At 41.9% G+C, this 60,948-nt stretch overlaps 4 protein-coding genes and 1 long non-coding RNA gene across 7 annotated transcripts; 1 reads left to right on the forward strand and 4 right to left on the reverse strand.

The window, feature by feature from the left end:
- Positions 1 to 10,780: 10,780 nt before the first annotated feature.
- On the reverse strand, positions 10,781 to 20,569 carry LOC105021832 (potassium voltage-gated channel subfamily A member 1-like). The gene is made up of 2 exons (XM_020056654.3): positions 20,359 to 20,569; positions 10,781 to 19,945 (listed from the first exon to the last, which is right to left on the reverse strand). Exon 2 carries the CDS (start codon positions 19,698 to 19,700, stop codon positions 18,222 to 18,224), a length of 1,479 nt encoding a protein of 492 aa, XP_019912213.1. The 5' UTR covers positions 19,701 to 19,945; positions 20,359 to 20,569; the 3' UTR covers positions 10,781 to 18,221.
- Positions 20,570 to 23,053: 2,484 nt separating this feature from the next.
- Positions 23,054 to 26,134, reverse strand: LOC105021831 (shaker-related potassium channel tsha2-like). Its single transcript, XM_010889775.2, has 3 exons — positions 25,995 to 26,134; positions 23,769 to 25,239; positions 23,054 to 23,174 (listed from the first exon to the last, which is right to left on the reverse strand). Exons 1-2 carry the CDS (start codon positions 26,132 to 26,134, stop codon positions 23,805 to 23,807), a joined length of 1,575 nt encoding a protein of 524 aa, XP_010888077.2. The 3' UTR covers positions 23,054 to 23,174; positions 23,769 to 23,804.
- A 7,302-nt stretch (positions 26,135 to 33,436) lies between these two features.
- On the forward strand, positions 33,437 to 59,221 carry LOC105021854 (cytosolic carboxypeptidase 2). 3 transcript variants are annotated; one of them, XM_034288104.1, is made up of 24 exons: positions 33,437 to 33,576; positions 45,564 to 45,658; positions 45,771 to 45,947; positions 46,251 to 46,424; positions 46,633 to 46,740; positions 47,334 to 47,481; positions 47,685 to 47,817; positions 47,951 to 48,130; positions 48,359 to 48,603; positions 49,002 to 49,229; positions 49,793 to 49,931; positions 50,038 to 50,164; positions 50,272 to 50,372; positions 50,497 to 50,600; positions 50,735 to 50,798; positions 51,786 to 51,869; positions 52,180 to 52,230; positions 52,427 to 52,519; positions 52,606 to 52,681; positions 52,800 to 53,000; positions 53,175 to 53,229; positions 53,854 to 54,012; positions 54,283 to 54,351; positions 58,712 to 59,221. In XM_034288104.1, the coding sequence occupies exons 2-24, from the start codon at positions 45,628 to 45,630 to the stop codon at positions 58,785 to 58,787; spliced, it is 2,823 nt and encodes a 940-aa protein (XP_034143995.1). In that variant the 5' UTR covers positions 33,437 to 33,576; positions 45,564 to 45,627; the 3' UTR covers positions 58,788 to 59,221. The 3 variants fall into 3 exon arrangements, with proteins under 3 accessions (XP_034143995.1, XP_034143996.1, XP_028970678.2); XM_034288105.1 differs by lacking the exon at positions 58,712 to 59,221 and adding an exon at positions 55,129 to 55,200; XM_029114845.2 differs by lacking the exon at positions 58,712 to 59,221 and having other exon boundaries at positions 54,283 to 54,503.
- LOC114829510 lies at positions 35,145 to 44,069 on the reverse strand. Its single transcript, XR_003777426.2, has 3 exons — positions 43,697 to 44,069; positions 37,328 to 37,393; positions 35,145 to 36,127 (listed from the first exon to the last, which is right to left on the reverse strand). It is a non-coding gene; the product is annotated as an uncharacterized LOC114829510 (long non-coding RNA).
- On the reverse strand, positions 54,950 to 60,704 carry LOC117593325 (allatostatin-A receptor). Its single transcript, XM_034288106.1, has 5 exons — positions 60,636 to 60,704; positions 58,043 to 58,251; positions 55,972 to 56,266; positions 55,481 to 55,668; positions 54,950 to 55,299 (listed from the first exon to the last, which is right to left on the reverse strand). The coding sequence occupies exons 1-5, from the start codon at positions 60,636 to 60,638 to the stop codon at positions 55,071 to 55,073; spliced, it is 924 nt and encodes a 307-aa protein (XP_034143997.1). The 5' UTR covers positions 60,639 to 60,704; the 3' UTR covers positions 54,950 to 55,070.
- Between the last annotated feature and the right edge of the window lie 244 nt (positions 60,705 to 60,948).

A 60,948-nucleotide genomic window follows, 5' to 3' on the forward strand; every position in this document is an offset into this window, starting at 1 on the left:
GGCGCCCCTCTGCCCTGCATGTTTTCGATCTCTTCCAGCTCTGTCACACCTGATTCAAATGATCAGCTCATTATCAAGTCCTTCATGAGCTACATCAGGAATGTTAGGGCAGGGAGAGATCTAAAACATGCAGGGCAGGGGGGTGTCCAGGAGCAGGTTTGAAAAACTGATTAAGAGGATTCATCATGGAACCTATTTGAAACCAAAAATGTATTTTCCAGGAACCATGAAATGTTATCAAATAGGCACAGTCAAAGAAACTGTTTGGACGTGTACTGTAATTTGTGGCCAGTCTGGGATTGAAGATCATGCTAATGCATCACAGGACAATATTCTACCTTGTTTTGCATGTTACCTGTGGTCAGTCTGCGTTATTACAACCTATGCTGCCACAGTGTTGCTGACCTTTTACACCGATAATCTTGTTATCATGGCACCTGTCAGTGGCTTGGTTATATATTAGGCAGCAAGTGAACATTCTGTCCTCAAAGTTGATGTGTTAGAAGCAGGAAAAATGGGCAAGCGTAAGGATCTGAGCGACTTTAACAAGGGCCAAATTGTGATAGCTAGACGACTGGGTCAGAGCATCTCAAAAAACTGCAGCCCGTGTGGGGTGTTCCCAGTCTGCAGTGGTCAGTACCAATCAAAAGTGGTCCAAGGGAGGAAATGCGGAGAACTGGCGACAGGGTCATGATGCATGTGGGGAGCTAAGGCTGGCCTGTGTGGTCCGATCCAACAGACGAGCTACTGTAGCTCAAATAGCTGAAAAGGTTAATGCTGATACTGATAGAAACGTGTCAGAACACAGTGCATCGCAGTTTGTTGTCTATGAGGCTGTGTAGCCACAGACCAGTCAGGGTGCCCATGACCCCTGTCCACTGCCAAAAGTGCCTACATTGGGCACAGGAGTATCAGAACTGATTCATCAGAAGAAGGTGGGCTGGTCTGATGAATTATGTTTTCTTCTACATAATGTGGATGACCGTGTGCGTGTGCGTTGCTTACCTTGAGAACACATGGCACCAAGATGCACTATGGGAAGAAGGCAAGCCGGCAGAGGCAGTGTGATGCTTTGGGCAATGTTCTGCTGGGAAACCTTGGGTCCTGCCATTCATGTGGATGTTACTTTGACACGTACCACCTACCTGAGCATTCTTTCAGACCATGTGCACCATTTCATAGCAACGGTATTCCTTGATGGCATTGGCCTCTTTCAGCAGGATCATATGCCCTGCCACAAAGCAAAGATTCAGGAATGGTTTGAGGAACACAACAACAAGTTCAAGGTTTTGACTTGGCCACCAAATTCCCCACATCTCAATCCAATCGGGCGTTTGTAGGATGTGCTGGATAAACAGGTCCAATCCATGGAGTCCCCACCTCGCAACTTACAGGACTTAAAGGATCTGCTGCTACCGTCTTGGTGCCAGATTCCACAGCCCACCTTCAGAGGTCTAGTGGAGTCCAGGCCTCGACAGGTCAGGGCTGTTTTGACAGCAAAAGGGGGACCTACACAATATTAGGCAGGTAGTCATAATGTTATGGCTGATCGGTGCATACAATGTACAGTATGTCCTATTATTAAATGCATTACCAACTAAACAGTGTACAGCATGTCCTATTATTAAATGCATTACCAACTAAACAGTGTACAGCATGTCCTATTATTAAATGCATTACCAACTAAACAGTGTACAGTATGTCCTATTATTAAATGCATTACCAACTGAACAGTGCACAGTATGTCCTATTATTAAATGCATTACCAACTGAACAGTGTACAGCATGTCCTATTATTAAATGCATTACCAACTAAACAGTGTACAGTATGGCCTATTATTAAATGCATTACCAACTGAACAGTGTACAGTATGTCCTATTATTAAATGCATTACCAACTGAACAGTGTACAGTATGTCCTATTATTAAATGCATTACCAACTGAACAGTGTACAGTATGTCCTATTATTAAATGCATTACCAACTGAACAGTGCACAGTATGTCCTATTATTAAATGCATTACCAACTGAACAGTGTACAGTATGTCCTATTATTAAATGCATTACCAACTGAACAGTGTACAGTATGTCCTATTATTAAATGCATTACCAACTGAACAGTGCACAGTATGTCCTATTATTAAATGCATTACCAACTGAACAGTGTACAGTATGTCCTGTTATTAAATGCATTACCAACTGAACTGTGTACAGTATGTCCTGTTATTAAATGCATTACCAACTGAACAGTGTACAGTATGTCCTATTATTAAATGCATTACCAACTGAACAGTGTACAGTATGTCCTATTATTAAATGCATTACCAACTGAACAGTGCACAGTATGTCCTATTATTAAATGCATTACCAACTGAACAGTGTACAGTATGTCCTATTATTAAATGCATTACCAACTGAACAGTGCACAGTATGTCCTATTATTAAATGCATTACCAACTGAACAGTGTACAGTATGTCCTATTATTAAATGCATTACCAACTGAACTGTGTACAGCAGAGGTCTCAAACCGGTTCCACGGAGGGCCATGTGTCTGCAGGTTTTTGGGTTTTCCTTTAAATTGGTTCCCAGTTCAGACCTAAACAACCAGGTGGGGTAGAAACAAACCAATTAGTGACCTAATTAGTCAATTAAGTACAAGGTAAGAGCGAAAACCTGCAGACACTCGGCCCTCCGTGGAACCGGTTTGAGACCTCTGGTGTACAGTATGTCCTCTTATTAAATGTATTACTAACTATACAGTGGATAGTATGTCCTCTTATTAAATGTTTTGCCAACTAAACAGTGTACAGTATGTCCTGTTATTAAATGTATTATTAAATATACAGTGTACAGTTTGTCCTCTTATTAAATATACAGTGTACAGTATGTCCTCTTATTAAATATATTATTAAGTATACAGTATGGAGTGTAAGTCAGTCTGTGATTCCAACATGGTCCCTGATGTTACCTTCTGTATCCTACTGGGACTTTTAAGCCCAGCTCTGCAAGCTGTGTTTATCATAATCACCGGAGCGAAGCAGCGCTCATTATTCTCCCCTGTTTACCTCTGTCTGGCCTGCCTGGTCAGCAGGCATGGACTGGAGTCTAATCCGCACTGGAATTTATTACATGCTGGCCCATTTTTGGCCTCGACACGCCCACACTGATCAATTTTTGTCTTGGACACGCCCACACTGGCCCATTTTTGTCTTGGACACGCCCACGATGACCTATTCTTTCCTTGGGGCTTTCATTATTAGCCAGATCATGATTATTTTGTCTAAATTATTATAAGGATAATTATTTTGTCTAGCACCTTCCCAATGACCTAACACCACCTACCTCACCCATGGTCCAGCACCTCCTCCATGGCCCAACACCCATGGTCCGGCACATCCTCCACAGCCCAACACCACCCACCTCACCCACGATCCAGCACCGCCCCCACGGTCCAACACCACCCACCTCATCCTTGGTTCAGCACCTCCCCCATGGCCCAATACCGCCCACCTCCCCCACGGTCCAGCAACTCCCCCACGGCCCAACACCGCCCCCAGGTCCCAGCATCGCCCACCTAACCCATAGCCCAGCATTCCCGTGGCCAACCAGGTCCAGGTGCTGAGAAGGCAGTAACAGCTGACATAGGTGGGTCTGTGAATAATGCAGTCAGCCAGCACATTCTGGGGCACTGACAATGAGTCAGCAACACTGAGTCTGTGCAGGGGGAGGTACCTGCCCCTCCCTCCTCTCTCCCTCACTCTCCCTCTCCCCACTGCTTGGTGTTCCCAGTCGGATGCACACAGTCTTCCTTGCAACCTGCACGACAAGCAGAAGAGCAGAGTGCTTTCACACGATACTTCACACACTCACAGTGGGAAGGTATTCTGCACAGTTGAAGTCTGATACATATTTAGGTATTCACGTATTTAGGAAGTTATGAATAAAAATGTAAAACACACTAAACATGTGTTTTTTACTTTGTCACATGTGAGAGTTGCAACCAGTCATGGGAAAAGAGAGAAATGAAGGCCATGGACTGTATGACTTGGGGAGATTAGAATGGGCAACTGAACAATGTTTTACGAATAGGTTGTGCGTGGATGGGCCATGGGTGGGCAATCAGATTTGTCTGGTCTTTGGCAGAGCCACGGAGAGACTGTTTTCAGTGGTGGCTCCAAGCGGGACCCCTTTGTTATTAAACGCTCAAACTAATTAAAACTGATTGATTGACGTAATGATTTCCTCACTTTGCTGACAGGACTGTATTCATTCTAGTTTGTTTATGTTGTGCGACTTGACGCGTGAAAACCTTAGGGGACCGAAGGAGAAACGGAGGCAGCAAACACACGTGTAGAACACTAAAGGACATGGTGATACATCACAACCGCTAATAATGTGCTCATTGTTGTCATTATCCTAGAAAGAAAGGTTACACTTTGTCCTGCTGCAAAGAAAGGGCTTCTGCATTCAGTTGAGTAGCAGTAACACAAAAACACACAGCAGTTACTTCAAGTGCTGAAATTTAGGTTTCTCTGTTTCTAGAAAAAGAGAAAATGAATGTATCATCCTTCTTGTTCATCCTGTATAACTGTTTTCCTGCTTCCAGCAAACCGCCTTCTAGTGTTAACAACAATGAACTGGACCCATGGAGCACCTTCCCTCCAACTGAGGTGCTCAGAACCCCTTAAACAGTGGGTGGGAAATTCACATGGTCCACCAGTGGTGTGTGGCACTCGGCAGGATGGTATGGGGCCGCTGTGGTTCATGTGGTGTCATACCGTAATCCAGTCGACTTTGCCATATAAATCCCTGGCTGCTAACTTTCAGCCTTTCTCCCTCAGGCAGGGCCTGCTGACAATGCACGCCTGTAGGCTGAGATATCCACCCTGTGGAATTGAACAAGGACATATTCCATACCGGTGCTCTGGGTGGATGAGCAGATGGAAGGACGGCATGGAACGAGGCTAACTGCTAACTTTCAGCTTTTCTCTCTTTCAGAGTTGCTGACACTGCTTTACGAACGGCTTGGGGCTGTAAAATGAGATATTTGCCCTGAGTGAGTATCAGCGACGATGCGTTCTGGACTGGTCTGCTGACCCGGCAGAGACAGAACACCCCGGACTGTTCTGGATTTTGACTGATGCATAGCTTTAACTTGCAGGACTGGCTGGAGAATGGAGAAGACGATAGGAGGACTGCAGATGATTGAATGCTTTTCCCCCAGGGGTCTCCAGCAGGTAAAGACCGTTAGGCTCGCAGGCCACTTGAGTAACAGTTCTGAAGTTACATGAAGTTCACATGTTCCACCACAAACTGTCATTAACACATTTCACTAGCATCGAACACCACACGGGTTCCCAGCAACCATCTTGTAAAGGCAACATTAAAGGGGAGTTCTACGAAAAAGAGAATCTTCTGGTTGACATGGACTGAAAACATGAATTTTTCTGTTTAGATACTTTAATTTCAAAAACAAAAATCTACTGGGAGTAAGGACTGGATGGAGGTGTAGAAGGATGGGGCGTGGATGGAGGGATGTATGAAGGAATGGGTGTATGAAGGGATGAATGAAGAGATGGAGGGATGTATGAAGGAATGGATGTATGGAGGGATGGATGAAGACATGGTGGGATGTATGAAGAGATGGAGTATGTTTGTATGAAGGAATGGATGCATGAAGGGATGGATGAAGAGACGATGGGATGTTTGTATGAAGGAATGGATGCATGAAGAGATGGAGGGATGTTTGTATGGAGGAATGGATGCATGAAGAGATGGATGAAGAGATGGAGGGATGTTTGTATGGAGGGATGGATAAAGACATGGTGGGATGTATGAAGAGATGGAGGAATGGATGTATGGAGGGATGGATGAAGAGATGGAGGGATGTTTGTATGAAGGAATGGATGTATGAAGAGATGGAGGGATGTTTGTATGGAGGAATGTATGAAGAGATGAAGGAATGGATGTTTGAAGGAATGGATGTATGAAGAGATGGAGGGATGTTTGTATGGAGGAATGTATGAAGAGATGGAGGAATGGATGTATGGAGGGATGGATGTATGGAGGGATGGATGAAGAGATGATGGGATGTTTGTATGGAGGAATGGATGACGGGATGGACAAAGGTGTTCTTGTGAGCGATCTCTCATCTTTCTTTTCTTTTTCTTTCCTTCACCCCTGACCTCCTGGGTCTCCCATTTCATTGGTCATTCATTTCTTTGCTGCGTCACCAGAGAATCCTGCCTGCCTTACATCCAAACAAAGACCACATCCGGTCAGGCTACATTCCAAAATGGCCGCCCTATAGTCCGTGAGGAGTGCACAACTCCTGAAGTGCTCTACAAACGTGCCTGCTCTTCACCTCTGCCCCCCTCCCCTCCTGAAACCACGGCCGAGTAGCGCGTCGTACAGGGAACAGCGGTGCAGTTTGGGAGGGTCCCTGTGGACTTCCACAACGATTAGGGAGGGGAATTATGAACGTGTCCTTAATAATTAAACAAATCTGTCAGCAGCACAAAGGCCTAGTCCTGGCTGTCCTATGATGCTCATCACACAAAGTAGACAAGACACACACACAGGTGTGTGTGAAGAGGACAACACACCTGTCCTTGTGTTGCAACATGTGCAATAAGCATGTGCAATACCTATGATATCATATGTAAACAATACATATATATAATGTGATATACAATGTACAATATTATACAATTAACATTGAAACATATATATACTCTCATTTATATATAAATGTGTGTATATACACTCACCTAAAGGATTATTAGGAACACCATACTAATACTGTGTTTGACCTCCTTTCGCCTTCAGAACTGCCTTAATTCTACGTGGCATTGATTCAACAAGGTGCTGAAAGCATTCTTTAGAAATGTTGGCCTATATTGATAGGATAGCATCTTGCAGTTGATGGAGATTTGTGAGATGCACATCCAGGGCATGAAGCTCCCGTTCCACTACATCCCAAAGAGGCTCTATTGGGTTGAGATCTGGTGACTGTGGGGTCCATTTCAGTACAGTGAACTCATTGTCATGTTCAAGAAACCAATTTGAAATGATTCGAGCTTTGTGACATGGTGCATTATCCTGCGGGAAGTAGCCATCAGAGGATGGGTACATGGTAGTCATAAAGGGATGGACATGGTCAGAAACAATGCTCAGGTAGGCCGTGGCATTTAAACGATGCCCAATTGGCACTAAGGGGCCTAAAGTGTGCCAAGAAAACATCCCCCACACCATTACACCACCACTACCAGCCTGCACAGTGGTAACAAGGCATGATGGATCCATGTTCTCATTCTGTTTACATCAAATTCTGACTCTACCATCTGAATGTCTCAACAGAAATCGAGACTCATCAGACCAGGCAACATTCTTCCAGTCTTCAACTGTCCAATTTTGGTGAGCTTGTGCAAATTGTAGCCTCTTTTTCCTATTTGTAGTGGAGATGAGTGGTACCCGGTGGGGTCTTCTGCTGTTGTAGCCCATCCGCCTCAAGGTTGTGCGTGTTGTGGCTTCACAAATGCTTTGCTGCATACCTCGGTTGTAACGAGTAGTTATTTCAGTCAAAGTTGCTCTTCTATCAGCTTGAATCAGTCGGCCCATTCTCCTCTGACCTCTAGCATCAACAAGGCATTTTCGCCCACAGGACTGCCGCATACTGGATGTTTTTCCCTTTTCACACCATTCTTTGTAAACCATAGAAATGGTGGTGCGTGGAAATCCCAGTAACTGAGCAGATTGTGAAATACTCAGACCGGCCCGTCTGGCACCAACAACCATGCCACGCTTAAAATTGCTTAAATCACCTTTCTTTCCCATTCTGACATTCAGTTTGGAGTTCAGGAGATTGTCTTGACCAGGACCACACCCCTAAATGCATTGAAGCAACTGCCATGTGATTGGTTGATTAGATAATTGCATTAATGAGAAATTGAACAGTTGTTGCTAATAATCCTTTAGGTGAGTGTAAAGTACTGAATAGAAAATTGTTGTAGACCCTGTCAAGATTTTTTGTGCCAAAAATCAATCACAACTGGTGAATCCTTCTATGTGTCTGAATTTCGGATATCCTCGCTGGAAAATGTATTTGCTGTGCATAAATACTTGTGTGATTTCAGAATCCAGGTGTTCCTGAATGAGGGCCACATTCAAATTCACCTTCTGAAACTCTTTGGAGGATGTAAGCGGGAATGTAATGGTGTTTCTTTCAAATAGGGATATGGGGTGAGCATTCTTTTTTTTTTACGGGAATCAATATGGAATATCAAGCGAGCCAGAAGCCTGACTCAGGGAAAACGGCGGTCCCTAATGTGTGTGTGTGTGTGTGCGTGCATGTGTGTGTGTGTGTGTGCAGGCGTGCAGGCGTGCAAGGCTTCCGTGCAGGGTCATTCATTTCTGCACGATCATTTGGGCACACAATCAGGCATTCGTCTTTTTTGTGGTCATTAGGAATGCGGGATCAGCAGTGGAACAGCAGTAGAATAGCAGTGGAGCATCAGTGGAACAGCAGTGGAACAGTAGTGGATCAGCAGAAGATCATCAGTGGAACAGCAGTGGATCAGCAGTAGAATAGCAGTGAAGCATCAGTGGAACAGCAGTGGAGCCTCAGTGGAACAGCAGTGGATCAGCAATAGAATAGCAGTGGAACAACAGTGGATCAGCAGTAGAATAGCAGTGGAGCATCAGTGGAACAACAGTGGAGCCTCAGTGGAACAGCAGTGAATCAGCAGTAGAATAGCAGTGGAGCATCAGTGGAGCATCAGTGGAGCATCAGTGGAACAGCAGTGGATCAGCAGTAGAATAGCAGTGGAGCATCAGTGGAACAGCAGTGGATCAGCAGTAGAATAACAGTGGAGCATCAGCGGAAACATCAGTGGAACATAGGGCCGCTCTGTGTACACTGTACTCTCTATGCCACAGGACAGAAGAAAGCTCTGGTGCCAGTCACAGCATTTTAGAAGAAAACAACACTGGGACTGGAGCCAACTCACCCCACCCCTGCTGCCACCGCTGCAGAAAGTGAGAGAGAAAGAGAGGGCAGGAGAGAGAGGGAGGGAGGGAGGAGTGCTGCATTTCCTGAGGGCAATGTAGAGGACGCGACAGGGGGACCTACACTGGGTCGCAATATCCCAAACTCCCAGGACAAGCAGAAACAGAGAGCGATGGAGTGAAAGAGCAAGAAGAGACAGAGAGAAAGGGGGAAGGGGATAGAGACACAAACAAAGCAAAAGGGAGAGAGAGACAAGAAGAGACATGATGAGAGCAACGTGGCCAGGCGTTTGGGAGCAGACAGACAGCTAATCAAGAGAAAAGCAAAGAGGCAAAGAAGGAGAGAGGTAGAGTGAGACAGAGACAGAGAGAAGTAGATAGAAACAAAATAGCTTTGCTCTGACTCTAATGTCTCTGTCCAAAGTCCTCTGCCACCAGCAGGATCTCCGCTCTGCAGCCAGGGACAGTCAGTGAGGGGATGAGTCATTTAGAGTTCCCACTCAACTACAGACATGTGCATCGATGGGCATAGCTTTCACACCAGCGGTCTGGGAATCTAAGATGATTAAGTGTTGTTTAGCTTGACTTGAACCAAACACAAAACCTGGGGCTTGTTAAGTATTTATAATGGTGTCATTGGTTCTCTACATCTGGAAGATTCAGCAGTACGATACAACAGCTTGGCTTTTGGGGAAGTGGCAGGGGATTTCACAAGTCACTTTGTAATTGCTGTTTTCCCAAAAGGAGGAATGCAATAGTTATTCAGTAGACTTACCTATTCAGAGAAGTGAGGACATACATTTCATACTGGTCCCCTGTGGGAATCAAACTCAAAACCCTAACATTGCAAGCGCACTGTTTTTCTAATTGAGCTACATGGGACCCGAAATTGAAAAATCGAGGGGTTATCTTCAGAGGAAGGGATTAGTGTAAAGGAAACCCATTAGTCTCCCCTCTCTGTATCATTATTAATTGGTTTAAAGTGTCTAGTTCAATAGAATCTAGATAACTGAGTGTATAACAATGACAGGTCTGATCCCTGAAGCTCTGGGAACACAGTTCCATTATGATACGTATCACAGAATAAAGCTGTTCTCACTTGATGTGTGCTTTGTGCTTAACAACAATTAAAAAAAACTTGCTTGACAGTTTAATATTATGTCTTTGTTTGGGGAATACCATAGCCTTATTTAAGGTCCTAACCATATGTGTCTTTTAGACGTTATTTATTTTTTCTTACCTTTCTAAGGAGCATACAAGAGAAGAAAAAAATTTAAGCGAAAGAGAGACGGACAGACAGAAGTAAATGCCCTGGGGTAACAGTACAGTAGAGTAAATCATAGAATAGTACAGTAGAGTAAATCACAGAATAGTAGAGTACAGTAGAGTAGAACCAGTCAGGCAGATGCTAAAGGCAGAACCTGAATGCAGGCCAAGGTAAGTCATTTTTAATTTGAATTAATTAATACAGGTGTTAGTCGATATAGAAGTACTGGGATGTTTGTAACATTGATCAAGACTTCCCTGAATGCGAAGTGATAGGGACTGTGCAAAGTGATGTTCCATTAAGGATCAACTGACTGTGTCATTGGAAGGTCACAATTTGAGTTGGACAGAAGCCATTTAGGAAACTTGAACACTTGATTGCTCACAGGCAAGCAAACAGTCAGCAGCTATGAAAATGGCAAGACACCCAATCCCCCTTCTTGTCCTCCAAGTAACAAATGAAAATACACAAGCAGATCCTTAAAAATTTATTGAATTTGATGTGCGACGAAAATCATAAAGTAGGACATAAGAGAATATATACCCTTGCATAGATCACAGACCATGCCTTTGTCAGATGTCTGACAAGCTGAACATATCATAGCATATTCCTCATTAAACACAATGAAAAATGATAAACAAAGATAAAGGAACACACTTTGCAGTTTTCACAAGGCAAATGGATTACTTAAAATAAATAAAAAAGCAGGGGTGTATTCCATTAGGTGAAACGTTCAAAACGTTGCTGGTAGAAATGTAATATGTAGAGCTGACATGGCTCACAGTTTTACACGACAGCCTGTCAGGTAGCCGATCTACACAATACATTTCTATCTTAATGTATTATAAGGTGGGACCCTGCTGAACAGTCGCCAGTGGGTCAACAGTTCCTTGTGTCCTTAAACCGTTTTCTTCAAAAGAGGGCCAGCTTCCCTAATAATAATGCACTGTCACAGTCCGATATCTTTGTGACACATTCCAGTTCCGGAATTCCGGTTTCTATAGGTTGTATATAGGTTGGCTACAGCTACAGTACCTAATAGGGTCACAGTTCTATATAGGCGCACAATGTTAGCATTCAAAATTGCAGCCTTCTCTGTTTTTATTGCGTTACATTTGACCAGGGCCTTGGGATGCCCAACATGGCTCTGGATAAACTGCACAACAGAGGTAACAGGATGCCATCTGGGATGCAGGTACGTTCTGACTGGTGGACTGGAAGACAAAACTCCTAGCAACCGTATGTCTAGCAACCATATAATTTCCTGTCATCAAATGGGAGCCCCTCCCCTCCCTTCATTAACCTGAGTGAAGTGAGGTTTGAATGCGCATAGCCTAGTCACGGGTCTGTATGTGCTGTATCGCCAACTCCTATGATCGTTGTCATTGGTAACTGCCAAGCAAACTTGGCCTGACAATGACCAGATAGTTGGCAAGACAGCGCAAACACATCTGAAACCAGGCTATTTCGAAAAAGGTGTGACGTTAATGATTGCAGTATCAGAACTGTCTGATTAAATAGTGATGCCACCTACTGTCAGGATGTTCATCTGATCTGATATTGAGACGTGTGTCAAGATTCTTGGCAAACGACGATGTTTCTTGAAAACGATAGATTCTAAATGAAGGAGTGTATTTGATATAGAAGCCTTTGGTGTCAATGAAAGCAAGGGTTTTCTTTAAATGATGCAACCGTCATTATAGTTGATCCACAGTTCTTCTAGGCTAAGCTCATGCAGTCTTCTTGTTGACCATGCAGTTTTTGTGATCAGTAGGTTGCCATAGAGATATGTCTTCATTTTCTATACATTATCGGTTGGTTTTTAGTGATGGGTGTTTGGAATCTCTCTCAATCTTCAGTGATTTGGTTTGTTCAGACAAATGTTTGTTTCTTAAAAATTAAATAAAAATGATTTTAAATACATCTTGGTGCTAATACAGTTATTTGTTGTCCATATCATTCAAACATATTGTAAATGGACAATGATGCTAGGTCAGGTAAATCATCATGGCTTGCCAAAGGAACACATTATTATAGCCTTTGATATTTCAGTATAAAGGCGTGCTCCTAAAAACAATCAGTCATAGTATAGCGCCACTAAAAAACAAAACAAAATAAGACACAATGAAAACAGATATTCATCATTGGTTTTGACATTCTGCAATATATAGTTGCTTGTTATACTCTATTTTACTGTAGCTTAATGGTATGTTTCTGACGCATTTTAAAGTATATATAGTTTACTAATAGTTTTTTTTTGTTCATGTTGTTTCTCTGAATGGTGGTTTTATTTTTTTAAAGACCTCCCTCATGTCTTCTGTTTAAAAAAGATACATCTCTGAAACAGTTTAAAGTAAATGCAAAATGTGTACAAACCAAAACAGGCAGACTCTCCTCAGACTCTCCTTCACATTAAATTCACACTGAACACAGGTAATACAGCCGCGGATGGGCACTGTATCCTCTCAGCTCATTGCCTAACAAGCTATCTTTTTCCGACAGGGCTATTTTGCCTCATTTTATCAACACTATCCATGTTAGAAAACAATTCCAGGTAAACCTGATAAGTTGATGGGGACTGTGTGACCACTGTACAATACTTATATTTGACTTCATAGGTTTTCTCTGGTTGGTTTTAGAACAGGGTCCTGTTCATTAGGCACCAAACTGAAGAAAACATGATACTAAGGGGAAGAAGAGGTGCTATCTGTACTTGTCAATAGAAAACACAAGTGTTTTTGTTTCAGCTATGGTTTTCCCTAGTCAACACGGCCCAGGTGTTGAAATGTACCTTTAACCTCTGGCTAACTGACATTAAAGACCACAACAACCTTAACATGAATCAAAGAATAAATAGGTCAGAATAAATAACACACACAGCCCTGTTGTAAATGTCTTGTCAAGAGATCAAGATTTTCTTTCTTGTCCACATCTTTATAAAATAGATTAATTCATCTGCTATTTTATAAAAGTCTCTAAGAAACAGGTACCTGTAATTCTATTGCTATAAGAATGCATTGTTAGTTTCTTTGTAAAATAATTGAATGCATAGCACCATACATAGATTGCCCTCACATCAAGAGCAATGGATGCACTGGTATTGTGATGTGAGGAGTTTCGCATGACTTCCCCCAACCTCACTCTGGACTGTTGCATCATGGGTATTTGGTGACGCAGGACGTCTTTGTCCAACCACTCATTCTGGGCCGTCAGAGAAACCACATATGGTGAAAATACTATTTGCCCAACATACAAGGTAGAGATCCGTTGGCTGACGGTAATCACATTATACACGCTGACATATTGAACACGGTCCTTCCTTACAGGGGTGGTTAACAGATGCTAACATGTTGGTGTCAAGAAGTCTGTGTGCAGTCTGTGTACAGGTATGACAGCAAATCAGGCTTTGGTTTAGCATTTCTGGCACAACTCCCATACGTTGGACCAAATTGTTCATAGTTGTTTACATTCCATTTTTGGTGAGCTTAACAATCATGTTTCAAAAAAAGGGTATAATAGGGTTTGTGCCACAAATGCTAAAAGGTTAGCGTTTCGATGCAGTGCCAGAGGATCTAAATCAACGGATGAATTGCTGTCCTCCTTGTCCATAAACTGCTTACACGGTAAGGAAACCAATTGGTAATTTTGTGGTTTGGGTGAACCATCCCTCTAAGACTTGATTACCTTTTCTTCATTAGAAGGCCTGAAAATCCCTGACACTTTTTTAACTCATATATCAACTCCACTGATATATGTAACTCATATGTCAACTCCACCGACATATTTAACTCATATATCAACTCCACTGATATATGTTACTCATTTGTCAACTCCACTGACATATTTCACTCATATATCAACTCCACTGATATATGAAACTCATATGTCAACTCCACTGACATATTTAACTCATATATCAACTCCACTGATATTTGTAACTCATATGTCAACTCCACTGACATATTTAACTCATATGTCCACTCCACTGTCATATTTAACTCATAAGTCTACATCACTGATATATTTAACTCATATGTCCACTCCACTGGCATATTTAGCTATGTCCACTCCACTGATATATTTAACTCATAAGTCAACTCCACTGACATATTCAACTCATATGTCAACTCCACTGATATATTTAACTCATATAAATCAACTCCACTGACATATTTAACTTATAAGTCAACACCACTGATATATTTAACTCATTCGTCCACTCCACTGATATATTTAACTCCTATGTCAACTCCACTGATATATTTAACTCCTATGTCAACTCCACTGATCTATTTAACTCCTATGTCAACTCCACTGATGTATTTAACTCCAATGTCAACTCCACTGATATATTTAACTCATATGTCAACTCCACTGATACATTTAACTCATATGTGAACTCCACTGATACATTTAACTCATATGTCAACTCCACTGATACAATTAACTCATATGTCCACTCCACTGACATATTTAAGTCAGCTGAAATCACATTGATGAAGGGACAGGCACACACCAGACCTGTAGAAGACAGACACGTTCTAAACATCCAGTGATACAGTAGAAAGATCACAAGCAAACAGAAAGATTACAGCCAATGACATACCGCCCAAAACAACCAGCCAGTAGATTCACAGAATCAAAAATGTCTTTGTTTACAAACATGTGCAAATTATCTTGCTGAAGTCCAAAGTGGCATTCTACTAGTCTACCAAAGTTATAGCCTTTGCACAAACCTATGGGGGGGGAATTGTTCAAGGGGTGTAGATGCAGCCACTTCCAATTGAAAAAAAAAATGGCACACTAACTTTGACCTAAATTATATACACACTGTCATGAGGGTCACTGAATCTTTCACAATGTTTATACATGGTGTCATAACTTCTATTCCAAGTACAGAGCCCACTCAGTGTTAGTGTCACAAACATTTCCTAGGGGTGCTACCACAACCATGTGCCTGGACCCTAAATCATTTTGTCATTTCACACACTTGAGCCCAAATTCGGCTGCAACAACAAAACATTCACAATGCATCAGTTAGCTTTGCTGAGAGATGGAAAACTCAATGATAAAATACCTGTGACTATTAAGCAAATGGGCCTACTGTAGCAGACAGAATAGCATATGATAAATGTGATTTTAATACCCAGAGTGAAATTTCAAATCACTTCAAATCAACTTTACATCTCTCTGGCTACTCCATCGTACTTCTGACATGTATACACATAGAATTACAATAAAGGACAATCCCATTCAAATCACTAGTCTGAAATGGGTGTGAGTAATTCTATTTCCATTGACACACATTAATGACATTTGGCTCAATATTTGGGCATTCTCAGATATAATTCTCCACAGTGTTTCCATGACATAACAGTCGCACCAAATATTCCAAACCAAACCATTTGTATCGATGCATTTTTTTTTCAAAGATTACACATCACTATGACATAGCCTACTCACTATGACTCTGCCTCCTCACTACGATATAGTCTACTCTGCTTTTGCATCTATATACAGTAAAAGCATGTTTCAATTCTTCTTTGATTGTGCGCAGCTTGGAAGGAAAAGGGAATAAGGATACAGGTGGTTGATACAATACGTCCTAAGACCTAAGTGCTTGTCTAAGGCTACTTTCGGAGTCCAAGAGTTTAACACCAGGGAACGCACTCATCAAGCATCTCAGCAGGGGACTGTCGCTGTAGCATTGTTTTTGCCTTTTATATCATAATGAATATAGGATTATGTGTACTGTAGATTGGGCACATGATCCTATATCAGCACTTTGACTCTGAGACACTTTATAAATGCAGGCCCTGGTGACCTCAGTCCACTCCAGTAAGAGGCCATTTTGCATGCCATGGACAAAGTACGTTCTGCTCAGCAGAGGCCTGTAGCTCTGCTTAGCTTGCGGCTCTGCAGTGAGTTCTGCAGTAACCTCACTGAGGTAGACACATTTAAAAGACTTATGGCACATAAATCAATGGCAACAGCAACGCAAAGCAAATGCAAAGCCATGGTTATTCCCTTTTGATTTGGAGTGGTGCATAGGGGAGAGCAGAGTGAAGGACTTACAGACTGGGCTGTTCTACTGAGGACATAAGTGCATTACAACAACTAGAATGTTGAGTTGTTCTAGAGTCTTGCTCTAGAGTTTTCATTCTAGCATCCTATTCTGGTGTCATGTTCTAGAGTCTTGAGTCAACACAACCATCGTGCACCTACATGGCTGTTCTCGCAAACATTCTCTTGCTGAGTTCATTATTATCATAACAATCGATCATCCTCATCAACAACAACAACAGCAGCATATCAGTGCTGAGAGAAGACCTTCTGCACCAGATCTGTTCAACTGGTCATGGGTCACAGTTGTATGCTACATATACAGAGGCACTTTCACTGAGCCCGTCGCATGGTGAGGGGGTAAAGGCACTAGCAACTAATGTAAAAAATAATTATTTGCAATATCTATTAAATAAAGGCTAATATCGGGAAATTAGGTTGTATTGATTGTTTTGTTTGTTAAAAAACAAACATGTCTCTAAATTTAGTGAAATGGAAGGCATGACTCATAAAATGTTTACTTTTTCTTTGTTCAACGGTCCATGCACGGCACTATTGAAGTAACACTGTAACTTGGTGCTTATTTATGAATATATGCATTTTGATAATAGGTATTTTCTTCTGCTTCTTTGATCTATTACGTTATTAAATAAAATAAAAAAAAGTCGGCATCCCGAGTTGGGACTGAATATATTTTGTCACATTTCAGAAACGTTTTAGGGATAAAAATAAAAAAGGGAAAGAAAGTTCCGTCGTTTCGTATGAGTGTTAAACACTTTTCAGTGTCTCTATTTGCAACAAGCTGGATACTGACTTCATGCATTTAGATATACTAGGATACACGGTACCTTAGTCGTTAGGCCATAATGCAGGTAACTTTTTCTCATGCTATGATCTTTGTTTAGTTACTGTTTCCTTATGATTTTTAACATTCACTCTGTAGATACTAATAAATGATTTAGATATTTTCAAATCCCGAACTATTTGAAAACAGTGCTGCACTCTCAGTGAAAACGAATGCTAAAGGGGGAAATCGAATGAAGGCATAAGGGGAATGCAAAAATCCAAAATAAAGATTTTTTACCATTATTATGTGGTCTCATCGTCACGCATGCCAATATCAAAACGTATGGGGAGTCTCTAAACATGCTCACATTAAGCTCTTCTGATATATCATTGTGCTGTCTTGCATCTAAAGGGCTAAAATGCCATTGAATCACTTGGTGATATCATAATTACAGCATCTTACTGCTGTAAAATAGCAGCATTGCGGATGTCCGTATCAGAAGGGAGTAGACCACCCTCTCTTTAACATTTAAACTAGGGGATCAGTGATCAGTCTTTTTTTTCCTATAAGGTGCTTTGCTGGATAGTAGGTCCTTTGAAGACAGGGAGGTCAGCTCCCTGACTCCCGGCCAGGCGTGGGTCGGTCCGACCACTGCCTGACTGCTGCAGATGCTGACTTGCTTGTCTCTCTGCAGCAATGGTTATTTCTGATGCATTTTCTCCTGGAGGCATTGTGCGACTTGCTGAAATGTTATCAGTAATCCATGCATAACGTTTAAATCATCTTGCCTGACTTCTTCTGATGAAGACAGATATGTCCTCGAGTGTGGTCGGTCAGGCATCCCAAAGAGCGCCCGCTTATGCCGTGTGCGTGTTAAATAGAAGTTTATTTGCATTATTGTTCGAAATGTAACTGAGGGATCACTTATTAAATAATTAGCTATCCGTCATATTCTCTAGTGTCAACTTATTTTCTTATTTTTGTCTAATAATTCCATTCAAATGCTGAGCATGGTTGTTTTACATAATAGAGCGCTTTAGCCAAATGAGACATTCGAAAGTGATGGTCTATTCCAACATGTTCCATGGGTTCTAATTCTATACATCTGTAAGCAGCTTGCTTTTATTTACACAGTTTTGGTTAGCTATAGTGCAATTCCCAATTCTGAGGTTTGCCTCCCTAAAATTGTCGATGCTATTATTTATATCTCCATCAATCTCCATGTATTCTGATTTGCTGACCGTGGATGAGCTGCGGCGACTAGAGTTGGTCTCAGTAATGTTTGGTTCACTAACGTTTAGGAGTTGGGCCTGCTCCTCTCCCTCCGTCTCCCTGTGGTAGAAGTAGTTGAAGTTGGACACAATGACAGGCACTGGCAGCGCAATCGTCAACACACCAGCAATGGCACAAAGGGAACCTACTATTTTGCCCCCTATGGTGACGGGCACCATATCCCCGTAGCCCACAGTTGTCATGGACACCACTGCCCACCAGAATGCGTCCGGTATGCTACCGAATTGAGAGCCTCTCTCCTCGGCCTCTGCGAAATACACTGCGCTTGAGAAGAGGATGACTCCGATGAAGAGGAAGAAAATCAGCAATCCCAGCTCGCGCATACTAGCTTTGAGGGTCTGCCCAAGGATCTGCAATCCTTTGGAGTGTCGTGACAGCTTGAAGATTCGGAACACTCTGACCAGACGGATCACCCTGAGGATGGCCAGAGATGTCGCCTGCTCCCCCATGCCTTCGCCTTGGTCTTTGGGGTCCTCAGCCAGCTCCGTGCCCAGTGTGATGAAGTAAGGGATGATGGCCACTATGTCGATAATATTCATCATGTTTTTGGAGAAAGCAGCCTTGCTTGGACACGCGAAAAAACGCACCAGTAACTCGAATGAGAACCAGATAATGCAAAGAGTTTCAATAATGAAGAAAGGGTCGGTTAGGATATTGGGTTTGTAGTAAAATGTATGGTTTCCTACAGTCTTAAAACGACCCTTCGGGTCTTCTTTCAAGTCGGGTAAAGTTTCTAAACAAAATATGACTATAGAAATCAGTATTACCATTACAGATACTATAGCAATCCCTCTGGCTGGACCCGAGCTCTCTGGGTGCTCAAAAAGCAGCCAGATCTGACGCTGAAACTCCTTTTCAGGTAAAGGACGTTCTTCTTCCCTGACGAAGCCCTCGTCCTCACGGAATTTCTCCATGGCATCCACTCCCAACTCATAAAACTTTATTTCTTCCGAGAACATATCCAATGGGACATTGACGGGCCTTCTTAGCCTGCCTCCGGACTGGTAATAGTAGAGTATAGCGTCGAAACTAGGACGGTTTCTGTCAAAAAAATACTCGTTTCTCAGGTGGTCAAAGTAGCGCATCCGCTTCTTGGGGTTGCCTAGCAATGTCTCTGGGAATTGAGAGAGAGTTTTAAGCTGCGTCTCGAACCGGAGCCCTGCTATGTTGATCACCACCCTCTCGCAGCAGTCGTGGTCTTCGTGGTCGGGGGTGTAAGCGTCCTGTGGATGCCCCGGTACGGCCGCTGTCTCGTCCATGTTATCTCCTGCCACTACGGTCATATTGTCGGTCGACTTCGGGAGCTCTGTTGCAGCAGGAGTTAGGGAATTCCGTGTATCCGTTTAATTTTAATGCATAGGCGGCATTCAGGTTTTGGGTTGTACGATTACCTCCACCACGTTTCTTCTCCCCCTTATTTGTTGTGCTAGTCCCAGATAGGGGGATAGCTTGCTCTGCCTCAGTGCGGCTCCACTGCGGTTCTCGCTGACTCGACCATTGCTGCTCTCGGCTGCATCTGCTGTTGCCTCTGTCACCCAGAGAAAAAAGAATGGATCGAAGGAACAGCGGAGATATACGCCAGCTCAGCAATTTCTTAAATTTATTTATAGCCTCTAGGTTATCTTTTACTGTATGTTTATTTACCAGCATTTGATAAGCAATATGTCTGTTGTTTCTTCTGAAATTATCTAGCCAATGCAATCGAAATGTGCACATTGACGGGGGTCAATGTTATATTATTGCACCACTTTTTATCGGTGTTTGGGCGCATTAAACTGTTGAAAACGTGCTAACGTAAAGCAAATTATTATTAAATGCACTTTAAAGTAATAGAAAACAATATCCCTTCACTTTTAAACTCTCTAAGCAGCCTAATGGTAATGAACCAGTAGTTATGAATGACCCTAACGCTCTAATGACTGAACACGTTTCAGGGCTTACCCAAGAATGATCTTGAAGGAATCCTGAAGGAATGCGTCTTGTCCACGACTCAGCAAAGTCATCCAACGCAGGACAGTCAGGTCACGCGTAGTTTTGTTGTCATGCGTTAATAACGGATTAACACTTCATATCGCAGTCCATCGCCACACACTGGAGTTTTCCTCTGTGTAGTCAGACCACCCTGCTTGACTAAAACCCCCAGGACATCTGTCTGAGCTGTTCGTATCGGATAACGTACTTTCTAAAGGGTCTAGGCCTACATCTTGATCCCGTTCCTTGACATTCGGTGTAAAAATATTGGAATAGAAAAACGAACGGTAGACAAAAGCCGCAACGTCCGTGGCCTGTAGCCGCTTGTGCGGTGGGGCACTTCGGCGTGAATGGCTTATACCGCAGGAGGAATTCTTATGCTGCAATTCAGCGAGCAGATACATTAAGGGGCGATAAGCGAACCCTTGCCATTTCCAGACATCACCGCATCAGCAGAAATTTCCCGTTTCGACTAAACAAGATGACGGGCATTCTACGACGTTTTACCTCTAGCCGACACACAGTAAAGAGGGAATGGAGACTGGAGGTGCCTAAATAGAGACAGGAATCGATTTTCTGAAGAGAGAATCATTTCTTAATAATGTTGTGCATATTGTTAGGCATTTCACATGCAAGGAGTGTGGAGGTGGAGAGATTGGGTAGGTGTAAGGGAGAGAAAAAGAGAGTGCGAGGGAGGGAGGGATGGAGGGAGGGCATAGGGGAGGAAGCGAGGAAGGGGAGATATAAGGGGAGTTCGACGCAATGCAGACCCGCTATACTAAAGCACGCGGCCACGAGGGCTCTTTACACCACAAAACAAGAGTATTCGTTTCTGCTAGCACTGGCGCAATATCCGCTCTGTAGAGAAATTATGAGCCGCTACTTCTTAAACATTCCGCAGTGGTTGATAGACTGCTGTTAAACTGATATTATATGGTTGAGCGAGAGTAAACTAACTGCAAGCACAGTCATTTATATTGTTCAGCATTTATGTTTCTATACATACAAGCTTTTCATATTCATATTTCGCTCCGTTCTGAGTGGCCACTGCCGGAAAAGAGTGACGGAGGTGTGCATCGTTTCCGCGCTACTAGGAGTGGCTTGATTTAGTACCATGGACAGAGGTCGGAAGCAGCGCATCTCAGAAGCGCTCGATCTCTCCCAGTGCTTTTCCTCGTGCTCTGTACAGTCTTCGTTTGTTGTTGTCCCTGTAAAACTAATCGATAGGACGACGTGAAAACACGCAGTTTACTGGTTCTTGACTGAAGTGAAGTGATGGTTGGACTTTGTTATCTTCCATTTTTTATAATTGTGTATCTGCGTGTTTTTAAAATGAAAAATAACGGGGGAAGAAATTGAATAACATACAAAATTCCGTATTATTTCACTTTTTCAGTAAATCAGGACTAAACATGTTGGGCAATAAGGAAGCGATTTAGGGACTTCCACTGACCATCCATTGATGGACATTTAAATGGCAACTGGGGTGACCTCTTAACTGCTATAATGCAATAATAAAGTATGCACTGTCCAATCCTCCCTCCGTACAACGCATCTCAAATAGTATCTCTTTTTTAAAATTCCTCGGGCTCTCTCAATCTGCATAGTTTAATCTGCTAAAATATACTGTGAACTGGTTGTCAAAGTGGAACTACCACTGATTCATTAATATTATACATTTAATATTTCGCAGTCACACTTCGATTAACTTAATGGGGCATGTTGCAATATTAACGAGTTCATTTGAAGACACCCACCCCACTCCCTAATTGCCAAACATGAATTCTCTGCTCGAAGAACTATTCTGTTTTGTGATAAAAACACTTGAGGTAGATATTAGACTTATTGCAACTGTGGTCCTTAAATGTGTATTTACGTAAAATTATATAATTTTACGGAAATACACATTTAAGGACCACAGTTGCAATAAGTCTGATATCTACCTCAAGTGTTTTTATCACATAACAGAATATTATATATATATATATATATATATATATATATATATAATATATATATATATATATATATATATATATGTTTTGTTATCGTTTTATGTTATTAAGTACATATTTATTAGGATATCGGTTTTTTTACATTTATAATTAACAACATCTAACATAAATAATAATAATAACAATAATACAGCCCACATTGACTTATTTCCTGAAAAAAATATTGAAAATTTATTAATTAAAAAGATGTTTCAAAACCTTACAAATACATTTGAACAATAATAGAAAAATAGAAACAGATATTTCATTTTAGAGCACTGGGTTTTATAACATGCAGACGAACTCAGGGCTCTATGTGTTAGGTTATTTTAAGATTATAGGACCAATTCTTTCCCAGTACCTGGTTATAAAAAAAATCAGCATTTCTGTAAATACATGGATCAATAAAATAAAGGTCTACAAAAACTATTTCGAAATGTTACACATAAAATGTTACCCTGTTTGTTTTAGGAATTTTAGCTGAGCACGTGAGGGTGACTTTAAACATAGTCCCATTTTCAAGCAAAACAATACAGAATTGCTGATTAATTTCGAAGTTATTCATTATATAGAAAAGTAAATTAAAGGTTTTTTAAAGTTTCATCGATTTCTATAGTGACTTCTAGATAATTTCCTCAAAAGCAGAAACTCTATTTCACAAAATTGTTCAGCAAGCTTTATGTAGGATGATGAAGCAGCATCTGTCATCTTGCGTTGCTGGTCAAGTAGTTCCTGGAGAATTGTTGATTTTGCGTTCTTGAGTTTTGGAGGTACAGGTAGTCTACTGCATATCTGTAATTTAAAATAAGTAATGCCCGCATTTTTCTTTAATGAGAGCAGAAAGGCCAACGTCATTGCTCTAGGATTTTTGTGACATTCTGTCACTTAAGTCAAAAAGGTTGCCTTTACAAGCATTGCAAGGACAATTTCTACACAGACATGATTAAGCAAGACACATCACACTAGCGATCTCACAAATATAATAATAGCTGTTTTGTAACGGTTCATCTGATCAGCGTCAGCTGCACGATTGTGTTTCAACCACAAAGAGGCGCACTGAGTTCAGAAATTCAAGAGGCTTTCAAAACGCTGCCAAGTTTTATGAGTTTCTGGGGGAGCTTAACCCTCTATGTAATTGACCTGTAATACACCTCCCGAGGGTGTCAAACACATGTCCAGCTATTTACAGATTATATGCAAACAAACAGCACAATAACATGGGTGAAACGCGTGTAATTATTAAAACATGCAAATGAGTAGGGCCCTGACTTGATATCTGTGTCATTTAGCTTTTGTCCCTCCTGAATATATCAAACTGTTGAATCAAAGGAATTTAAAGGTGACGTGCCAACAAACAGTATACGCGCGTAAACCACGGGCACTCACCTGGACGGGTTGAGATAAATCACTAACAGTCGTTGTTCATACATCAGTTAGCTTGCCACTGTAATCTTCAAATAAGTTGACGTTTATACATCTGAAACCTTTTTCTAAAGAACCCTGATCCAGGTACTCGGTATTGCTGAGGGACTGCTTACTGTTGCTGGTCGATTTGTATTCGCCAAATGAAGCTTTCTGTTGACCACACGTCACGCGGGTATACACAACGGTTTCCTCGTCATTGCGCCCTCGGTGATAAAAGTAATTAAAATTGGACACGATGACAGGAACCGGCAGGGCTATGGTCAGCACACCCGCGACGGCGCACAAGGATCCCACTATTTTGCCGATAATAGTAACCGGGCACATGTCTCCGTAACCAACTGTAGTCATGGATACCACCGCCCACCAGAACGCAGCGGGGATACTCGAAAATGTAGATCCAGGGTCGTCTGCCTCTGCAAAGTAAACGGCACTGGAGAACAGAACCACTCCAATGAGAAGAAACAATCCCAAGAGACAGAGTTCGCTGACGCTGGCGTTGAGTGTCTGGCCCAGGATTTGGAGACCCTTGGAGTGCCTGGAAAGTTTAAAAATCCTGAAGACTCGGACCAGGCGGACGACCCTGAGTATGGCCAACGACGTGGCCTGCTCGCCGCCTTCTCCCCGTAGCTCGCCCAGTTCAAGCCCAAGGGTAATGAAATAGGGTGCAATCGCCAGGATGTCTATTGAGTTCATCGCGTTTTTGAAGAAAGCGGGTTTGCTGGGACAAGATAGAAATCTTACGACGAATTCAAAGGAAAACCACACAATGCAAAGTGTCTCAACTACAAAAAACGGATCAGTGAATAGATTGGGCTTTTTATTTAAAGGCGTCCCGTTTGTGGTGAGGTCATTACTGAGTTTTAGGCCTGCGCTGTCGTCTCTGAATTGTGGTAAAGTCTCCAAACAAAATATTACTATAGAAATCACAATCACGCTGACGGATACGACTGCGATCATCCGGGCAGGCCCCGAGCTTTCCGGGTACTCAAATAACAACCACATCTGTCGCTGAAAGTCGTTTTCAGGCATCGGAGGTTCCACCTCTGGTATTATTCCTTCACCACCTTTGAACATTTCTATGGCCTCCTCTTCAATTTCATAAAACGTAATTTCTTCCATGAAAATGTCCATGGTGACGTTGACAGGTCTCCTGAGTCGTCCTCCAGATTGGTAATAATAGAGGATTGCTTCAAAGCTGGGTCTATTCCTATCGAAAAAGTACTCATTCCTCAAAGGATCAAAAAAGAGCATCCTTTTACTAGGATCTCCCAACAGCGTGGTAGGGAAGCGTGAGAGAGTTTTCACGTGAGTTTCGAAACGCAGCCCAGAGACGTTGATGACGACCCTATCGTTGAATACCTGATCGCCCCGTTCCACGTCGCAATCGTCTTTATAAAGGGGCGCAACTGCCATTGTCTCGTCCTGGTTATCACTGTGCACTACGATCGACTTTTACCCTTCTCGAGGGTAAGCGTTTCACTCACCTCCACGGCCCAAATTGTCACTTTATCTCGGTAGTTGTCTTTATTTTTCACCCTCTTTGGGTAATAAATCCAAGTAACTCCTCACTATAACACAGAAGGCTCACGGTGGGTTTGACTAATTGCTCAGCTATATGTGCCCTACCCCCTTGCCACAACAATTTTGCTTGTTGTTGATTTCCCCTATTAAAATCTATAAAAATAAATTAGTAGCAGGACGTTATATCCTCTCCTGCCAGTCAGTCATTTAGTCAGTCCACTTGCTATACAGTTGGCTGTCTACACTGATGGCTATCATATTCAAGCCATTTTAAACTGACAGAAGCCCTCCCCAATTTGACTGATGAGATGACACTCATTGCAATGTCCCCTGCTTAGTTACTGCTCTATCTCTATCATGCTGTAAAATATAAAACAACTTGTAAACAACAACTACACAAATGTTTTCGCTTCTGGGCTTGCAGTGTTGACCAGGACTATGTCACATTTCTGAGAAAGGGAAATCACTGCCAAATTTGGTCCTTGGTCAACCCATCAAATGTGGCCCCCTGCCTGAACAACACTGTTAGCCCGGTGGAGGTTTTTTCCCTCCTTGTTGCAGTTCAAATGTTTGTTTTCAATCTAAAAGAACCCCACTGGCTCTACAGAAGCCTTATGTGAGGCTCTCAGGTAGGGCAGAAAGACAAGTGTGGAGCAGCAGCTTTACATATCCAAGCAGGGGCCCTCCTGGGCCGAGCCAGTGGAAACTGCTGGCTTGACTGACACCCGAGCACCCACAGGGGACAACGTCTTGAGGAAACCACGGACAAAATAATACCCCCAATCCCTGCACTCGAAGGGTTCCATTTTTCAACTGGAACAGGGGGCCTCTCGCAGAAATGTGACCTAGCATGTGGGCCACAGGGAGCCGGGCTGTAAGAAACAGCTACACGTATAGTGAGCCTTCAACCCAATTACACCGCGACCCCTCCGTCGCCTGGTCCTGTTGACCTCGTGGACCCGTTGGCCAAGTCTGCTGGCTTTCTGAAAGAGGGCGAGAAAGGTTGAGTGACACTTTCAGTAACTCTTTCGGTGACCCTGTCTTTTCTTATAGGAGCAGCTGATGGCGGATAGACCACAGCTGAAGTGCTTATAGATTTTTATCTTCCTGTCGGATCGGATGATTGCCGTGGTCCGGAGCAGTTGTGCATTGAAGTGAAATGTGTTTGCAGTTCATGTGGATTCTGGGTAAAATGTGGTCAGCCACTTTATTTACTGTACAATGAAAATCTAAAGTAGGCTTTGTGGCCTGTAGGGTGGGCCTGCACTCATGATGGCTGCCAATGTACTGCTGTAGCATGGGTTCAGATCCGGCCCACTGTTCTTTCAGCAAAAACCTTGTCTTTCAACACTGCCTCTGTCAAACAAAGCATAAAATGCACCCAGCCCCCAAAAATGCCCCCCACCCACTACCTTAACACAGTTCATTATTTTAACATAGTCATGGAAACAAGTACAGTACAGTGCAAAACTCTTAGGCGCCTGAAAGTCGAACTAAGGCAATTTTTTGGGTAGTAAGTGTTTTAATGAAAAAATACTTATATTTATAATATATAAATACATGAATGTAATATATATATATATATATATATTTTCTTTTTTTTTACAAATGAACACTATCCAAATAAATGACTTTAGTTTGACTTTCAGGTGCCCAAATACCTTTGTGCAGTACTTTATGTGATTACATTAAAAAACATCTGGCATTTGGGCTACTCCCATAATAATGGACAAACTAAACCAAATGTGTTTCATAAAGCCAATTTTTACAACAGTTGTTGTCACTAAGTCCTTACACAACTGGAACTGGCTCATTGATGATTGAGGATGTGACTGGTGACAGCAGCAGTAGGATGAAGCCTGTTAAGAAACTGTACTGAAACATGTTGCCTGCACAGATGCAACCAAATGACCAACCAACCTGATTCCAATTTAGCACGCGTTTCACTTGCTGAAGACAAGACTGAAGGCATAAATGCCCCAAAACAAACAAGAACTGAAGACAGGTGCAGTTCAGGCCTGCCAGAGGAGTGTCACCAGGGAAGGTACCCAGCAGCATCTGGTGATGTCTAAGTGTTTCAAACTTCAAGCAGTCATCGAATGCAAAGGTTTTGCCACCAAATACTAAATATGACAAATGTATTTTATGGTCATTTTTCCCATTAATAACTCAAAATTATGAACTATTTTAAATGTTTTTCTATTTCTAAAAACATTTGGACTACATTGAAGAAAGTACTGAATAAAGGCTCAGAATATTTCTGCATGAGATACGTTTTTATTTTGAATAAATTGGCATACATCAGTGTAAATTGAGTGTAGACTGATGGCAAAAGGTTTAGTCAATGATAAATAAAGCCTATAACCCAATAAAGGGTTTAGAAATTGAAGGCTTCTGAATTCTTATTTTATATAATTGAATATTAAGATGATGTGATTGTCCACTTTATGTACACAGAATCTTTCAGCAGGTCAGACTTACTAGTCAATACCTTCAGCTGAAGGCCTTTGAATCAGATCATAATTGTACTAACTATGTTGTTGCATAAGAAATAAGGGGACTACAGACCTTCCCTGATGAATGCATCAAGGGGGAAGTGGTGACAGAGAATTTTGTGGAATGGCTGAGTAGGGGTCACTGTATGGGGAAAGCCGCTTCTCACTGATTTGTGCAGGCTTCCTTTTACACCACAGTCTTCAATACAGGTCTCAATGCTTCCTGTTAATAAGCTTGGTAATTTAGAGGAATCTCAGAACAGGATAAACTGCAAAGGTTTGAAGTGTCGCCTTTCTGTTTCTTGAAGAAAACTTGTTGGTTTTGTGTCTCAATGTCATGATAAAATTACGTCAGGAAAATAACATGGAGACGACCCCTATTCATACATGTCACATTATATCTTGTGAAACATTTTTCTTCTATCTACTTTCTCGCTGCAAAAAATGTCTTCAACAGAAACATTACAAAATGAAAACTGTGTTGGTCATACCTGAATTTGGACCAGTAGAAAGCATGTTTGACCAAATGGTCTTGTTTCTGTAGAAGAAATGGTACCGAACTACAAAGTTGTTTTCATGGCTAAATTACAAGTATGTTCAACATGTCAGGGCTAACGGCAATTCTTTCTCATTAGGAGTGTGAAAGTCTTGGCCCAAACAACCTTAAAATGTGTTTATACTATCTCAATTTGCCCCTCAATGTACATGCCGTGTGTAGAAGAGCCACAGGCATTCTGACCTGGGTTCAAAAACAATAAAACAGTAAAACTGCGCTGTGTTGTGTGTGCATGTGGCAATAGAACCAATAGAGAATTGCAAATCTCAACTCTGCCAAGATTGCAGTCCAGGCAATTTCAAAGTAAACACCTTCACCTATGGAAATCGGATTTGAACCTGGAGTCTGAACACAGACATTTCTCGCCAACCCCCTGTTCATGGGGCTTTGACTGCTCCACACCCATTTTAGAAGTCTGTCACCTGAGTTTATGGCCATGTTGTCACTGATAGTTAGTTAACCAACCAGACATGGAACCAGACAACTAACTGTTGTTCCGGAAAGCTGAAGTTCCTCCTCGGAATAGTTTCCTCTCCATTCTCCATTCTATCTTCTCAGGTCCTACTCAAGTTTCTTCAGGAGCATGACTTCATTGCTTGATCACATCGGGCCCCCTTCCTTTTTTAGTACTCAACATTGGCCAACTAGTGCTTCCAATACAAGCAAACCTGGGTTCAAATACTGTTTCAACATAGAACATACATTTTCTGTGGTTGTTTGAACTTAAAAGGAAACCAATATAATTGTTACAAACTGCAAACCCCACCCACCATGTACTATTTTGTGCAAACCCTCAAATTATATGCAATATGCGGTATTGAATAGTATTTAAACCCAGGTCTGAATCCAACCCCTTCCTGGCAACTGTAGTGGGACCTGTTCCAAGACTGAGAGGCTGTCCTCTACACGGCTGTTAATCAGGGGTAGACATCAGAGGAGTTCTTTTAGTAATAAATCATGTTTAGACCTAGTATCTAGTCTCATTACTCCCTGCTGTTTTTAAGGAACCTTTGGCTGTAGCATTTTTATTAACTTGATGATGAGTGATGGTGACAGACAGCCCTGTCGGACCTGAATGGTACTGTTATGTATTATGTTCGGCTTTCATTTACTTCCTTTATGCATTGCAAGTTTTACTACAATATCACATCTTTTTTGTTTCTCAGCCATTAGAGTCCTTGATCAGCTCTGCAATTATGACGTAACATACATAATGCACATTGAATTGTTCCAAACTGAGAGATACAGTCCTAAACCTGCTCTACAAGCAGTCATCATGGGCTGACCTGGACCAAATTTATGACCAACACATTTATTCCCAATAAATATGTTCCAGCACAGCTCATGATGGCGGCTTTTAGAGCAGGTTGGTCACTTCATCTATCAAGGTCAAAACATTTTTAAAAGAAAGTAAAGTTTTCCAACTTCCAGAAGCACCCTCTTCCAGTTTCTCCCACCGACATTTTGGTTCTGATGCATGTCTACCAGTCTCTGTTTACAGACAGTGTTTAGACTACACGCTTTTACAATTGGACTTCCTTATGTTGGCTGGAAACACATAATCTTGCCTGGTCTACATTCTTTTGAAAACACTGCTTGGGCATGCTTGGCGTAGAAATAGTAACATAAACATGGCTATGGACTATGTACTCTAATGTATATTACTGTATATCAGGAAATATACAAAATATCAGAAACAGTCATTCTTAGGACCTGCCACACCTCATAGTATATTTAAAATATAAGCCCTTGAGTGTCTTTGTGTGTGACTGTGTGTGTGTGTGTGTGTGTGTGTGTGTGTGTGTGTGTGTGTGAATCTGTGAAAGTGCATGCATGCGTGGGTATAGGTTTGTGTAGATGTTGCTGTATTTTCAGCATCCATCAGAGCAGGACATGTAACAGAATCCAGCTCAGAGCAAACCTCTGTTAGGGAACCTTAGAGACACCTATAAATAAGCAGACACACATAGTCCTCCAGCGACCAGAGCTGGTCTTAGAGACGTAAAGACACACATGCGATGATCATGCTCCCCATCGCATTTAACAGAAGTCTTTAATCCCTGTGCCAAAGAGAAAAACCTCTGTAGTTCTGTCCCTGAGCATGACAGTTAACGCAAGTTGCTCCCAGGTCATTGCTAAAATTAAAGCATTTCTTAGCATACTTACCTGTTAAAACAACGATTAGAGAAATATATACAGTTTGATCACCAAGTCCAGATGTGATTTGTGTAGGTCTGTATATTGCCATCTACATTTTGTTTGGCTAATAAGAAAGATGGGTTCTTTAAAAAAAATGTATCACAATAAGCTTGATTATGTAATTCAATTCAGGAATAGATAAAGCTTTTCTGGATGGAAAACCACTGAAAAACTGATCATATGTTAAATTCCCCGTGGTGAACTGTAGTTAAATGCTATGTCATTACATCAAATAAATGCATTAAAATATTTATTAGCAGATGATTGTACTTATTCAGTCTCTATTATTTTTAATCTAGGTAACTTTGTTAAAAATAAATAATTTTCTTGTTACCTTATAACAGTATTAAAGTAATACGAGAAATGTACCTCTTTGGCATGCCTTAATACCAAAAAACAAACAGAATGTTTGTTCTTCAATCAGAGCCTAACGCAACCTGGCTTCCCCCTAACCATCCTTGCCCTTATTGGGACTAGGTGAAAATATGGCAACACAAATATCTTGGCATAATGACTTGACAGCTAACAAAGTTAAATCTAGAATTGGTTTCTGTTTCCACATAAAAGTATCCCACACCAAGCCTGCCAAGTACAAAAAAAAACCTGTAATAATTATCATCTTGGCAAATCTCAACTATGGCGATGTAGTCTGTAGGCTGGCCACTAATAGGTTCCTCAATAAATTAGACTTGTACACTTTGGTTAAATTACCATCGCTACATACACAACTTAAAACTCAAAGATATACAAAAATGTATATGTCCCTTTCATGAAAATGCCTCCTCTATCTTAACTCAATCAAACAAAGAGCAATGAACAGCAGGAATGTGATGCAAAGTGTCTAGGAAAAAGTCCCCTGTTGTGTTGGAACCTGGGAAGAAATCTAGATAGGAGCCAGACTGAGGGGTGGCTGTCCCCGGTGAAGATTCTAAAAGTGTTATTATATTTTTGTACCACATCAGTATTCAGATAAATAAGTACAGCTGGACTGTGTCTAGGGTGTTGAGACAGAATCCATATCAGCTGCACAACCAGGTGGGCAAGGACAGGGATGACCAGGTGGAGACAGACAGGAAGGATCAGGTGGACAAAGACAGGGAGGACCAGATGGGCAAGGACAGGAAAGACCAGGTGGAGATGGACACGAAGGACCAAGTGGACAAGGACAGGGAGGACCAGGTGGGCAAGGACAGGGAAGACAAGGTGGAGACGGACAGGGATGATCAGGTGGGCAAGGACAGGGATGACCAGGTGGGCAGTGGAAGTAATCAAGCAGAACTACATCTGCAACACATCCAGGGGGACTCTAGATAGGGACATCCAGGAGTTCCAAGGCCAGGTATTCTTAAGGCCAGGTAGTCCCAAGGCCAAGCAATCCCAAGGGCAGTTAGTCCTAAGACCAGATAGTCCCAAGGCCAGTTAGTCCCAAGGCCAGGTAGTCCCAAGGTGTGGTCCAAGGAGTCAGTTCCTCCTAAGATTCAACAGGACACCAGAGAAATTAGAGGGAGCATTCCTATGATCCAGAGTCTGGTTCCTCTATAGGTTGCTTCCTAATTTTGGATCCTACAAAGGAGTTTTTCCTAGCTGTGCATGAAGTGTTGTTGCTTGCTCTTTGGGGTTTTAAGCTGAGTGTTTTACAACTGATGCAAAAAGGGCTTTATAAAATACATTTGATTGACTGATTTCTCATCATGTAATTCAGATTAGACCTAGTCACCCGGGAACATAAAAGTGATTGCAGTGTAAAAACCAGAGCTTAAGACAGGATTGGGTCTAGAGGCAGTGTGGCTCCATCCAAAGAAGTAAGGGCAGAGAGGGTGCACATGCTGTGCCTTATTTCTACCGGGACGAATTGTAAAATACCCTTCAGCTACATACTTTCATCACACCTGACTCCTTTTAAAATTAACTAAACCCGGCTGCTGTCTGATAAAGGCACCTGCTGAATCTGTCTAACATATCTGTTAATTAGCCTCTTACCGTTTTGCACAATTGGATGTAGATTGTCTGTTTCCGTGTATATAGTGTTCATTTGTTTATTTTTATTTCGTTTTTAACATCATTTATGTTTTTTTGTTGGCTCTCTTGTCATTTTACAACTGATTGTTGTTTGAAAGGTTGTAATGGAAAATGGGAATTGGTTCATAATCGACTTACTTAAAGTAAAATAAAGCAAATTTCCGTGCTTCAACTGTGTAGTTTTCATTCTACTATATGAAGTTCCAGTAAATACCTGGTCATATATTTTTTGACCTTGGGTTGAATGTCCCTAGAAGTGCACATTGTGTTACAAACAAAATGACTAACATCAACATCAATCATTGAGTGGTGCAAGTAACACACTGACGCTGTATCGTAATTTAAGAAAATTCCATACTGCAGAGAAATATTTCTTCAGCAACAGAGAATGTGAATCGTTTTGTTGATTGTAATAAACGGAGAGACATTTTTTGTAGATGATACATTTTTGTCAGGGGAAATCAAGTCTGGCATTTTTATTAGTAAATTACAAAGTTTAGAAGCCTTTTTAATCATTCTATAAACTACAAGCTTCCATTTCATGTAATCCAGGAAAGTTCCTTCTGTAACAAGATGATCAAAAGAACAGTGTTTGTACAATATTATTATGTGTGTATGTCCAGTATGGGTGTCTGTTATCTCCCCACATAACTCCTTATGGCAAGACCTGTATAACGACCTAGCCGTAGATAATTAAAGACAGTTTTAAAAAATTACGATTCATGATTTCCCACGCGAGGTTAAATATAATTAAATTATTCATCAGTTGAACGCAAGGTCCAATCAAAATTTGACTTCCGCTTTTAACCCAACCCTTCCAAATGGGAGAACTACTTGGGGCTGCCATGTGGCTGGCGAGTAGTTAGGCTTGAACGTTCTGGTTTAACAGTTTTTTTTTAACCTCACCAGCTTGGGGGATTCCATCGAGGAATATGCTTCGATACCGGTCGATTGCTCTAACCGTTAGGATATAATGAAGGTAAGAGATCAACTAACTTGAGGATTCTGGTAAGGTCAGAGTATTCTAATGATGCCGGGCTCAGTCTCATCATACAGCTTTTCTTTTGACACCTGACACGGTAGTAGTAGCTTGATTTTCACCCGCTGGCCATTAGTCTTGTTTTCAGCTTTGGTTGATAATTGAACACAATTTAAGCAAATTACTCCATGAAAATATGTTTGGAAAAGGGCGTGCCCTGCATAGGTCTGTCAACCTGTAGAAAATCTAACTGAAGGTGTACTGTGGTTAACTATTCTGCGATAATTGTCGGCTCGGGTGATGAACAACCTCCACAGCACTCCTAGATCAAATTCCAGTGACCAATTTAGTGTTACCACGAGAGGCACGTGATGCACCACCTTAAAAAAAACAGTTGTGCATAACCATAAATAATACGGGGATTGGAAACATTGCTTTTCTTGATGTGAAAGTTACAAAAGGTAATGTGCTCATTCAGGAGGATTGGCCTGTTTGGATGTGCCTGTTAGTTGGGGTGTGATGCATTTTTTATGAGGTTATTAATGCATTTGTATACTTTAACAACAACTTGATACTTGTAACTTGATAGTCCTGTTGCTTTCATGTAATGGAGATGGGTTGTCTGTCACACTTTTTTACTAATATGTGAATTCTTCTCCATCAATATGTCTTACAAGTCAACATGGAGCTATAAGTTATTGAAAACACTGTCCACTTGTGACAGTGTGTTGTCAAAGTCCCCATTATGGGATTGGTTGTGAAATTGTTAGCAATTTGTTTTTCGGCCACAACTGAACAATCATAGATGTGTTTTACAGGTTTGGACATCACAGAAAAGCACCAGAACAGTAGTGTATTCAACAGTAGGGTAAAATACAGTGGAATGAATTCAGAACAGTAGGGTAAAATACAGTGGAGTGTATTCAGAACAGAACAGTAGGGTACAGTACGGTAAAATACAGTGGAATTTATTCAGAACAGAGCAGTTGGGTACAGTACTGTGAAATACTGCAATAAGTCTGGCAGCAAAGTTTCCAGACAGATACCGTCAAGTTACAGTAAATAACTTACACAAAATTACATGTAATAAACTGTAAAAAAAAAAACTGCAGGATTTACAGTAAAAAGTAATTAAATTATAGTATATTGTTTTTAAATGTTATTAAAAGTGGGAAAACAGAAATTATGACAGAATACATTAAAAACAACTACCTTAAGTTAATCTCTGTAAATGTAAGGCATGTATTGGTTACTTTAAGAAACATTCCAGTCTATCTACAGTAATTTCCTATTAAATTAATGCTTTATGTACAATAACTAAGAAATGTATAAATATGCAAAAAGTACATACAACTAAAAACTAATAAATACTGTAAATGTAGACATCAGTCATTATAAAGAATAGATGTACAATTTTATTTGGACAGTGGAAAAAAGCATAGTAAATACAATACAAAATAGCTACATTAAGGCCAATCAATATAAATATAGGCTAAGTAAAAAAATACGACATTGTATAAACACAATGTACTTTTTAATCCAAAAGGAATTTCTGCACATTTACAGTATTAGTCATTTTAGAGAATTTTAAGGTAAACATTTAACTGAACAATGGAAAACTAAGCATTGTTAATACATGAATACTAGCTATATTTAAACATTATTTAAATCTCTGTAAATTTAGGGTATTACCTTTTTGTTATGGAATTTCCTATTATATCTACATGTTTTACTATGTTCAAAAATATATTAACATGAAACAAAGGTCTGTAAATGTATGGCACATGTATGTCAGAACACATGAAAAATAGCTACATTAAAGGCAATCTGTAAATGTATTCAGCAGTTATTTTATACAATTGTCAATGTGTCATTGAATTCTGGACACATGAAATATGTGCCACGGTTCGCAATTCACTTATATGCAAATAAATCCACCATTTTGGGACTTCTCTTAGCCTTTAACACCCTAATCAGTCATTTATCCCATAAGTCAATTGGACGAGTGGGACATAAAACTTGTAGTTTTGGCCAAATGTTTGCTATACAGAACAATACAAGATGGCAGACTACATGGTGTCTTGAGTTTATTTGTTTATTTCTCATGAGAAATTAGGTATATGTGACAGGTTTCATAAATGGACAATTATTGACAAACAGGCAAGATATGTTATTACTTAGAAAATGAAAACATTGGGGTGTGGCCTGTAACACTACCTATGGGCGAATGTTGGCCATTTGATGAGTGGGAGTTACTTGTGGCCTGTAGTTTCAATGTGCCAAATTAGAAAGTTACCAAGGAGATCTTAAGTTATTGGGCAGCTTTATGCAGAAGGAGAATAAGAATACTACCAATAATGGGTATATAGGAACCCTACTGATACATCTACAAGATTCACTGTTTCAATTAAAGTGAAATTGGAGACAAAGTAAAACCAAACATAGCACAAAAGGTCAATTAATCTGTACCCAAAGTGACAGTGAACTGTAGCAGATAAAGAACAATCTTTTCCAAATTGCCTGTAATCAGCTGGATCCATCCGTAGTGTATCTGGAGGGAAAAGAGAAAAAAGGACACAGAAACATTGACTGAGAAGTAGGATTAAATTTTTTGCCATTCCTTTAAACAAGCTTTATTACATTTTAGTTGAGAAAGTTTGAAAAAAAAATTGGGGCCAATTGGTACAGGTAGTCGTCGACATGCAACCTATGCAACTTACATCTGCGCGAACTGTTTGTGACACAAGTAAAAATTTAATTTATAATAAATACTGTAAATCAATTTCTACTCTATTGTTGTATAAAACTTGAGTATGGTACTGTAACGAATCTTAAACGGCAGCGTGAGCGTAGTAAGAGAACAAAATGACTTTGAAAAGGGCTTCGTGCCCTTTCAGTGTGCCATCTCTGAGGAAGGAAAACATGTTTACCATTTTTGATTGCCCATGGGGGAAATGTCTTAGACATTGTTAATGTTGTAAGGGACAATTGAGGTTGGAAGCAGCTGGCTTTTAATGGATTATCTACATAGGCATACAGAGGCCCATTACCAGAAAACATTACTTCTGTTTTCCGATAGCATGTTGTTTGCTAATCCAAGTTTATCATTTTAAAAGACTGATCATTAGATAACCCTTTTGCAATTATGTTAGCACAGTTGAAAACTGCTGATTTAAAGCCGCAATAAAACTGGCCTTCTTTAGACTAGCTGAGTATCTGAAGCATCAGTAATTGTAGGTTTGATTACAGGCTCAAAATTTCCTGGAACAAAGACCATCATCTGAAACTTGTCAGTCTAATCTTGTTCTGAGAAATGAAGTCTATTCCATTCTGGTCCTACTTAATGAAGCTGCCATTTGAGGTGTCGGTTTCTCAAACTAGACACTCATTTCTCAAACTAGACCCTTTTAAAAATTATAAACTTGGATTAGCAAACAATGTGCCATTGGAACACAGGAGTGATGGTTTCAGATATCAGGCCTCTGAATGCATATGAAGATATTCCACAGGAAAAAAGAAAATAAACTACAGTTTCCAGCTACAATAGTCATTTACAACATTAACAATGTCTACAATATTTCTGAACAATTTGATGTTGTTTTAATGAACTTTTTTTGCTATTCTTTCAAAAACAAGGACATTTGTAAGTGACCCCAAACTTTTGAATGATGTTGTATATTAATCACAATGTAAGGTTTCGAAAAGGTGGTTACAATTATATCTTGTCTTATACACGGCAGTTGATACTTACTAGTGATGGACTTGTCTGTCTGTTGGGTGCCTGTTCTACTCTGTACACCTTGTTCCAATGCTTGATCTAAAAAATGTAAGCATGTTTATCATTAGCAGTTATCAGTGTTGGAAAAAGGAACGTAAAAATTACTCCAGAAGAAACCGGCAGCTACACATACATAACAGGTTTGGGCCCACATCTATATAACAGCTGTCAAAGATGAGCACAAGTTGGATCATACATTTTTGTAGTTAAAGTAAAAATGTGCAAAGTTTTATCACCTGGGACTTTCTCATTGATAGACATGACAACTTGTCCAGACCACATTTAATTGGTTGGTACCAAACTCTGTACTTTTGTGTCAGGATGGGTGGCTATGACCTTAAACTCAAGAACAGCATAGATGAGTAAAATATTGTTTGATGGGTTTGATCCCCAGCTCCTCCTGTCCGTGTGTTCCGACGCCATCAGTGTGTGTTTGAATGGGTGAGTAAAGGGCAAAAATATAAAGCGCTTTGAGTACTGTTAAAATAGAAAAGCACTATAAGTGCTGTCCACTCACCATGTGTTCCCTCACACAAAAAGGTAACTGTCAAATCTTGGGAAAACTAAAATATTTATGTGCATAAACCCCCTGGCAACAAAATAACCACTAGTGCGCACTGTATTGATTCACTGTCTTTGTCAGGATGACATGAATACTCTGAAGCTCTTGTGGCAGGAGACTTCATTCCCAAATCACCTGGATCATGAGGTGAAAAAAATACACACAGACAAAAACAATATTAACTATTGGCTTACTGACAGAGACATGGGCATGCAAAATATTACTAAATAGCTCCACACAGAGTTTTGTATAAACAAAGAAACACAGAAAACTACATTTGTAAATTGGGAAGTTTTTTTTGTACACTGCGTGCACAATTAGGCAAATCGTATTCCTCAGTTTATTTTATTGTTGAACAAACAATGCTCTCAGTCAATCCAAAATATAATTGAACCTCAAACCTGAATGTTTAACAAAGTAAAAATGGGTTTGTTTTGATCTTTCTCAGGGGAATACATAAATGTGCACAATTATTAGGCAACTAAATTACAAACATTTCTCCAACTCAATTGTTTATTCTACATTTTTAGAGTAAGGGCAACAAATGCGTTACACAAAAAGTTGATTTTTTTACAATTTCACTGAAGCAGTAACCACAGCCTCCCAAATGCTGTTCAAAGAGGTGTAGTCTTTCCTGATTGTAAATTTCACATTTGAGAAGGGTCCACAAGTTCAAAAGGATTTAAGTCCGGTAAGGAAGGGGGCCAGGTCAATATTCTGGCATCTTTGAGGCCCTTGCTTGCTAGCGAAGCAGTGGAGTACTTGGATGCATGTGATGGAGCATTGTCCTGCATAAATAACATGGCCTTCTTGAATGCAGAGGACTTCTTTCTGTACCACTGCTTGAAGAAAGTATCTTCCAGAAACTGGCAGTAAGTATGGGAGTTGAGTTGGACCTTTTTTGGACCTTTGCAACCTGAAAACAACTGGTATAATTGCAGCTGAAATCCTTGCCACTTGTAATAAAACAGCAAAGAAGCACCTAAATGAAGTTGCACGTAAGATGGTCCTAGCATATCCAAAGTCTTTCAAAGACATAATAGAAGAAGTCGTTGGAAGTGGCCATGATTCTATAACAAAGCAACTTTAGTACAGAGTTGATAACTACAAGCAAAATGAGAGACTTCATAAGCAGAAGAGCACTTCAGATGACCGCAGCACTGTTCCAGAAAGTAAGAAGCAACGGAAAGACTCCTATGGTTGTACTCCGTGGGAATCTGGGCCTGTGAATGTGGACGCACAGATGAAGAAAAAAGACATGCAAAAATTTTACCTGGAAAATGAGATGAATGCAAATAACAGAACCCTTAATCTCAGACACATTCATATCTCTGAGAAATGACATAAGGTCTGGTAAGGACACACAGACCCTTAAGGAAGACTGGCCTTAGCTATTCTCACTTGTCGGCGTGAAGGCAAACCTTTAACTGGTGTCCACATCAATGAAGGATTTGAGGAGGCAATGGCCACCAAATTTACCAGAGTTCTTGACTATTTGCAGTCTCTTCCATTGGAGAAGTCAAGCGAAGCTACAAGACAGACATCAGAAATCCAAGCAGGTGGTGGACCATGTGAGGCGGTATTGATGCTACTTTCTCACTTCAAAGAGGATCGTGCGAGAATATTCCACATGGTCGACAAAATGTGCATTGCAGATGAGGTTCAGAGAGAACACCTGCCATCCACACCATGCATTGTTGTACGTGGTAAGTGAGAGACAATAGAGTGTGTGCGCCCTACATGCAAATAGAGGTATTTAAACTGATGGATTTGCCTGTATTACTTTTTTTCATAGGAGCGAGTCTAATGTCTGCTGCAGCTTTCATGTTGGCAGCGGACCAGACGGTGATAATAGAACTTGGCAAGCTTCACCGACGCACTGGTCAGCATGTTCGCCTGTTACTATAACTTCGGTATGCATTACCCAGCGGACCTCGGGGGCGCAATGGCATTTCTTCAAAGGTAAATGTACATTCATTCTCTTCTGATTGTTGAGGTTTTAAGCTGAGGGTTTTTCTGCGGCTGGGGCACCTGAAGTGTCACACCCAGCCTCACCCTGGTTACTTGGATCATAGTGTAAAATTGGGCGATATGACTTTCCTCCTTACAGACGTTGACAACAGCTTAAGTTTAAATCATGTATTTATTATAGGATACAGAGTATACTACACTTAGTAGAATCCTACATGAAAAATAATGACCAACCAACCAACAGTTCTCAATGTCTAGTCAAAGCATTCTGAAACCTCATTTGAGCTATTTTCCATGTTAGCAAAATAGATTGGTGTGTTACTCTGAGTTGATGTTTTGTTGATATCTAACCGTGTATTTTGTACCACTCCATTACCTACAGGTGCATCTTCAAGATCAATCCCGACAAGGGCTCCAAAGTACAGCGTAAGGAAAAGAAGAGGAGCAATGTGGTGAACCCCAAAGTCCTGACCCATATCACCCGCATTTCAGAGTTTGAGTGCTTCCAATCAATCAAATGTAGTTAAAGCCCTTTTTACATCAGCAGTTGTCACAAAGTGCTTTTACAAAACACCTGGCCTTAAACCCCAGGGAGCAAACAACAGTAGTGTTGAATTTAAGTGGCTAAGAAAAATTCCCTAAGAATGCCAATATTTAGGAAGAAACCTAGAGAGGACCCAGGCTCAGAAGGCTGACCAGTCCTCTTCTGGCTGTGCCGGGTGAACATATTAAGAGTACAATTGTAATAATTAATGAATGCATGTGGGCTGGGTCCAGAGTCTATTTAAACTTAGTCCAGGTTGGAAGCATGACCAGATGAACAAGGAAAGGGACAACATGGGGGAGGTGTGAGCACAGTGGTAGCTGTAATTGTCAGGTATCGTCTTGATCTGCAACATAACCAGGAGGACTTTGGACAGGGACAGCAACGGGTCTTTCAAGCCAGGTACTCCTAAGTTCAAAAAAGGGAGGAGTCTAGGAAAATTCAGAAAATGCATTCCTCATATCAACAACGCATTGGAGGGAGGGCATCCCAATGGAAATGAGCCCACCTGGCAAGACCGCAAAGGTGGACAGTATCAAGCCTTTCTGGTCACCTTCATGCCCCTGGGCCAGACTACACCTAATCATAGACCGTGCTGTACAGATTAGTCTAAAGTTTAATTGGCAGATCATTCCACAGTAGTGGAGCTCTATGAGAAGGCCCTGCTTTCTAGGTACAATTACAAGGCCTGCATCTTGCGATCGTAGGTTACGTGTAGGTATGTATGGCTGGATCATTTCAGCAAGGTAAATAGGAGCAAGTCCATTTATTGATTTATAGGTTAAAAATAAAACCTTAAAATCATCCCCTACAGGCAGCCAGTGTAAAGAGGCTAGTATAGGAGTAATGTGTTAATGTAATGTGCAGCACTAATTGAAGTTTATCTATTGATTTGTCAGGGTAACCGGAAAGTAGAGCATTGCAGTAATCTAGTCTATAAGTACCAAAAGCATGTGTTAGTTTTCGGCATCAGTTTTTGATAGAAAGTTTCTGATTCATGCAATGTTTCGAAGACGAAAATAAGCAACTCTTGAGACATTTTATATGTTCCATCAAAGGAGAGGTCAGGGTCAAGGGTAACGCCAAGGTTTTTTACAGTTTTTTGGGATACGACCATGCAGCCGTCGAGGTTCACAGTGAGATCTGCTAACAACGCTCTTTGTTTCTTGGGTCCTAAAACAAGCATTTCTGTTTTTCTGGAGTTTAAGAGCAAGAAGTTCTGTCATCCACTTCCTAATATCTGAAACGCATGCTTCCTAAGTAGCTAATTTTGGGGCTTCTCCATGCTTCATTGAAATATATACTTGTGTCATCAGCATTACAGTGAAAGTTGACATTGTGATTCCGGATTACAGGCGTGCCCTGATTGGCATCTTGTATAATGAGTTTTCAGTACGGCTGCTAACGCGGCTAGGGTAAACCACTAGGAGCTAAAGCCCCTCAAGGGGGTGGAGCTCCATGACATAACTGGACATTCAGAATCCCTTTGCGGTAGCCTACAAAGCTTTGTGTAGCTAGTTTGCGGTCTGTCCATGCAAACATTTGTTTGAAGGTTTTCAAAATTATTTTGCTTTTAGTGTTAAGTATCGTGTCTAAAAAGCCAATACCTGTGATTGGCCCTGTTTGAGAGTTGATGAGTGTTTCTCTACTGTAGAGATTAAACTTTAGGGAATATCCTAAGAAAAACTTTAGATTTAAGTTCATTGTCTTTGAACGTACAATACAATGAAACACAGTTCACATCTAACCAAAAGTGCAAATGAAAGAGGGCAAAAAATGTATGTAGAAATATTAAGTATAATGTGTATATACAAGTGAGATGTATAGATGTGCAATGAAGGCAAATGAAAGTGCAAATGACAGCTCTGAACCACAGTTTGCCGTGCATGTCTGATACTCTAAAAAGTTGGACTGGGTTGGCAGGTCTGCTGTGCCACCAGTACAACATGTTCTGTATACATGGTCAGTTGGAACTGTATATTATGTTATAAAAACTTGGAATTCTTAGTTTTGGAATTACATGTTAACAAGAGATTTCTGTTTTAAAAATGTCAACTCAGCACTTTTGTTACTGGCCCAATGTTTTTGTAATGATTAATGTGTTATAAATACAGTTTGGATACAGGCTTGGTGCAGGCTTGGTGATATTGTAGTCATTGAAGTCAAGAGCCATGGACCATATGGGTATTTCTTTTGTGCCAAGGCAATGTAAAATTTGTGATGATGATGATGATGATGATGATATTTATATTACTATAATCTTAATCACCTTTGAAAACAAAATCATTAACCACACATGCTTAATGACCTGCAATTTTAAGGAAAACACTTTGAATGACTACTGATTTCTGTAATTATACATGTATTTCTTACAAATGAAAGAATCTGTAAAATATGGCCTCAAATTGTCAAATTATAATTGAATCTGTACAAATACAATACATTTACATAAAATCAATGTAATTAAGGTACATTTCCTGTAATTTGAAGGGTGTAAATTTAAATTACTGCAAATATCTGTAAATCCACTGGCGTATCATTGTTTTTTGGAAAAATAGGAAGAATCTGTCACAAAATACAGAGCATATCCTGTTAAATAACTTAGTGTGGGTATGTTATCTACATGCAGACAATGGCCTATTTGCAAATCGTGCTCATTTAATAACGTTAAATCATAGCTGAATCAGTGTTTGAAAGATTACGTAGTGTACTGATCACAGTATTCCAAAAAATTGTATAGTGTAATGAAAACAATACAAAAATGTTAGATGTGGCCAAACAACAGTTATGAACTAGACTCCGGTAGAGTAGCTACAGCTTCCTCAAGAACTCATTGGGATTCAAATAAAGATAAAAAAAAATTGGTATCCAAATTAAAAAAAATCTCCAGAAGATCTAAAAATCCCAGTGAAACTGAAAAAGATGCATTAGGCTACTCTGCAGAATGATGCGATATGAAGTGTATATTCATTTTGTAATTTAATCGTGATTTTCGACATTGCAATGACTAGTCTTGACATGTTTTGAAACTTATCAAAATGATATCACAACAGAAAGTCGTAAAATATACTTTGAATGTATGTTTTTGGAATAGGATATTTACCAAAACTAATGAATAAGCCCAAAAACTTACAATAGTTGATTAATTTTATGTAATAGTCCAATGGTTTCTACGCCCTTTTCTTAAAGACCTAAAACAGGTTTCACCTAATACTTTCAGATGTTTGACACCATCAGATTCTGATAAGAATGGAAAATGTTTTACCTTCAAACGCCATGTTGGTTGTCACGATGATGGTGTAAACCGCGTAGCCGACAATTTCCGACTTTGCAGTGTTCGTTTCACACCCCTTCACACATGCTGCCAATGCTGTGACTAATTACATTTTTGAGTGAGCCTGGCATGAAGCTTTCCTACTATGCGGTACTGCGCATAAAAAACATGTTCTTAGCTAGCTAGAAAACGTACCTACAATCACCTCATAGTCAGGAAAACGTTATAGACAGCCAAGCAACTTAACTGAAAGCTGTGGTATCTGACCATTGCAGGCTACCTACGCTAACATGCGTTTGAACTTTGACCGTCTCTGTTGTTAGAATCCTTTTTGGTGAATTGTCTTGTCGTTTTTTGGGTGCGCCGTCACTTTTTTCATAACATTTTCTGTTGGTGTGACTTTAAACGACTTAAATAGGAACCGATGATATACACTCACTTAAAGGATTATTAGGAACACATGTTCAATTTCTCATTAATGCAATTATCTAATCAACCAATCACATGGCAGTTGCTTCAATGCATTTAGGGGTGTGGTCCTGGTCAAGACAATCTCCTGAACTCCAAACTGAATGTCAGAATGCGAAAGAAAGGTGATTTAAGCAATTTTGAGCGTGGCATGGTTGTTTGTGCCAGACGGGCCGGTCTGAGTATTTCACAATCTGCTCAGTTACTGGGATTTTCACGCACAACCATTCCTAGGGTTTACAAAGAATGGTGTGAAAAGCGAAAAACATCCAGTAATGCGGCAGTCCTGTGGGCGAAAATGCCTTGTTGATGCTAGAGGTCAGAGGAGAATGGGCCGACTGATAATGCACCATGATAATGCACCATGTCACAAAGCTCGAATCATTTCAAATTGGTTTCTTGAACATGACAATTAGTTCACTGTACTGAAATGGCCCCCACAGTCACCAGATCTCAACCCAATAGAGCATCTTTGGGATGTGGTGGAATGGGAGCTTCATGCCCTGGATGTGCATCCCACAAATCTCCATCAACTGCAAGATGCTATCCTATCAATATGGGCCAACATTTCTAAAGAATGCTTTCAGCACCTTGTTGAATCAATGCCACATAGAATTAAGGCAGTTCTGAAGGCGAAAGGGGGTCAAACACAGTATTAGTATGGTGTTCCTAATAATCCTTTAGGTGAGTGTACATCTACGTTTAGTTCACCCTTGATGATAATGCCGGTAGACATCTGTCCACAAGTCTCTGATATGCCTTGTTACAACAAAACCGTACAATTGCACACGGTTATCAGCCTGGTATATGTATGTGCAGCAGAGAATAGATTACCAAAAACAAAATACATATTTTAAAAATCCAGAAGATTTGTATTTAATAATGTTTGGGAATGTTTGTAAAACATGGGTTGAAGGCAACATTTTGTGTTCACTGGGCACCATTCATAACTGACTATATCCCTGGAAAACAACTGTCCGTTTCTAATTAATTTAGCCTCTGTCTGGAGAATGGGACTCATCTTTTTGAAGGTCCAATGCTGCTACAGTAAATTAGATCAGTCCTGCAAGAAAGTTTTAAGTGACAGGATGAATTTCTGTGGAGTCAGATTGAATTACTCTGTCTGGCAGGCTACAGAATACTGAGTGTTGTTTTGGACATCTGCCCTTAAACCACTATAGAAATTGATATTGCAACTATAAAAAAGGTATTCTGGTTTTGCCTGACTCATGTTTATTACGTAGTAATAAGAATGTGCCCATGTGACTTGTTCTTATTTCTATGGTTTATAACACTATTTGAAGCACACACAATCGTAAGCTACTTGTGACCTGCATTTCAAAAAGCTATATGGATAAGGCATGGCCTAAAACGCAGACTTCTCTAACAGTGCCATGGACTACACTCCAGCCAAACAGACGCAGAAGCCATTCTGAAACACGTGCAATGACAGGATGTATCCCCTTTGCAACAGGCAGTGCAACGGTTAGTTCTATATTTACAGAAAGACGTACCTGTGAGATGCATTTATGAAAGTCACCTTTCATGTGCTTCCGAAAGTGAGATTGAGTGTCCTGTCATCTCACGTGATGTACAGGGGATGACAATGGCGCGAGGGACGGGGTGCGCGAAGGAATGTGTCGCCACCCTTCCAGCTACTCGTCTTTTGACCAGCAAGAGGAGGGAGAAGAGGGAGCAGAGGAGGATGAAGAACAGGTGAAGGCGTCCGCAGAAGTGTTGAATGTGGAGGAGGAGAGTTTCCACAAATCTAAAGGTAAGATGGGACCCAAGCACAGCTGGACAGGCTGCGCCAACTATGGATTGCTCATAAAAAAAAATATATATATAACTGATTGCCAAAGAAACGGATGTGTTGTTCGGTGTATGTGTGTGGTTTTATCAAGTGTTCCAAAGCAATGATACAACCCAATGAATTGGCCATGTGGTTTGGAAGTGAGTAAAGCCAGCTTACGCAAACCGCCCAACCAATGGCAAATGTGGTTAAGACACACGTAAGTTTACTACTACTGCTGACAGTACTGGCGAAAACACAAACGTCTTTCCACACACGTGTCAGGCGTTTCTCCGCTACCCAGGACCACCCAGTTGGTGTTTGAGATCCAGTCAGGGCGTGCTGTGCCACGCCTCCGGGAGCCCAGACACCTGTATGGTGTCTCTGGTCATCTGTCCCAGACACTGCCACGCTGGCCCCGCGAGTGTGAGGTCATCCCAGAGGAAATAAGGCATATTGGTGAGCCAGCTACCCAGATGTCCTAAGCATTTGTTTCTTTAGTTCCTTTGTAAGTTCGCTTAAAGCTGGACTCCAAATAGAACTAAAATGTAATTAACAATGTTGTGTTTTGAAGGGTTGAAAACGGGGGAATGCTGGGTCGCGGATCCTAACGTCGCCCGTTTTATCCATATTCTCTCCTTTCTCTGGACCTCCCCTCTCTTCTCAGACTGGGTGCCGCCCTGCCCTGAGCCTTTGTGTTCTCAGGTGAACAACAGCGTGTGGCGGAGACCAGAGTCAGAGGAGGAGGGCACTGTTGTGTATGACACACAGAGAGGTAGTTGGCGATGTCGGATATGTTTTATGCAAGGCAGTACATTTTCATGCTTCAGAGACAGAGGGTGAGAAAGCAGGAGAGGCAGTGGAGGCAACAGCTTGGACCACTGGAATACTCCAGGCCGTATAAAATGTCAGATCTTTTAATAACCAAGTGGCTGGGATTTATTTTTTAATTCCAGGAATAGATATTTGTGTTTGGGAAACCAGAATGTGTGAGCGGTGCTGAAAGATGATTACATTTCTTATTAGTACGGAAGATAACATCTGTTCGAGCATGATAGTGGTATTTATTGGTATACACCCAGAATTGCACAGATTTAAATACAGTATGATCGTAAAACAATCTGGTCGATACCAGAGCACATTTGTTAGCTCTCAGAATAATTCCGGCATGCAAAAAGTGCACTCCTCACCTGAAATCTAATGAATGAAAAGACAAATACTTAAAAATGGAAAGTGCAATGACATTCGCCTACTGTCATCACTACATCACTTCCCCCAACTATTCATTTAGCTGGCACACCATACTGGACCATTCCGGCTTGATCTCACCCTTTGTTTCAAGTGTTCCACATCTGCATGCATTTGCAGACAAGGAAAACTACTTCCGGGGATCATGTGTGGGCAGCCGTGGTGCCGTCCTGACCCAGGCTGCGATGTCCCTCACCGGGCCAGAGGACACCACGTTGCTGTTTGAGGCGCGCTTCGAGAGTGGCAATCTGCTGAAAGCAACCCAAGTGTGAGGGATTATTATTTTTTGCGCTTTCCCACTGGGATTAACCAAAGTCCTAAGAGAACGAGCACTCATTTGCCACCCCTTTGTGTTATATTTATCCTGGTCGCAGCGCCAGTCCTCTCCCGCGGTCATAAGAATTTGGACTAGATTCAAGACGTGTTCGTACATAAATGACCACTGCGTTGTGTTGCCTTATTTAATTCCAGTGGTGAATTTGAATATGAACTCTCTCTGCGGAGCGATCTGTACACAGAGAGGCACAGGCAGTGGTTCTACTTCCGGGTCAGAAACACCCGGGCCGGGGTGCTTTACCACTTCACCATCACCAACCTCCTGAAGGTGGGATACCAGCGCCCTTTTCTACCGTCCCTGGTATTTTGCGCAAGTGTTTCATCAGGACAATTTCATGTCATAGACTAAATAGTTGTTTTGACTTGGTGATTTATTTGTTATTTGTTCGTGTTCAATGCAGGCGGCCAGCCTGTACGAGGAAGGGCAGCAGCCTCTGCTCTACTCTGAGGAGAAGGCTCGAGTCCAGGCTGTTGGATGGCACCGCGTGGGCCAGCAGGTCTCCTACCGGCCTAACGGACAACAGCACGCCAACCAGCCTCACTATTCCCTCTCCTGGACCTTTCACTTCCCTTACGACCAGGTTAGGCACATGGACAGCGTGCACATGGACAACGTGCACATGGACAGCACTCCGCTCACTAGGTCACATGCAACTTAAGCTTTTTAAAATGCTGTTAGTCTTTCTCCAGCGGCATGTCTTAGAAGACCGCACAGTGTCTACGGCGATAGACTGTCTTTCACCTTCCTCCGTATGTGTCCACTTTAAAACGCTATGGATTTCTGTTAGTGATTCTTCTCTTCCCACCAGGACACCTGCTACCTGGCCCACTGCTACCCCTACACCTACTCCAACCTGTGGACCCACCTGTCCCAGATCGAGCAGGACCCCCGATGCTCCCGCTTCTGTAAGGTACGGACCCTGTGCCGGTCGTTAGCAGGGAACCTGGTGCCGGTGCTGACAGTAACCAAGCCCTCCCAGCTAGGGGACAAGGACGGAAGCTACAAACCGGCTGTGGTACTGACTGCCCGGATCCACCCCGGAGAGACAAACAGGTCGGAAGCACTTAATGCTCAGGTTCTTTTGCACCTGTTTCACAGTGCTGATCTGGGATCAGTTTGGGCTTTAATGATTACGTGGACAGGGTGGAGCTACTGTTGGCCTGGGGTTGCAAATTTATAGTTTTCCACAGTGACTGTCATTTTCTGTGATTCATCATTATTATCAAATAGTTATTAATTTATATTCGAGTAACAATATATTTTTATGTAGTATTCATATTTTATATAAATGTCTATAATGAACATGCTTTTTTCATATACTTGAAATTCAGTTGGTTACTGGTTAACTTAAAATGTTCTTTATAAGGCCTTTATAATCCATTTTTGATCATCAATCTTACTCTGCGTAGCTTTAAAACAAGGTCGTTATTTTTCTCCATGAATACGATCAGCTCATGGGTGATGAGGGGCATTGTGAACTTCCTATTGGGAGACTCCCCGGACGCCGCGCTGCTCAGAGAGGCCTTTGTCTTCAAGCTGGTGCCGATGCTGAACCCCGACGGTGTCATAGTGGGGAACAACCGCTGCTCACTGACCGGACGGGACCTTAACCGTAACTACAAGTCCCTCCTCAGAGAATCCTTCCCCACCGTGTGGGCCACTAGAACCATGGTCCAGAGGTAGGATTTTATTCAGAAAGCCACTTTTTCGGTGGTCTACAGTTTGTCTTCTGTCTATGTTTTCAGTCTACTTTGTCTTTTTTATCTTTTCACCCTTTTCAGACAAATGGACTGTGGCGCCTTGGAGACTATTCGATTTCTGTGTATTTGTGTGACTAGGGCACACTGTGGCTTTTCAAATTCAGAGAGAAAACCTTCTCTGGTGCTGGTTTCAAAATGGCAACTGTATTTGTGTAGTGATTAAAGAAACAACGCATCTGAAAAATCTCAAGCTGCATTAGCGCAGCCTGCCTGTCTGCTACCTGGGTTCATATCACACTCTTAAAATAAGGTTGTCGGTAATTATGCTGTAGCAGAATAATTCTGCCTGAACGGATACAGCTGCTTCTGATGCACCACTCCACTAATTAAAATTATCTGAAAGATTAGCAGTTGCCGCTAACAACACATTTCTGTAGCGGTATCTTCAGCTTCGTCATCATCTGCCTTGTCTTTGAGTTCTATCATCTACCCCTTCTTCAGCATCTTCATCCAGTTCTTTCTTGTTCTTGTTGGCCCCTCAGGTTGTGTGAGGAGCGTAAGGTTCTGCTGTACTGTGACCTCCATGGACACAGCCGTAAGCACAACGTCTTCTCCTATGGCTGTAAGAACCCTCATGAGCGAATCTTTCCTCTGATGCTCAGCAAGAACTGCCCAGACATGGTATGGTACTGATCATGTTTGAAAAGTGTTGGCTTTCAGCGCTTCCAAGCACTCAACAAATCTCAGCAGAAGACTGAGCTGACCTCAGATCTTTGTGTGTCTCCAGTTCTCGTTTGAAAGCTGTAAGTTCAAGGTTCAGCGCAGTAAGGAGGGGACCGGCAGAGTGGCAATGTGGAGGCTGGGGGTCCTCAACTCGTTCACCCTGGAGACTTCCCTCTGTGGGGCCAACTTTGGTAGGGAAATCCAACACATCACTGCCTCTTCTCATTACAACCCGGCAGTCAGTCAATGGAGCCTAGTGTTCATGTCTAACTATAGTTTGCTCTTGGTTTGATTTAAGGTAAGAGGAAGGGGACCCATTTCAGCACGCAGGACTTTGAGATGTTGGGAGCCCAGTTCTGTGACACACTGCTGGACTACTGTGACCCAGGCAGGACAAAGGTGGGTCCTGAGCCAGGAGCTCAGCTCAGCGTCTTTGTACCGTGGTGGTCGCCCTGACAGCAGAAGTACATCAGCTGTATGGAAGCAGATCTCACCCATCCTCCCTGGTCTGTTCTCTCTGCAGTACAGCATGTGTGTGAGAGAGCTGCATGCGATTATAAGACGGCCGGCAGATCTGCTCGTGGACTTAGAACGGACAGATGCATCAGTGAATGACCATGAGGCCAGGTACCGGCTCGCCATTAACCACTGACATTCATTTAGGACCCGAGTTCACAGGTCAGATAAGACTGCAGGTCGGCTGCTAGTTTTATTTTGTCATGATGTGTGTGTGTGTGTGTGTGTGGGGGGTTCTGTTTCAGCACCAGCGGATCCAACAGCTCCGAGTCAGACGGACCACCTGTTCACCTTCAGAACTTCAACAAGGTAGCAACTGTGGTAACGTTGGTGACTGTAGTAACAATAACCGTGGTAACCGCAAACACCAGTCCCCAGACCAGTTTTAATTTGCCGTGGCGAAGATTCTACACAGGCTGTTATGCAGAGATGCGACACGAAATCCGGTTAGAACAATGGCTTTTATGGTTATGTTTGACGGTACCACAGATATCTTGTTCTTAAGACAAGAAAGCAAAAAAACTGCTCTCCACAGTCTAGAAAAATGGCTGAAGTCTTAGCTGAAGGCTTACCTCAGGATCTGCAGGCACTCTACCCTCTTAGGATGGCAGGTGTTGGAAGAGTGATCAAGGCCTCTTAACTCTCACCCAAGCTTCTCTTGATCACCTGCACTCTTTAAATACCACTCCAACGGAACCATCACAGAACTGGAGGACAGTTGCACTTCACTTAAGTTGGGACCGAGTGTGTTCTCTCTTATGTAGTTGGGACTGAGTGTGTTCTCTCTTATGTAGTTGGGACTGAGTGTGTTCTCTCTAATGTAGTTGGGACTGAGTGTGTTCTCTCTTATGTAGTTGGGACTGAGTGTGTTCTCTCTTATGTAGTTGGGACTGAGTGTGTTATCTCTTATGTAGTTGGGACTGAGTGTGTTATCTCTTATGTAGTTGGGACTGTGTGTGTTCTCTCTTATGTAGTTGGGACTGAGTGTGTTCTCTCTTATGTAGTTGGGACTGTGTGTGTTCTCTCTTATGTAGTTGGGACTGAGTGTGTTCTCTCTTATGTAGTTGGGACTGAGTGTGGTCCCCATGCACTGTAAGCTTTCAATGGGATAATATGCACCTTCATTCAGTATACTTTACTGAAGTTACATTTACAGAATTCACTGAAATCTTTCCTTTATTTTGGTTGATCTCTCTTTCATTGTGTCACTACCAAACAGTGCCGGACTGGATTTGGCTTTGAGCAGCCTGTTGAATAATGAGTCAACTGCCGTTCGATACTCTCTCCCATACCCAGGTGAAGCCCCGTAAGAAGCTGAAGTCTAAGAAGGAAAGGAACAGGTCTCACCTTGTGAAGGTCAGGGAGAGCCTTCTGAACCGGGTCAGTTTACATAGTTTGTCTAAGGCCTGACAGAAGGAATGGCCATAGAAGGGTTTGCTCTGATGCAAAACATTTGTACAGAACCATGCTGTATAAAAATTGCGTTAATAATTTTTGCGTGCGAGTGTCAGTTTGGGACATTACCTTATTTCGCCGGTGTGCCGGTCTCCTTTCTGAAAGTCTGATGTCTGAGACGTTCCCTCTCTCTGAATATGCTCCATATTGTCAGATTTTCCCTTCGAAAGACAGCAAAGTTTCATTAGTTTTTTTGTCTTCGTAAGCTTTGTAGTTACTATCTTTTACATTTCAGGATAACAATGTCAAAGGAACATCAGAGAAAAGTAAACACCGACTGAAGGCCGTAAGTCACAGATGTTTATGATTAATTCACATTAAGAGGTTCTCCCAAGTAGATCCCCAAGACACTTACGCCTGAATACGTTGTACAAATGCCTCCACCATATAGTAGGATTCCTTAGTCAGCTGGTTCCAACCCAGCGTACAGGGATGTAGGTAGCACAGCCACTTAGTTTACCAGGCCTCCATCTCTGTTCCAGCTGAAGGCTCCTCCAGTGGCACCCAGAAAGGAGGCCTCCAGGTGGAGAGAGAGGCCGCTGGTTCCCCCCGAGACCAGCACTCCAGATTTGAAGGTAGCCTGTTGTAGTGGGGGGGGGGGGCGGGGACGTTTTACGGCACCTCAGGTCACTCTGTCAGTGTTTCGGTGTCCATTCCGCAGTTGGAGTACCTGCAGCATGTGATGGCAGAGTATGTGAGGACCAGGATGCACCTGAGACCTGGGCCGACCCACCAGGGTAGAGTACCTGCAGTTTATTACATATTTGATTTTACTCTCGCTAATGAGTGATCAGACCCATTGGAAAAGAGTGGTCTGTCAGTGTTTCTGCCACGTCATGCTGTGTCCTACCTTAGGCTACAACTGGGGCTCGGGGCAGTGCCAAAAGCCTCCCCACCCACCGCCCCGGCTTGTGCCCTCCTTCCTGTGTCCCACCCGGCCCCCGTCCCAGCTGCCCCGGCACCTGGAGCCCATCCCACGGCGTCATCTGCGCCTGCCTGTCCTGGCCGACGTGGCTACCCCAGACAAGGCCCTGGGAAGGCTCTCTCCAGTTCAGTGTAAGCTGAAACCGAAACACCTTCTGAGCAAGGTGTTGCACACTGTAGTTATTTTTAGTGAGTTTTACACGTAAGGGATTGTTTTGTTGGATTGACTACTTTATTTGAACTCTTACTGGAAGTAATTCTGGCCACCCTGAGTATCACAAGAAGCATTCTGTTTCTGCTCAACAGGGAGAGGGCCCAAGTCACTCACAGCCCCTGCCAGTGTGCAACTCGGATCAGACAGGTAGGATCATGCATGCTGTTACTGATCGATACAACGCCCTGTGACAGTTAGCCGCGTGCTACTCTGTGGCAGTTAGCTCTGTGTAAGCAGTCGTGGGCATGCTGGTGGTTTTTGCGAGTGTGTCCAGTCAGGGGTGTGTCCAGTCAGGGGTGTGTCCAGTCAGGGGTGTGTCCAGTCAGGGGTGTGTCGCCCCAGCTCAGGGACACCGATGTAAATGCCACCGGGGGGTAGGTCTGCAGGAGGACAGCAGGGGAAACGACACGACTTGGGAAGCCTCTACGACAGCGGCCCATGTCGGGTCTTTGAGGGTCTCCACTAATATAGTTAAATTGGCCGATAGGGCAAGGGTCAATCCACCCCACAGTTGGTCAAAGTAAAATGACCTAAAGAATACTCTTCGACATCTAGAACTAGATTGTTCCGCATTGCGAGTGACGAAATAGCCCACACGTTGTCCCAGCAGCATAAAAAAAAACACTTGAGTGTTTTAAACGACAGATTGTTGCGACACTATACAGTTGGAGTATGCTGAAAATCAGATTTTATTTCCTTATTCCTTGTGAATTGAAATGGAACTGCCAACGGGTCATGTCATTGTGCGTTAGGATGTTTAATGTCTTTTAGGTTGCAGTTGCTGTCTCTGAGTCCTGGGAGGGATTTGATCTCTGAGTCTGAGGAGCATCCCGGTGGGTCAGCAGGGAGGGAATGCCTGTCTCTGCAGCCGCCCAGCCCCACTATCACCCACCCAGGAACAGACTCTGACTCGGAAAGCTGTCACCAAAGGTCAGTGGAATTTCACTAGCCTGGTCAAAGTAAACAGGCCTCCTAGTTGGTGCAGAGGTCTAATGGGCTTGTAGAACTAAGCTGACCACGGCAGGGATGTAAATTGGCCTGTGGAGCTAAGTTAGGTAGTCAGGTGAGTGAGAGTGCCCTAATATGCATAACATCCGGTTTGTACATTTTTTTTAAAAGTAACCTGAATGACAAGCTCAGAGTAACACAAAACATGTTTTAACATTAAAACTATAACACTTTGCTTTTCATCCGGTACAGTAAATATAATTTGGTTCCTGCAAGAATGAAACACAAAATGAAGAAGCAGAAAAGAACTAAAAGAAAAAGGTTGGTGAAATAACACAAAAAGCCTTCATCAGGAACCTTTCAGATGAATGGGAGATAATGTACTGCACTAAGTATCAAATCACCAGGGTTAAAAAATTCTACAGTAATATTTCATTTTGTTTTCTGCTTTATCAATGATTTTTACTGAACTGTTACAGTATATAATGCTCATTATGTGATTCCCTCATACTATGGGTACAAGCAAGTGAAAAGAATTCCTCTCTGTGAAAGAAAATGCTGTTGCTACCACCTCTGTTTAGTCTTTTGTGACAGTTGAAACATAAATAAAACCTAAGTAATTCAAGCAGCTGGCAAGCTCACACAATATTTGGTCCTGCGTTTTTGGATTAGCCTTTCCATCATGCCAAAGCACGGACAACGTTTGTGTGCCTGGTTCATTTCAACCGTGGGCAACACACCTGGTCCTCAAAATTATTGTACAACAATCAAATCTCTCTCATAAACAGTCAAAATGATTTCTGGTATTATAAGCTATTTTACATATATTTGGACAGTGGTCATAGGTTATAACAATAATTGCTGTTCACCTTTTAATTGTAATGTAGCTGCCAAATAAGCTATGTAAAAAAAAAAAGAAAAGCACTTGTGTGACTCCACCAGTGCTGGTCCTCGAGACATTTTGCCTCTGATTTGGAGGTCCTCATGAAAATCCCCACCTGGAACCCTGAATGGAAAAGGTTAGGAGCCGTCGGTCCACTTCATAAGGTCTCTGTGGTGACACTGACAATCCGCGGCTGCACCCGGTTCTTATTGCAGTTAAACAGCCAGGCGCCCCTACGGTGGCGGTACCTCTTGGACAGCAGCACGTACAGCACAGGGTTAACGCAGGGGTGGAGGTACTGGAGGACCGTGCAGATGAAGTAGAACATCTCCCACGACTGTCCGTGATGGTAGAGCTCCAAGTACAAGCACAGCTCCAGGATGTACCTGGTGGACAAGAGCTGGCGTTAGCTTCCCTTCCCATCTGGGAGAAAAAACAGACCGGCTGAAAGCTTGACAGGTGCCAAGTCCACCGCTGTGAACATTGAGTTGATATACAGATTAATCGCATTGGTTTTTCTGGTGAAATAATATATTCACTGCTAATGTGAAGTTGTCGTTGTTGTACCCAGGCAGCCAGCACACGGAGAAGGTCCCGGCCGCCAGGAACACCATGACAGAGGCTCGCCGGGTGTTGCGCGCGCTGGCCTCGGACATGACAGGGCTCTTATGAAGGAAGCAGGCCAACCGGATGTAATTGAAGGCAATCACCAACATGGGCAGAAAGTAGTAGAGCATGAACTGGCTCAAGACCACCTGGTGGAGAGAAAGCTTGGTCATTATGGTTTCTAGGTGTTGGACAGGTCTGTATTGCTTCACCGCGCCCTAGCGACATCCTTTTGGCAGGTCAGGCAGCTGCAAGCTCAGTCATACTTCCTGCTGGGGCGAGCAGTGTGATTAGAAGCAGATTGGCTGGGCGAAATCTTCACAGGAGGAAACATCTGGCTCTACGACTCCTCAAAACCTGCTCAGAATTGCTGTAATGAAGCCCGGACACAACTGGCAGGGGGAGGAAAACAGGGCAACGCTCCAAGGGGCTTTTCACGATTTGACTTTGACCTGGTAATGGTGCTCCTGGATGGTAGGCAGGCAGAAGGTGAAGTTGGTCAGGCCGGGTCCCTGGCTCTCCTTAGTGGCGAAGATCCTCAGGGGCAGGCTGATGAAAAAGGCAGACGCCCAGACCAGGACGAACATCAGAACCACCAGGTCCATGGTGGGAGGGCGGTAAGGGTTGACGACGATCATAGCCCGTGTCAAGGACACGGCACACAGGCTGTAGGTGCTGGCCCCCAGGGAAAAGGCCATGAAGAACTGGTACACCTTGCAGGCGGTGTCCCCCAGGGGCCACGAGTAGCTGAGGAAAGTAGGAGGAGAACGGAAAATATGATTATTGGTGCCGACAAATGGGATTAGGAATTCGTCCTCTACGGCCCACACATAGCTTTAGGTTATGGGGTTGGTTTTCTAGGCTTGACCCATTAAGCCTTTACTTTGTGTAACCTCAAGTACACAAAGTAAATTCCAGTTTTCTTGAAAGGGACATTAATGCTAATTTCGGTTCTGGTATTGCTGGAATATATTCAAGGTCTCGTTGGTAAATACTAGGCAGAAAATCTTGTTCACTAATCTTGTTCCTACTGATGAAACACAGCTTAGCTGGTAGCCAATTTGACTTTGTAGTCAACTGAGTGATGTTATAAGATCAACACAGAAATCCACATACAGTCCCTTATTCCCCAATCCAAAATAAGAATTCCCAGGATTATCACCTCTAATGTTGTAAAAGAAGCCTGTGATTTCATTAAGAACACCTCTCTTGGAACACGGTGGACGATATACACCCCGCATTAGTACTGGAAAGTTATTTCCTAATGGCAGTATTCAATCCAAAAACCTAAAATTGGTTTGGAATATTGTGAGAGAGGGTTTATTAGATTTTTTTAAATTGTAAATCTGCTCCCTTTATGCTCCCTATATGCTCTTTACGCATTGTAACATTTTAGTGCAATTCTGCATCCAGATGTATCCCCGGTAACCATGTTTAAGATAGATGAACCCAGAAATGTGTATCCTAAGAGGCCACGATCTTAATGAAGTCCAACTTTGATTTTAGGCTTAATATATTCAGGTGCTGTTTTTAACTCTAGCAGTGTATACAATAAACAGTGGACAAAATAACAAACACCTAATAATATATTAATATCAAGGCCCTAATAAGAAGTAGGGCCACCCAGTGCTGTCAGAACGTCTCAAATCTTTCTTGGAATGCTGTCATACATGTCCCAAACTGTGCAGTGGGATATTACACTTTTCTTCAATAGGAAAAGCATCAAAAATAGGAAACGCGTCAAAGGAGGTGGACATTTACTTTGCACTCGGTGCTCCAGAACTTCCCATGAAGGTTTGATCAGATCTAGTAATTGGGTGGGACATGGAAGAATTTTGACGACAACTTGGTGTTCATAAAACCACTGTTGAGTTATTAGTTTAGCAGTGTGTATGGGGGCATTATTGTCCTGGAATATTTGAACGTCATGAGGGAACAGTGTTGTCACAATAGGATGCATTTACTCCTGGAAAATGTCAGACCCCTTTTACAGCTGACACATATCTACTGCTAATGGTCGACAAACCCAGTGTGACCTGTGCAGCTGCATTTGTGATTGTGTTTTAGTTACTTCCCCTGTCCATCCCCCGTATATACTAGATCACTCCATACCAGGCCACAGTTTCTATCTGAAAAGTACATATTAACAGGAATGAGATCAGCTGCAGCCCCATGATGCCTACAGCGTCTTGTGAACACTTGCAAATCCAAAAGAAATTAGTGCAGGGACGGGAAATGTTACTTTAGTTGGACTTGTGCGATCCCATTAAAAGTGAACTATGGTCATATCGATCACCACAGTGAAATTGTAAAACTCCTTTAAAAAAATAAAATAACTTAAACCTATTAAAACCAGTCTTGGTTCCAGTCAAAATGATGTACAGCAGGGGTACACAATACAAATCTGTCTCCCTTATTTCGTCTTCCCAGCCAGTGTTAACAAGGGGGGGCCCTTTTAGTTGGAAGGAGATTTTTTTGGCAGATGATCATATGACCAGAGAGGCTGTTTAACCTCTGACCTACCTCACAACAGAGTGCAGGGTGAATGGGATCAGTAGCAGGGTGAGGAAGTCAGCCAGGGCCATGCTGAGCAGTAGGACATCCAGGCGGTTCTTCCTCAGAGAGTTGTACTTGGCGAACAGAGAGAACACCAGCAGGTTGCCACAGAAACCAATGCCCAGTATCACCCCACAGAAGCAGGCGAAGATCAGGGAGAATGTGTTTTGGATAACCTGTTGTGTGTTGCATCAAATAAAAGTACTTTTCATAGACTTCATTTATAATGGATTGAAACAAGTGTTTGCCATTGAACTAGACACAATACCCCATAGAGACTAACGAAAAACAATGAACGTTTGTAACAGTTTAGTGAAAGTAAAAAACTGAAATGTCTCATGTTCATTAAGTATTCTGACCCTTTGCCATGACACTACAAACTGAGCCCTGATGCATCCTGTGTCCTTTGATCATCCTTGAGACGTCTTTACAACTTGTCTTGAGACCACATGGCAAATTCAACTGAAAATAACAATTTAGAAAACCACACACTTGTTTTTCTAAGGTTACCACACTTTACAGTGCATGTCAAACAAAATCATATCATGAAGTCCAAGGAACACAAATTTCAGAGATAGAATTGTCAAAGCATAGACCTGGGAATAGTATTTAACAAATTTCACAATTTCTCTGCAGACTTGGGAGAACCTGCCAAAAGGACAACCATCTATGCAGCACTCAACCAATCAGGCCATTATGTTCAAGTGTGTAAACGCAAGCTAATACCATCCCTACTGTGAAGCATGGTGGTGGGAGCATTGTGCTATGAGGAACTAGTCATATTTGAGGAAAGGATGAAATCTGTGAATGTGCTTGAGTGTCCTAGCCAAAGCCCAGACATGAATTCCACTGAACATCTGTGGAAAGCCCTGAAGAGCATAATTCACCAACACTCCTCGTCCAATCAGACAGAGCTTAAGAGGATCTACAAGGAATAATTTGAGAAACTGCCCAAATCCAGGTGTGGAAAGCTAGTACAGGCAATACCCAAGAAGACTCAAAGCTGTGATCGGTGCTTCTACAAAGTACTGAATAATGTCTGAATACTTATTTAAATGAGATGAGGTACATATTGTGTGTAAATTGATTGCAATCGAAATGTTATAAAGTATTAAATCTTATTACTTTCCAAACCAACTGTATATACAGGTGCATCTCAAAAATTACAATTACAAACTTTTTGATTCTTTTTTGTTTTAATCTTTATGATTACGGCTTACAGCTCATGGAAATAAGACATTCAGTACCTCACAATATTAAAATATAAAATGTACAATACAGAAATGTTGACCTGAGAGGAGCTGTAATCAGCTAATTAACTCCCTGAGCCTTAATTCTCTCAGTCTGGTTGAGGACACAACCACAATCATGGGGAAGACGGCTGGCTTGACAGTTGTCCAGAAGACACTCACTGACATCCTCCACGAGGATGGTAAGCCACAGAAGGTCATTGCTGAAAGGGCTGGCTGTTTTCAGAGTGCTTTATCAAAGTATATTCATGGGAAGTTGACTGGAAGGGAAAAGTGTGGTGGGAAAAGGTGCACAAGCAACAGGGATGACTGCAGCATTGAGAGGATTGTCAAGCAAAGCCGATTCAAGAACTTGGGGAGCTTCACAAGGAGTGGACTGAGGCTGGAGTCAGTGCATCAAGAGGCACCACGCACAGACGTGTCCAGGAAATGGGCTACAAGTGTCGTATTCCTAGTGTCAAGCCACTCCTGAACCATAAACAACATCAGAAGCGTCTTACCTGGGCGAATGGGAAAAATAACTGGACCGTTGCTCAGTGGTCCAAAGTCCTCTCTTCAGATGAAAGTACATTTTGCATTTCAATTAGAAGAGTGGAGAGGCAAAGAATCCAAGTTGCTTGTAGTCAAGAGTGAAGTTCCTTCAGTCAGTGATGATTTTGGTTGCCATGTCATCTGCTGGTGTTGGTCCTCTGTTTTAAGTCTAGAGTCAATGCAGCCATCTACCAGGAGATTTTAGAGCACTTTATGCTTCCATCTGCTGACAAGCTTTATGGAGATGCTGATTTCCTTTTCCATCAGGACTAGGCACCTGCCCACAGTGCCAAAACTAATGGTAACTGGTTTTCAGCCCATGGTATTACTGTGCTTGACTGGCCAGCCAACTTGCCTGACCTGACTGTCAAGAGGAAAATTAGATACACCAGACTCAGATTTCTGTATTATGAATGTTTTATTTTAATATTTTGAGATATTGGATTTTGATTTCCATGAGCTGTAAGCTGTAATCATCAAGATTGAAACAAAAAAGACTTAAATGTTTCACTTTGTGTAATTAATCTAAAATATATGAAGATGTCACTTTTTTATAAAAATTATGGGAAAACTTTTCCACAATATTCTGTTTTGATATGCACCTGTACATACAATTTGTCATAAGTTTTATAACCATAAATGACTAACAAAACAGACTACTTACAAAGGATTATTATTGGATGTAAAAAGTCCCCACCTACCTTACCTTGACTACAATAAAGCACTCCGTTTTAAAGATATTTCTGTGTGACCTGTTTTGTATCTTGAGGTCTACTCACCATAGTCCAACTTTATTCAGAGCTCTATCCTCATGTGTACATCATATTCCACAGCGTATGCCAAGATGAATTGCTGGGTTCTCGCTCGCAGTCGTATTTCACCGGCCATCTTTTTGAATGTACCAATACTGATGGAAAAATTTGTGTATTAGGTGTGATATCCTTCACTCTCCGTTTTGATTGCGGACTATGGAGGGAAGAAAGACAAACACCACTCAGGTCACATAGATTCTGGTTGACTGAGTTTAAAGAGAAAGAGCCCTTATTTCCAATAATGACAGATAGTCAGGTATTGCTATACCTTAAGTTTCAT

The sequence above is a fragment of the Esox lucius genome, chromosome 19 (genome assembly GCF_011004845.1).
Source record: "Esox lucius isolate fEsoLuc1 chromosome 19, fEsoLuc1.pri, whole genome shotgun sequence".
NCBI classification, from domain to species: domain Eukaryota; kingdom Metazoa; phylum Chordata; class Actinopteri; order Esociformes; family Esocidae; genus Esox; species Esox lucius.

What these genes read in the sequence shown, in the direction of transcription:
- LOC105021831 (XM_010889775.2), bottom strand. Translation starts at nt 26,134, where the DNA reads ATGGAACCCTTCGAGTGCAGGGATTGGGGGTATTATTTTGTCCGTGGT. An exon ending in GAGGGCCCCTGCTTGGATAT is followed by an intron (nt 25,240 to 25,994) that starts GTAAAGCTGCTG and finishes CGTAGTGCACAG; the next exon opens with TGATAACCAGGACGAGACAA.
- LOC117593325 (XM_034288106.1), bottom strand. An exon ending in ACCCTGCACTCTGTTGTGAG is followed by an intron (nt 56,267 to 58,042) that starts GTAGGTCAGAGG and finishes TACTTTCCTCAG; the next exon opens with CTACTCGTGGCCCCTGGGGG. An exon ending in TCCGTGTGCTGGCTGCCTGG is followed by an intron (nt 55,300 to 55,480) that starts GTACAACAACGA and finishes CTTGTCCACCAG; the next exon opens with GTACATCCTGGAGCTGTGCT.
- LOC105021832 (XM_020056654.3), bottom strand. Translation starts at nt 19,700, where the DNA reads ATGACCGTAGTGGCAGGAGATAACATGGACGAGACAGCGGCCGTACCG.
- LOC105021854 (XM_034288104.1), top strand. Translation starts at nt 45,628, where the DNA reads ATGTATCCCCTTTGCAACAGGCAGTGCAACG. An exon ending in ACTAGAACCATGGTCCAGAG is followed by an intron (nt 49,230 to 49,792) that starts GTAGGATTTTAT and finishes TTGGCCCCTCAG; the next exon opens with GTTGTGTGAGGAGCGTAAGG. An exon ending in GTGAATGACCATGAGGCCAG is followed by an intron (nt 50,601 to 50,734) that starts GTACCGGCTCGC and finishes GTTCTGTTTCAG; the next exon opens with CACCAGCGGATCCAACAGCT.